The 72,089-nt window shown below is 46.8% G+C and overlaps 1 protein-coding gene across 1 annotated transcript; it reads right to left on the bottom strand.

Moving 5' to 3' along the window:
• Positions 1 to 14,555: 14,555 nt before the first annotated feature.
• LOC138284823 (mucin-2-like) lies at positions 14,556 to 68,007 on the bottom strand. The gene is made up of 4 exons (XM_069224009.1): positions 67,953 to 68,007; positions 56,414 to 56,505; positions 45,037 to 45,804; positions 14,556 to 21,193 (listed from the first exon to the last, which is right to left on the bottom strand). The coding sequence occupies exons 2-4, from the start codon at positions 56,496 to 56,498 to the stop codon at positions 17,505 to 17,507; spliced, it is 4,542 nt and encodes a 1,513-aa protein (XP_069080110.1). The 5' UTR covers positions 56,499 to 56,505; positions 67,953 to 68,007; the 3' UTR covers positions 14,556 to 17,504.
• Between the last annotated feature and the right edge of the window lie 4,082 nt (positions 68,008 to 72,089).

Genomic DNA, 72,089 nt, shown 5'->3' with positions numbered 1-72,089 from the left:
GTTCCTGTTTTTGCAGAGACTGGCTCTGGCTACTTTGTCGACATTGATGACCTTTCTTCGGACTCATCGATTCATACGATTGAAAATGATTCAAAGACGCACATGCTCTATCGATGGCTTAAAAAGAACTACTTGATATATCCATGGTACTATTTTTGGTTCTGCTTGACATTCATTACTTTATTTCTTTGGATTGGATTTGTGACTGTTTTTTCTTGCTTATAAATGGTCATTACATCCCTGAACGCGCAATTATTACACCAATAGATGAAGTTTTGACTCCACACCATTCCTCAAACAAGGTCCGCAGAGACCTGTCCCCAGTGAACATTTCAGCAGTACCAATTTCTGATGGGATTGTGTGGGACAAAGTTCCTTTTGAAATTTACGGGCCTACTGAGGTCATTCAAATTCCATATGTATTCAAAATATAAATGACTGATGTGATTACACCCGGTGTTGTTTCTGATGACTGTGATGTCCAGACAGTTGATAATATGTTAACTGAAATGAAGGACTATTCGATATTTGAAAGTGATGATGTATATGTAAATACAATGAATTATGGGGAAATGTTCTGCTGCAATTGGGGACATAACTACCTGCACCGTGCAACTAGACATAGACCAGTTCTTAATTACACACAATGGGAACATTGTTCAAAACCACCAGTGGGGAGCCCTAAAAGTTATTTAGACAAATTTACTTACTTTACTGGGCATGATACAAGAAACTCTGAGTCATATTTTTTTTAACTGCCTCGTTCAAAAATTAGCAAACTTTTTCTAACTGATACAAAACTGATATATTCAGATGCCTTTGTTTCCCGCCTTACCGTTGAAGGCTACGATCACTGGAAGAACAATATTGATTTAAAGAGTGTACGGGGAACACAGGATTGGCAAATACAGGGTAGGGAGGCCTTGTTTAGGGCATGCCTGATTCCTGAGCACATTATTTTCTTGCATGACACTGTTCAACAGATGTCCTGCCTCAGGTTAGAAAAAATAAAAGAAATGAACACGCCCAGTATCCCCACACCGGCTAAATTTAATGGTTGGCAATTCTTTTTGAATAACACCGAAGAAGAGCTAGATGCGAAGGTTGAGGCTGGCACCTATAATTCTTCACTTTCCAGTCCCAGCGGGTGGTTAATTTGGCCAATAGACACTAATGGATGTCAGGCTCGTTTTTTAGATTCCTCAGGGGGTTTTAAGTTTAGCCGGCCAGATCCTCGCTTCATCTCGGGTCAAAACACAGGGATAGGAACTACATATAGGGGGTCATTCTGACCTCGGCGGTAAAAGCCGCTTACCGCCGGTCAGAAGCCCGCCACAATACCGCCGCGGCCGCGGTTAGCCGCTACGGACATTCTGATCCACAACTGCCAAACCTCCAAAAATCCGACCTCCACTGCAGTCCGCCACATCAGCGGGCAGTGGTAAACTGGAGATGACCAAACCTCCACCGCCACGCCAACAGAAATACACCCATGCCATTACGACCCACAAATCCACGCGGCGGTCTTTCAAACGCGGTAGTCCATTGGCGGTACACACCGCCGCGGTCAAAATACACACACCTTTACAAAACACTACCCCATTGGACAATGTGAAAGACACACACCTGAAACACATACACACACCACTCCCACACACCCATTACAATATAAAACACACACCCACATCACCCACAAACCCCTACAACCAAAGATCAGAGACGAAGGAGAGAGAGACACATCAGAGAATATAGAGCTATACACACAGAGGCACACAACAACATCACACACACCACATAGAAGCACAAAGCACCACACACCAACACACTCATCACCACATACACCACCCCACACCTCATCCACACCACCCCATGACACCCCAAAGGCACCCACGCTTTTCGGACCAAGAACTCCGGGTCATGGTGGAGGAAATCATAAGAGTTGAACCCCAGCTCTTCGGCTCACAGGTGCAGCACACCACTATAGCAAGGAAGGTCGGAGCTATGGCAGCGGATCGTGGACAGGGTCAACGCGGTGGGACAGCATCCCAGAAATAGGGACGACATCCGCAAACGCTGGAACGACCTACGGGGGAAGGTGCGCTCGATGGTCTCGCGACACAACATCGTGGTGCAGAAGACTGGCGGTGGACCCCCACCCACCCCACCCGAATTCACAGCATGGGAGCAAGAGGTACTAAACATCCTGCATCCTGACGGCCTCGCTGGAGTACCCGGAGGAATGGATTCTGGTAAGTCGAATCTCAACTACTTAACCCCCCCCCCCAATCACCAGCATGCCAACTCACACCCCCACCCTCACCCCCAAACCCCCAGCACACATCCTCCCTGAGAATGTCTCCCCAGCACAACCCACCCCACCCAACACCAACCCCTGCATGCCACCACAAACAATGGACACCCATCACCTAAGCATGACCACTGCACATATCCATCCCCCCCCCACAAACCACCCTCACAACACCTCCCCCAAGGGAATGCCTGCACTGGGGGATAAGGGCACCCATAAATCGCACGCAATTGCACACACAGAAATAATAACCATACTCTCTCACCCCATGCAGGCCCCGAACGCCAACACACCGGTCAGGAGGGTCCAGAAATGTCCATCCCACCCCCGGAACAGGCCCCCTGTGATGACAGCAGCTCTTTCGACCTGGAATCTGATGACCAGCCCGGACCATCGGGGACCTCTGGGCAGTGGGTACCCCACACACACACACAGGCCACAGCAGACCCAACCCCCTCTGGGAACAACAGCACAGCTCCCACCCAGCGGGCCCATGCCTCTGTCTCTAGGACAGGTCAATCAGCGGTGTGTCTGCCACTACAGGGCACCCAGGCTAACCCAACACCCCAACAACAACAGGGACCTGGGGGCAGTGGTAGTGGGCACACCGTCCAGGGGACAGAGGCCGGGGGAAACAGGGCAACTCGGAGGGCTGCCGTGTGACAGGGGGGGGAGGACAGGCCCAGGGAACCCACTCTCCAAGAGGCCCTCACCACCATCATGGGAGCATACCACCACTCCCAAGAGACGATGGCGACGGTACTGGCCAGGTTCACCGAGATCCAGGCACAGCAGGAGGAACGCTACATGGGGTTCAGCAATGAACTCCGGAACATCGCTACCGCCATGGGGACCATAGTCCAGGCCCTCAACAGGATAGAAGACACGTTGCGGGACCATGTGGCACCACACAGGGCCCCTGTCACTAGCCAGGAACAGCCTACCACCTCCGCTGGCGCTAGTGGGCAGGAGGCCCCCACACAACCACAGCCCACCAGAACCCCACCTCCTGCTGAGGAACAACCACCCCGCAAGAGGAGCCTGAGATCCAAAAAAAAAACAGAGTAGGATGCCAAGACCCCCGCCAGCATGAGATACCCCCTGAAGACATCCCACTGTCCCACATTGCCATCCTGTCCAACCTTAAACAGCCCCTGCTCCATCCTTCCACAGGCATATGGACAATGCACCTGTCAGACTGAGAACTGGACTCTGCCATGGACATTACTCCACCCCCACCCATCACCGTTTTACTATCATGTACCAATATCTAAGCACAAAAAATAAAACAATTATTGCACATAAAACAGTTTGGAGTCATGCTGTATTCTCATCAAATGTATTACACATAACAGTTCAATATATGTGATGTCAATTAGTGATGACAACATACCAATGTCAATACGCTGTAGTTCATGGGCAAACCAAGCAGAAGTCAGGCTCTGACTCATAAAGCACTGCGAAGGGAAGGGAAAATATAAAAGTTTGTTGAAAAGAGCTGGGGGGAAACACAGAAAGTAGAGATGCAGGAGGCTCTAAGTAAATGGGAAATGGCGTGGGTGAATCTTACCTGTGTGCTACTGAAAATACTGTTGTATAACAGTTTCCCTGTTGTCTGTGTTCTCCCCGTCGTCTTCCTCCTCTTCACTCTCCACAGGCTCCACGGCTTCTACAACACCACCATCTGGACCATCCTCCTGCAGGAAAGGCACCTGGCGTCGCAAAGCCAGGTTGTGAAGCATACAGCAGGCCACAATGATATGGCACACCTTCTTTGGTGAGTACATTAGGGATCCACCTGTCATATGCAGGCACCTAAACCTGGCCTTCAGGAGCCCGAATGTCCTTTCTATGACCCTCCTAGTACGCCCATGGGCCTCATTGTACCGTTCCTCAGCCCTGGTCCTGGGATTCCTCACTGGGGTCAGTAGCCACAGCAGGTTGGGGTAACCAGAGTCACCTATTAGCCACACACGCTGTCTCTGTAGCTGTTTCATCACATATGGGACGCTGCTATTACGCATGATATACGCGTCATGCACTGACCCAGGGAACATGGCATTAACATGGGAGATGTACTGGTCTGCCAAACAGACCACCTGGACATTCATAGAATGGTAATTTTTCCTGTTTCTGTACACCTGCTCATCTTCATTTGGGGGTACTAAAGCCACATGGGTCCCATCTATGGCACCAATTATGTTGGGAATATGTCCAAGGGAATAGAAATCAGCCTTCACTGTAGGCAAATCATCCTCCTCTGGGAAAATGATGTAGCTCCTCATGAGTTTCATCAGGGCAGACAACACTCTGGACAAAATCTTTGAAAACATAGGCTGAGACATTCCAGATGACATGGCCACTGTTGTCTGGAATGAGCCACTAGCCAAAAAATGGAGGACTGACAGAACCTGTACTAGAGGAGGAATTCCTGTGGGTTGGCGGATGGGGGACATCAGGGCTGGCTCAAGCTGGGCACACAGTTCATAGATAGTGGCACGGTCAAGTCGGTATCGTAGTATGATGTGGCGTTCTTCCATTGTCGACAGGTCCACCAGCGGCCGGTACACGCGAGGATTCCTCCTTCTCATCGCAAGTCCCAGCGGACGGTGCCTAGGAAGGAGAATATGGAGCACAGAGTCAACCAACTCACAGGTACGTTCAACACAGCTTGCACAGTACACGAAAAGGTATGGATTGCTATGTTTGGATGTGTGGCAATGCAAGGCCTAGGCCTGTGTGACGCAGTTGAAATTAAGCCATGTGGGCCCTTGAAATGGCGGCTGCCTGACCTGTGAAGTGGGACAATGGGATGTGAGGTCAATGCGCTGGCGTGGCACACCGTGGCGGTAGGCGGTCGAAGACCGCTGTACGAAGCCGCATTGGTTAACATTGAACCCTATGGGATTCAGGAGCCAATGACGATGTGCGCCGGCGGTCGCGGTACGCACCGCCGCGGGCGTGACCGCCATTTTCTATCTGCTTAATCACTCGAGACCTGATCATCCACAGGAGAGGACCTATACTGCAAGTGCTGCTGTGAACTCGGTCTGGAAGTGACAATGGCTGCTGCGACTGGGGAAAGGGCCCCTGCCTTCACGTCTGAAGAGTTGGAGAAACTTGTGGATGGGGTCCTCCCCCAGTATGCGCTACTCTACGGTCCTCCAGACCAACAGGTGAGTACACTGAGTTCACATTGAATGGGTTATGCCTGTGTGGAGTGGGGTGGATGTAAGTTGGTGGGGTGGGGAGAAAATGAGGAGTGCAACGCACGACAGATGAGAGAATGGGCCACATGGCAAGGTTGGGGAGGGGGGAGCATGTACTCCAAACATGCAGAAACATCACGTTTTCTCTTTCCCACCCTGTACATGTCAAACAGGTGAGCGCCCATCAGAAAATCGACATTTGGCGTGCCATCGCCAAGGAAGTCCGGGCCCTGGGGGTCTACACCAGACGGGGCACCCACTGCCGCAAGAGGTGGGAGGACATCCGCCGCGGAACCCGAAAGACCGCCGAGTCACTGCTGGGGATGGCCTCCCGACCTAGGAGGGGTGCCAGTCGTACCCTGACCCCCCTGATGTCCCGGATCCTGGCGATGGCCTACCCTGATTTGGATGGGCGCTTGAGGACATCACAGCAGACACAAGGGGGTGAGTATCTGCACATTCTACTATCCTTACGCTCAGTTGAGGCGTCTGGGTGGGGGAGGAGGGCTGTGGGTGACAGTAGGCCAGGGCGCTTTCTGTAGTGTAGTCCCCTCCCTTAGACATGGCCCTGTGCCCCCGCCCCCCACCTCTGTAGGGTGCCAAGTACAGCTATCCATGGTCCTGCATCACCCATGTGCGCGTCTGTTGTCCCTAGACCTGTTGGCCTACTCACAAGTACTGAGTAGTGTACCCCAATTTCGCGGCTTAGTGCATGAGGCACCTGTGTCTGTCCTCTCCGCCAACGGTATTGACAAGGCATGCACTCAACTTCGTTTTATTTCTACCCCCACCCTTATTCTTTGTCTTCTTGTGCATTAGCATCAACAGGCGGAGGAGAATTGGCGTCGGAGCACGAGGGAGCTGCAAGTCACAAGGCCCCGGTGGGCACTGGAACAGACACCGAGGGCACCAGTGATCCGGAGGGCGAGGGGAGCACCACAACGGGGAACGGTGAAGACACCAGCAACACGGACACGTCCTCGTTTGGGAGCTCCCTAGAGGTGGCGGCAACATCCGGGCCCCCCGCCTCAACAGGTACAGCCGCCACCCAGCGCACCAGCCCCGCCCTCCCAGCAGCCCCTCAGCCTTCGCTCCGTGCCCGCTTGCCCAGGAAGGCGGGCGTCTCCCTCGCCCCAGGCACCTCAGCCCCTGCCCCAGTTACCCCTGCTGCCCTCAGTGCGGAGCTCATTGACCTCGTGAGGACGCTCATTGTTGGGCAGACTACCCTTTTGAATGCCATCCAGGGGGTGGAAAGGGAGGTGCATCGGAGCAATGCCTACCTGGAGGGCATTCATTCGGGTCAGGCTGCCCATCAACGATCGTTCACCGCTCTGGCCTCAGCACTGACGGCAGCCATTGTCCCTGTCTCCAGTCTCCCTCTTCTAACTGCCTCCACCCTTTCTCTGTCTCCTGTTCCTCAGCCTATCCCATCCACACCATCAGACCAGCCTGCACACACCTCAACACCCAAGGCCAGCTCATCCAGACACAAGCACCACAGAACACACAAGCATTCACCCAAGCAACACCCAGATGCAGACATACCAACAGTCACTACCACCTCTGTGTCCCCCTCCTCCTCGTCTCCCTCCTCCCTCCCTGTGACGTCTACACTCACACCTGCATGCACACCACCATCAGCCAGTGCTTCCATTACCAGCACACCCTCCACTACAGTCCTCACACGTGCAGTCACCACCCCCACTGCCATCTACACGTCCCCTGTGTCCTCTCCCACTGTGTCTGTCACCCCCTCTTCCAAGACACATAAACTCAGGAAGACACCCAAATAACAGCCAACCACCTCACGACAGCCTACGTCTCAGTCACATGCACCCAAAGTCAGCACACCTGACTCTCCTACAACCACATCCTCTTCCTCCACTTCCACTTCCATCACCACTACTCCTACCCTTTACCTTGGTCCTAAGAAATATTACCTCTCTAATCTTAACCTCTTTCCCTCCCCTGACCCACCCCCTCCATCGGTTAAGAGTCCCAAGAGCACCTCAGCCACCATCAGCCCAGCTTCGAGTGTCAAAGTGGTGCATGGCTTCTGGAGTCCACCCTTTGGCGGCAGTGACACTTCACTGAGCAGCAAGGGGACATCCAGCCCACCCCCAGGCAAGAGGACACGTAAACAGAAGGGCCGCCGTGAGAGGACTGAGACGGCTGCCCCCAAGGAGCTAACAACGGCCACTTCACCTGCCACAACAGCCAGGGGAGGCAAGGGCCCGAGAGTCCCATCTAAGGAGCGGAAGGGCAGCAGGGCGGAGAGGTCAGCCAGCAGGAGCGCGGAGCAGGAGGGCCCCGCAAGCCCCATCCCGTCTGCAAGGGACGACAGCAAAGGGCCCAGGACTCCGTCCCCGAAGGGGCCTGACACTGCACGGTCGGAGGGCGAGTGAGCAGGGTGTCCAGCCCAGGTCTGGCTCCCTAGACTTACTTGAAGAGCACCGCTGAACAGGGCCCCGTCGTGCAGAAGAGCACTGCTGAACAGGGCCCCGCCGTGCAGAAGAGCACCGCTGAACAGGGCCCCGCCATGAAGACAGGCACTGCTGAACAGGGCCCCGCCGTGCAGAAGAGCACCGCTGAACAGGGCCCCGCCATGAAGACAGGCACCGCTGAACAGGAGGGCCCCGCCGTGCAGAAGAGCACCGCTGAACAGGGCCCCGCCGTGCAGAAGAGCACCGCTGAACAGGGCACCGCCATGAAGACAGGCACCACTGAACAGGGCCCCGCCATGAAGACAGGCACCGCTGAACAGGGCCCCGCCGTGCAGAAGAGCACCGCTGAACAGGGCCCCGCCATGAAGACAGGCACCGCTGAACAGGGCCCCGCCATGAAGACAGGCACCGCTGAACAGGGCCCCGCCATGAAGACAGGCACCGCTGAACAGGGCCCCGCCGCGCAGAAGAGCACCGCTGAACAGGGCCCGCCGTGCAGAAGAGCACCGCTGAACAGGGCCCCGTCATGAAGACAGGCACCGCTGAACAGGGCCCCGCCATGAAGACAGGCACCGCTGAACAGGGCCCCGCCGTGCAGAAGAGCACCGCTGAACAGGGCCCCGCCGTGCAGAAGAGCACCGCTGAACATGGCCCCGCCATGAAGACAGGCACCGCTGAACAGGGCCCCGCCATGAAGACAGGCACCGCTGAACAGGGCCCCGCCGTGCAGAAGAGCACCGCTGAACAGGGCCCCGCCGTGCAGAAGAGCACCGCTGAACAGGGCCCCGCCATGAAGACAGGCACCGCTGAACAGGGCCCCGCCATGAAGACAGGCACCGCTGAACAGGGCCCCGCCGTGCAGAAGAGCACCGCTGAACAGGGCCCCGCCATGAAGACAGGCACCGCTGAACAGGGCCCGCCATGAAGACAGGCACCGCTGAACAGGGCCGCTCCGCCCCACTGGGCCCTTCCTGTCAAGCACCGCTCCGCTGGGCCCTTCATCTCAAGCACCGCTCCGCTGGGCCCTTCAACTCAAGCACCGCTCCGCTGGGCACCGCCGTCTCAAGCACCGCTCCACTGGGCCCTTCCTGTCAAGCACCGCTCCGCTGGGCCCTTCAACTCAAGCACCGCTCCGCTGGGCACCGCCGTCTCAAGCACCGCTCTGCTGGGCCCTTCAACTCAAGCACCGCTTCGCTGGGCACCGCCGTCTCAAGCACCGCTCCGCTGGGCCCTTCCTGTCAAGCACCGCTCCGCTGGGCCCTTCATCTCAAGCACCGCTCCGCTGGGCACCGCCGTCTCAAGCACCGCTCCGCTGGGCCCTTCCTGTCAAGCACCGCTCCGCTAGGCCGTTCATCTCAAGCACCGCTCCGCTGGGCCCTTCCTGTCAAGCACCGCTCCGCTGGGCCCTTCCTGTCAAGCACCGCTCCGCTGGGCCCTTCATCTCAAGCACCGCTCCGCTGGGCACCGCCGTCTCAAGCACCGCTCCGCTGGGCCCTTCAACTCAAGCACCGCTCCGCTGGGCACCGCCGTCTCAAGCACTGCTCCGCTGGGCCCTTCAACTCAAGCACTGCTCCGCTGGGCACCGCCGTCTCAAGCACCGCTCCGCTGGGCACCGCCGTCTCAAGCACCGCTCCGCTGGGCCCTTCAACTCAAGCACCGCTCCGCTGGGCACCGCCGTCTCAAGCACCGCTCCGCTGGGCCCTTCAACTCAAGCACCGCTCCGCTGGGCACCGCCGTCTCAAGCACCGCTCCGCTGGGCACCGCCGTCTCAAGCACCGCTCCGCTGGGCCCTTCAACTCAAGCACCGCTCCGCTGGGCACCGCCGTCTCAAGCACCGCTCCGCTGGGCCCTTCAACTCAAGCACCGCTCCGCTGGGCACCGCCGTCTCAAGCACCGCTCCGCTGGGCACCGCCGTCTCAAGCCCGGCTCCGCTGGGCCCTTCAACTCAAGCACCGCTCCGCTGGGCACCGCCGTCTCAAGCACCGCTCCGCTGGGCCCTTCCTGCAAACACAGTTCACGGGTCACTGTGGCCATCATGCATCCTCCTTGACCAGTGGAGCAATTCTTCCACCTGGTGGACTGTGGCTTTGCACTCCCCAGGATTTGGCAGTGGGCAATCCAACCACTGTAGAGACATTGAGAGACTGTGGCTTTGCACTCCCCAGGATATGGCAGTGGGTAATCCAACCCCTGTAGAGACATTGAGAGACTGTGGCTTTGCACTCCCCAGGATATGGCAGTGGGCATGGTGGCCCCTTTGTGGTTCTGGCGTCGTGGACTCATGTGGATGAGGTGCCCCCCCTTCCCTTCCCCCTGAGGTGCCTGTAGTTTTGTCATCAGATGCCCCTGCAGTGTTCTCTCCAAAGGACTCAGGTCTCGTGTGTGGGCTTTGCCCTTGTGTTGCTACACTTTGGCCCACGGACAAATCGTTAATACGTAAAATGTGCAGGACTGATTCTTCAGTTGTCCACTGCTGTGTATATAGACTTTTTAAATGTAAATATTTTTGCAAGTTTACCAATACTTATCGGAGGATATTTTGGACATAAATATTTATTAACAATTTGAAAATGTCATTGCATTTTTTACGGGGGTTTGGGTGGTGTCACTGTGACTTGTTGCTCTGCATTGGTGTGTATATATTGGGGGGGGTGGGTGTATCGCGTATGTGTGTGCCCGTAACCTTTCGTCCTCCCCCCTCCCGTGTGTCGTAGGTGCAGTACTCACCGTTGACGTCTGCAACGGAGTTCGTACTCGTGGTAGATGAGCAGGTAGACGAGAGCAGGTATGATGTTCAATTCGGGTTCCATGCTGTCCTCCGTGCTCGTGGAGTGCGTAGAGGTGAGCGCTTTCACATTCGTAGTCTGTTTCCACCGTGTTTTTATCGCCGGTGCTCCCGCCCCGGAAAAGGTGGCGGATTGGTGGGTCGTGATGGTGTGGGCGGTACATTGTCTGCCGCCTGCCTGTTGGCGGTGACCGCCGCGCTGTTTGTTTGTCCCGCCGTGGCGGTCGGAGTGTTAAGTTGGCGGGCTGGGTTGGCGGTTCCCGCCAGGGTCAGAATTCCATTTTTTGGACCGCCAGCCTGTTGGCGGGTTGGCCGCCGCTTTATCACCGACCGCCAGGGTTAGAATCACCCCCATAGTGTGGGTAAACTGTGTCAACAATGGGTACTGTCTAACACGTTAGCCGCAGTTAAAGAACACCTGAACACACTTTCTGAAAATATAGACTGGCAGGACTCCTTGTTGGGTCCTAGGAAACAGCGCTCTAAGAGATTTGTATATGCGATGTATAATGAGATATGAAAACTTTCTCAGATAGAAGCCGCTGCTTGCTTAAGGCAGATAGATAAGGAAAATTTAGAAAGAACTTTGGCAGTTGGCGATAACGGTATGAACACCCTGTCCAACAGAATTTATTCACTCATGAACATAGTGTCATCTACGATTGATATTATTCAGTCAGACATGTCCTGTTTGTACCATGGACAAAGTCAGCTGCGTTCTATCATGAAGCTTGGTTGGACGTTACAAACATTGAAAAATGGTCGTGTTCCATGGAGGTACATTAACGGTAGTGAACTGTTTGCTGCTTTTAATCTCTCTGAGAAACAACAGACAATGGCTAAAATGGAAGCAGGTTTTACCATGCTTCATATAGAGAAGTTGGAAAAGTTGCCTTTTATGATAGCTGAGAGTCCTTCGACTGCCTGGCTTATACATGGCATTATTTATCTGCCCGTATCCACCTCTTGTTTTTCGCAGTGCTTGAAACATGTTGCCGTTGGCACCTATGAGCGTTTGGGTGATAGCTATATTAAGGAAGAGTGGGAGTTGCCTTTTGATTATAAATGTTTGAATGGCGAAACAGAAGTCTTTCTTAGCAGAAGCCACTGTGAGACTACTGTTAGTCATTCTATGATCTGCAAGCAGGTGTCCCTTCATGGCCACTGCAATGTGAGGGTCGCAAACTTGGCCTGTTTTCTTAAGGGTACTCCTGTCTCTTTGATTCGACCAGCATTTCATGTACTTACCAATGGCAGTTACGTGGTGCTGAGCAATCAAAGCTGTTGCGGTATGCGACCGGGCATTGCCTACACAATTTCGGTCTCGAAGGTTGTTACGTGTTGTGGACATGTTTTATTTCCCCCCACACAAGAGATAAAAGTATCAGAAATGTGGCCTCACATTGATACCATTAATGTAAATTATGACAAGCTGAGTTGACTAAAGGCGCTACTGTTTCAGAAACATGTTGCATTGACATCCGCTAGAGAGACGTATGCGCTCCAGATTGCGAGATCATCAGCCGAGATGCAATCCCTATTAAATACCAACTTCTCCAAGCACTTTGGTGAGCTGGTATCCAGAATATTGAATGCTTCGAGCACTACTGGGATTGTCCACTTCTTTAAGGCTGTCGGGTCTGGATTTGTATCCATCTTCCAGGCTATCTTAGGAGTCATCCCATTAGCCATCCGTTCACTCTTTTTCAGTGTGTTTGGTGGCTTTCCTATAATTTTGGCAATACTTGGCGGAATTCTGCTGCTGTTTTTTCTGATTCGCAGTGGTTGTCTCTTTACATCTACATGAAGAAATGGATCAACTGCCACCAGCGCACCTGTGCTGTGAACGCATGGTTCGGGTCTTCGATGTTTCCTTGCTGGAGGAACTAGAGTGGAATTGGTCATTGTCATTTCGACCACTCTTCTGCTGCGTGCAGCCGGTCTTTCGCTGCATTTGGTGCTTCTTTGAACATTTGCCAACTGTGTGCCTTGCCGTCCTGCCAGTCTCTCCTCTGGACCCAAAACTGCTGATGTCCCCGATGAGGGTTCATACACGGTCATGTCCCATGGGACTGATGCTGATCCGCGAGGCCACTTATGAGCACTCAGAGTTGGTTCTTCCATCTATGGACAATGGCACTGACGCAGGTGGACCCGCACTTGAGACTATTGCGCACTTTTGCTCCATGAATCCATCCGCCCAAGTGATCGATCTCACATCAGATGATTTGGCCTCATTTTTGGATGACTTTTTGCAAGGTGACTTCGGAGCTAGTCTTCAAGATCATGACTATAGTTCCACGCCCTAATGATCTACTTTGGCCTGCTGTGCTTGTCATGGTTGACTTTAAGTCTTTGTAGTATATTTTAAATGTTCGATTTTTTAACTATGTTTTTAATGTTTATTTGTTTGCTTTGGTTTTAGTTCAGAGCAGCATTTTAGCTTTTTGATTACCACACCTTCGGCGGCGGCCAGTACTGGCATCATATTTTTTACGGCAATGGAGAGGGTGTAGTGAATCCTAGTTTGTTTTAATGGGATAACAGGAGTTAGCTTAGCTTTCACTTGCAGACTCGTGCCCCCGTCACCTAGTGACTTTTAACCTACTTAGCTTGCTCTGGCTTAGACCATTTACTTAATTAAATCTTTTAAGATGGCTGCCATGTTTATAATTAGTCCCTTTTGTTTAGAAATATGTTATCAGTATCACCTCGCTAAGGCGTCATCTCATACAACAAAGACAAACAAACTATAGGGGCTCAGATTACAAATTACCGTCCCAAGCATGCAGCGTCATCTATTGTTTTGGAACAACCTACGTCAGGGGTCCAAGTAAATCTGTATAAATACATCACACTTTAGACAGATAATCAGAGGGATTCCGACCAAATACCATAACTGCTATTGATGCTGCAATTCGCCTTGGCGCTGACCCAGACTTCTTGTTCTGCCGAAGTCTGAGTTCAAAACCTCATCCAAGGTAACCAGGGTTGGGGGCTCCTTCCATGGACATGTCATTGGCAGATTAGGTGTAACATACCCAGCTCTCTTCTAGGTAGAAGGTTAGGCCTATTTTGATAGGGTACACAGACATATGATACGCTTCATGTGTTCCTATGCTAATACAAGAAGGTGGGGGGCTTCATAATCATGACCCTTGTCTTTAGACTTCAATCTCTTGTACTGTTCATTATCCTAATCATTGCAGCCAATATGATTTACCTTGTTATGTTGAATAAAAACTATTGAAACATGACAGCATCTTTGTTATTGCCTGTGTTGGGTTGAGATATAATATATCTGTGAGAAAGGGGTAATCTCCATTTAACCACAACATTCCCTGAGATGTTGTATTTCTGAGTCCATGCATAAAGGCTGCCACAAATCATCTTTGACCGTTCGGGTTATTGGTGAGGTACTGCTAGTGAGCAGGAAGGGTTGAGACTACAGTTGCGACTTCTTGTAGGACAGGAATAGTCACCTACAAACATAAGTACTGTCATCCCTAAACCAGCAGTCTTGCCCGGGGCAAGAGTCCAAACTACGACAGCCTGTAAAGTTTTTTTTCAAGGCAGGCCTGTCTAACATATATGAAGATGTGCAGAACAGATCAAACATCACTTATGAAGCACTAGACAACAACATACCTCATTCAGGAAATATGACAATGTTCTGCATTTTATATCAACGGCATCAGTCTTTCTACCAAAAACGCTTGCTTTGAGGAAGCTCACAACTTACATATGAAACATGTGTCGGCTGATTCATGTGTATGAGGTAAAGAAAAATGCAACGATTTTTTTCACCCTTTGCAACCGAAGAAAATTGAGTTTTATTTTACATTTGAATATTTTAGCCATGAATTTAACAGTGGTTGATTCAACTTTCTGTCATTTCTGAAATTTTCAGAGTATGAATAGCAACACCAGAGGACACATTTAGCACGACACTGCAATCTAAAAACCATGAGCAGTTCCAGGAGTGACAGAAAACCTTCTAGCCGGCACCACTATAATAACAGCATCGAAGTCCTATGGAATCGGCGATTGCTGCGCTACAAAACAGCTATAATTCAACATTCCTATGCAATTATATGTGTCTCTGCATCAATACATATCACCATGAGAGGCACATGGAAACAAACTATTTCAAAATGCATCTGTTTTTTTATTTTACAATTTTACCATACGTATTGGACATCGTTAATTCATAACATTCAGTGTAAGAGAAAAACAGAAAAGCCTGTTAACTTCTAATTAGAGAAAAATGCATTAAATATCATTTAATCACCATAGTCTTACATAATTCCCAGGGCTTCCAATTACAAAACTGCACCACAGAAATAAGTACTATTTGCTGTTTATTGACGGCAAAGAAGAAGACCGCAGACCTTTATTTATGATGAGAGCATAAGAGAATATAAAAGATCTTGAATGTCCCAGGGATGAAGTGGTGGAAAATTCCAACAAGTGTTCCAGCCATATCAGAGTCCGCAAACAGGAGTCCTGCGTGACTTTCCGATGTCCCAGTCAAGGTCTTTCAAGCAGCTCACCAAGTGTCTCTGCATGTGAATTTTTAGTCTACTCTCCAGGTGTCACCAACAACTCACATTCATGTGTCTATCGTGAAGTCTCATGCAGTGGACATTTCTGGTGACTGAGTGTGACTCCGACTGTGACTGCAGGTGTCCCGAGCAATGAGTGTTTTATGTGACTCGACATGTCTCATACAGCAAGTAATTAATGTGACTCGGCAGGTGAGACTTCACTATCTCAGATGAAGGGGGTCATTATCGACAGATATGGGGTGGGGGTAATGGAAATTATGGATTGGAAGCACTGCAGGAATACGATTTTGTAGAGTGTATTCATATATAAGGATATTGGGGGATTTTCTAGTTGAAAGAAGATGTTGCTTGTGGCACTGTTTTCTAGTCGAGGCCGTGTTTGTTTTTGCTGGGTGAGATTTTTAGAGGTATGGGTAGAGATGCTTATTAGCATGGATTGTCTGGACAGTTTTTTGTTTACAAAAGATATCTTTGGAAGGTATGTGTAGGGAATGTATTGCTTAAGGATGATGATTTTTGGTGGGGATTACAGTAGCAGATCTTATTGTTAAAAGAGCTAGTGGAATTTCTGGCAAAAAATGTTGAAATATTTCAAAGATGTTTATTGATAGGGTCTGCACTAGGAAATACTGCTCAAAGGAAGGTGTTTTTGACATGGATTATATGGTATCTTCCTGTTGAAGGAACAAAATTGATGGAGGGTGTTGTGGGTTTATTCTTTTTGGTGATGGAAGTAGGTTATTTGCAGCCATTCCGTGGGAGTTTCTTCCTAATGGAACATATATATTGTTAGGGAACATATAGGATGAGGGAGTTTCATGCAACATAATTACTTTTGTGTTGGAACTGACTTTAACAGGGGTTTATTTTTTATTTGAAAACGCTTCTCAGTAGGTTTTGGAGGGGTGGTTCATCAGCATTTTCTTGTTGACCGGGTGCAGGGGTGGCGACCACTATGAGAGGCGCTTGTCAGATGAAAGTTGGCAGTGTCTATACTAAGCTTCCTTCCTGTGTAATATGTGTAGAAGGGTCTGGCTTCGTACATAGTGATTGATATTGTAAATATGGATCAGGAGCACAGTGGCTGAAACCACGGGAATTAACAAAAGGTTTTCCAAACGTATACATATTGAAATCAAATTTCGTTTTCACATGCATTTCAACGTTCTGTGCTCTTCCCTGTTTTCCAGGGCTTCAGATGAGATGACTACCTTTAATTGCTGGGTGGCGTTGACAGTAATGATTAGAAATATATTTCAAGTGGACACAAATATCTTCCCTGAAGTGGTTTATGGAATTTTCAGACATGAAGGTGCTTACTGAGGTGGGTCACCAGGCCTAGCTTCAGAATGTACTACATAACTATTCCTCTGCTCTAGTCTGCACAGACCAAATGAGCTTACTTCCAGAGCAAGCTCCCTCTCTGGTTCTCAGTTTTGTAAAAAGGACCAAGCTCCACAGCACAGATATGCGCACCAATTCAATTGTATTATTTCCCTTTTTATTGTGTCATAAGTGGAAATCCAGCCACATGCACCTTTGTGGCAACGTCTTGGCACCCACTCGAGTGCATTTACCAAACGTCACTGGTGCAGGTCAAGGTTGTGTCCTTCCAGCCGTGCTATTTTGACATTTATTGAGCATCTTGATCAGTACAGGAGGCAGAGGTGATATCTGTGATTATGCCCATCTGAGAGGTTCCCACACCATTGTTTTCCCTCTTGGGAACATACTTTACATGGCACACGCTCCTAAACGCTCTACTGCAAACCAAGGAAGATACCCTTTTCAATGTGCTGGCACACCAAATAAATCAGTACATTTGGTACAACAAACGAAGCTACAAAACATCTGTGGTACTAAAGAACGCCGAGCATAGTGCCAGTATAATTTTCTAATACTTTTTTTGGACAGAGCTCTTTCTTTAAGCAGCTAAAATGTCTAATCTGAACAGACTGCAGCCCTTGATTCAGAAGTTGTATGACAGAATTTGATCGAGGTGTCTTCAGTGGCAGGAGAGTGGGCAGCATTTCATATGTTTTATTTTAACAAGTGCAAATCAGCTGGCTGGCGTGGCTAAGTGCTCTGCTTTTTTTGGCTCCTGGAGAATAGGGTAAAACCTGAACTAATTGAGCGTTACATATTGGTTTAAGAAATCGAAGCGAATATAGGCTCAATTTATTCGGAAGGTCACTTCATGTAAAAGGGTTCTGTTGTGGACTCGGAGTTTGGAGACTCTGGATAGGTCACCAGAGTTGTTGATTTCTTAGTGACTGTAGTAGTTGTTGTGGTTGTTCTTGTGCCATCCTCTACTGGAGCTGTGATTGTCTCTGTAGTTGTAAAAGATGTTACTGGCTCTTCAACAACAGGCGAAAGAGGCAGGTCCCATTTCTCAAAGTTATCATTTTGTGTTTCATGCGATGAATGCGACTGCTCTGATGAATTTTTGTTGTCCACAGTTATATATGTGTCTATGTTTATGGTTGTAGTGTAACAGGACATGGAGCTTATAATCGTTGTTCTTGTAACCTGCCTAGTCATTACTGTTATGGTGGTGATAGTTCTAGTTGTGTCCTGTATGGTGATTAAAATGATCAGCATCCCATCAACATTTCTGGTTTCAGTTGTTGTTATGGTTTTAGTTTCAGTTTCAGTTTGGATTTTTGTAACAGTGGGCCCTGGTATAGTTGGGGTACTTGTGTCTGTGATTGGGTATGTGCCTTGCGTTGTAGACTCAGATGTGTGTTTGTTTGGCGGCATAGATTTTGGAAGCTCAGAAGTATTTGGCTCAGGAGCTGGAGGCTCAGGTGTGGGAGGATTGGGTGTGTGAGCCTCAAGTGTTTGTGCATTGGATGTTGGAGGCTCCGATTTTGGATACTCGGCTGTGGTTGCTTTGGGTGTGAGTGGCTGTGGTGTGGGAGGCTCGAGAGTGGGAGCCTCAGGTGTTGGAGGCTTGGGTGTTGGAGGCTTGGGTTTGGGAGGCTCGGGTGTTGGAGGCTCAGGTGTTGGAGGCTCGGTTGTTGGAGGCTCAGGTGTTGGAGGCTCAGGTTCAGGGGGCTTGGATGTTGAAGGCTCAGGAGTATGAGGCTCATGTGTGGAACACTCAGATGTTGGAGACTCAGGTGCTGTAGGCTCAGGTGTGGGAGGCTCAGGTGTTGGAGGCTTGGGCGTTGGATGCTTAGCTGTGGGTTGCTCAGGTGTAGGGGGCTCAGGCGTGGGAGACTCAAGTGTAGAAAGTTCAAGTGTTAGTGGCTCTGGTGTTGAAGGCTCAGGTTTTGAAGGCTCGGATATAGGGGGGTCAGGTGTGAGAGACTCAGGTGTGGAAGGCTCAGGTGTTGGAGGTTCGGGTGTTGGGGTTTTTTGAGTAGGAGGTTCGGGTGTGGGTGGATCGGGTGTGGGAGGCTTGGGTGTTGGAGGCTCAGGGGTAGGGGGCTCAAGCGTGTGAGGAACAGGTTTAGGAGGCTCAGGTGTTGAAGGCTCGGGTGTAGGGGGCTCAGTTGTGTGAAGCTCGGGTGTGAGAGATTCAGGTGTTGGAGGCTCAGATGTTGATTGTTCTGGTGTTGGAGGCTCAGGTGTGGGTGGCTCCTGTGTGGGAGGCTTGGGTGTTGGAGCCTCGGTTGTTGGTGGCTTATGTGTTGGGCGCTCAGGTGTGTGAGGCTCAAATGTTGGAGGCTTGGGTGTTAGAGGATTAGGTGTGGGTGGCTCCTGTGTAGGGAGCTTAGGTGTGGGAGGCGCAAGTGTAGGAAGTTCAAGAGTTAGAGGTTCTGGTGTTGAAGGCTCAGGATTTGAAGGCTCAGATATAGGGGGCTCAGGTGTGGGAAGTTTGGGTGAGGGAGGCTCAGGTGTTGGAGGCTTGGGTGTTGAGAGTTTTGGTGTAGGAGATTCAGGTGTAGAAAGCTCAGATGTTGGTGGCTCTGGTGTTGAAGGCTCAGAATTTGAAGTCTCAAGTGTAGGGAGCTCAGCTGTGGGTGGCTCGTGTGTGGGAGGCTCGGTTATTGGTGGCTCAGGTGTGGGAGGCTCAAATGTTGGAGGCTCGGGTGTTGGAGGCTTAGGTGTGGGTGGCTTAGGTGTAGGGGACTCAGGTGTGGGACGTGCAAGTGTAGGAGGTTCAGGTGTTAGTGGCTCTGGTGTTGAAGGCTCAGGTTTCGAAGGCTCGGATATAAGGGGCTCAGGTGTGGGAGGTTCGGGTGTGGGTGGCTCAGGTATTGGAGGCTTGGCTGTTGGGGGTTTTGGTGTAGGAGGTTCAGGTGTTGGTGGCTCGGGTGTGGGAGGTGTAGGTATTGGAGGTTCCAGTGTAGAGGGCTCAGGTGTGGGAGGTTCAAGTGTAGGAGGCTCAGTTGGTGGCTCTGGTGTTGAAGGCTCAGGATTTGAAGGCTCGGGTGTAGGGAGGTCAGGTGTGGGAGGCTCAAATGTTGGAGGCTGAGGTGTTGGGTGTTTTGGTGTAAGAGGCTTATGTGTGGGTGGCTCTGGTGTGGGAGGCTCAGGGGTTAGAGGCTTTGTTATTGGTGGCTCAGGTGTAGGAGGCTCAGGTGTAGGGGGCTCAAGTGTTGGAGACTCAGGTGTAGCGGGCTCAGGTGTCTGAAGCTTAGGCGTAGGAGGCTCATGTGTTGGTGGCTCTGGTGTTGAAGCCTCAGGTTTAGGGGGCTCAAGTGTGGGAGGCTCGGGTGTGGGAGGCTCAGGTGTTGGAGGCTTGGGTGTTGGGGGTTTCGGTGTAGGAGACTCAGATGTGTGTAGCTCAGGTGTGGGGGGCTTAGGTGTTGGATCCTCAGGTGTAGGGGGCTCAGGTGTGGGGGGTTCAGGTGTAGGAGGTTTAGGTGTTGGTGGCTCTGCTTTTGAAGGCTCAGATGTAAGGGGCTCAGGTGTGGGAGGCTCAGGTGTTGGAGGCTTGGGTGTTGGAGGCTTGGGTGTTGGGGGGTTTGGTGTAGGAGGCACAGGGTTGGGTGGCTCAGGTGTGAGAGGTCCAGTTGTTGGAGGCTTAGTTGTTGATGGCTCCAGTGTATGGGGCTGAGGTGTGGGAGGCTGGGCTGTATGAGGCTCAGGTGTTGGTGGCTCTGGTGTTGAAAGCTCAGATTTTGAAGGCTCGGGTGCAGGGAGCGGAGGTGTGAGAGGCTCAGGTGTGGAAGGCTTAGGTGTAGTGGGTTCCTTTGTTGAGGGTTTTGGTGTGGGCAGCTCGAGTGTTGTAGGCTCAGGTATAGGGGGCTCAGGTGTTGGAGGTTTGGGAGTTGGAAGGTTGGGTGTGGGAGTCTCAGGTTTGGAAGGCTCTGGTGTTGGAAACTTGGTTTTTGGAGGCTCAGGTGTTCTGAGCTTAGCTGTTGAAGGTTCAGGTGTTGTAAGCTCGGTTGTTGGAGACTTTAGTGTGTGAGGCTCAGGTGTTGGAGGCTTGGGTGTTCGAAGTTTGGTTGTTGGAGGCTCAGGTGTTAGAAGCTCAGTTGTTGAAGGCTTTAGTGTTTGAGGCTCAGGTGTTGGAGGCTTGGGTGTTGGGGCTTTGGGTGTGGGGAGGCCAAGTGTTGGAGGCTCAGGTGTAAAAGGCTTACTTGTTGATGTTGCTGATCTGGTTTGTGTTGGCACTGGTGAGGGTGTAGTTGTTGTTTCAGTAGTAGTTGATGTGGATGTTGTCATTTTGGTAACTGTGGCAGTGGTTATTTTTTCTGTTGTTGGTTTTTTTGTTGTTGGTGATGTAGTGGTAGTTGTTAGTGATGTGGTACGTTGTGCAGTGGTCATTGTTGATGTGGTTGTTGTTGGTGTAGTGGTAGTTGCTGTTGTTACTAGTGGTGTTGTTGTGGCAGTGGTCGTTGTTGGTGTGGTTGTTGGTGGTGTGGTGGTTGTTGGTGCGGTGGTTGTTGGAGCTGCTATTCGGGTTTGTGGAGTAATATCTGGATCTAAAAGGAAAACAGAAGAGGAATCATGAACTAATGATGACTGTTTTGCATTCCTCATCCAAATATGGATCACAAACATAATCAGATTTTGCAATTTTTTCAAATTTCAACAATACTTCTGTATGATGTTATCGAGGACTTTGAGGTACTGAGAACCTAAATATATTTGGTGCAATGCATTTAATAGTAAGGGCATTGCCACATACCGACATCGGAGAGTAATACTGTGGCCACTGACAAACACAGGGAACAGAGTTTTTATATTTGTCGTTTACAATAACATATGGATGACAGTCTGTAATACTGTAGGCAATGACACATGCCTAGATAGAAGTCTTTAACATCCTAAACACTGACCAAAGTCTGGAGCAGATTATTGAATACTGTTGGCATTGAATAATATATTGAATGGGTATTTAAATATTGTGGACATTGGTTCCCAAATAGATCAGAGCCATTACTATGCTGGACACAGATAACATCTGTAATCAAGTATTTTATATTCTGAACACTTGTAATATGTAGTATAGAATCTGTAATGAAACGGGTACTTACTCACAACTCTATTTGAATCAATGATATTCTTAATCATGGGTCACATCTGGATTAGAGACTGTAATACTGTGAGGTCTGGTGCATACCTGGTTCAAAGCCTGAAGTATTTTGGCACTGCCCACTTCTGAAAGGTCTTGTTGCCTACCAGCTCAGCTGGAAGGGTTGTTTATATATTCAGAACTCAGAGAAGCTGCTAGTACTTGCTAAGTATACATTTTTTCAGATTCCTCAATATTATAGTTTAGGCTCTTTCTTTTTGAATCTCTTCCTTTTCCAAACCACATAGATTTGGAATGGGAATGTTCCGTGTACGGTATGTGTTCGATCTGGCCGTCTGCAGGGTGGCCCCAGATTTTTGCCTTCCTTTGATGAACCTATTTTTGTCGGCTTTTCGCACTTTTTCTCTACTAATCAGTGGTAAAGCGCTCTCTCTTAAAAACAAGGTAAAAATGGCCTGCACCTGATTAATACATTTAGCTTACTTATACCTCCCATGTATATGGTACTACATGCTACTAGTGGGCTGCGGCACTCATTTTGCCACCCACTAAAGTAGCATGTAAAACATGCCTCAAGCTTCATTTTTAATTCTTATATGTCAAAACTAACAAAGGCCCTAAAGCTTCACAGGACTGGGTGCATGGTATTTAAAATGTAGGGTATTTAAGTTTTACAACGCTTGTCATTTTTCACTGTTGTAAGTCTATCTCTCCCATTGATTAATGCTCAACAAGTGATAACTTTGGTTTGGGGCCAGATGGAGAAATGCTGTTTGCTCTCAGGTGAATTGTAATTTAAAATCCTATTTAATGGTAAAGTTGGCTTTGAAATTTGTATTCTGAAAATTACACTTTTAGAAAGTTGGCATTTTCTACCTAAACCATTTGTGCCTTCTTGCGAATGCTCGGGAACCATGACTGTGAATGGCTCTCCTGTGGTACTTTGTGTATTTCTTCCTGGCATGAGAACAAAAGGGCCTTGAGTATGGCGCAAGGTTTTCAACTACTGCGAGGATGTCCTGCTGGGTTGTACTGAGCCCTTCTCGAGCTTTAAATGATAGCTGCAGGGCTTTCCCATCCCCTTCCTGTCTACTAAAGGCTGTTTGCCCTGCCCCTGACAAATGGAGCTCACACCAAGGATTGCTTGCTCTTTGTTGTCCTAGACTGATTGTAGCCAAACCCAGGAAAGTGAGAAGCTTAGAAAAAGGGTGTATCCCTCATTCACAGGCTGGCAGTACATATAAAAATAGCACCTTGGGAACCTATACCCAGAACACTCCTGGACCTATGGAAGATTCAGAAGGATTGTACTGCTGTCTGATCAATGAAAATTGGACCTGCTTGATTTGAACCCAGACTCCACAGAAGTGATTCCAAGGCTCAGGTGGCTGATCTTCTATTTGAGCTATAGGGACACAACAAGCTTCCACAGGCCTCCCTGCAACTGCCAAACTGACCAGCACCAATTGGACCTGCCTGAGCCCTGCTGCCCCTAAGTGAGTGCTGATCCTCAATAGATGCCCCCTGCCCTAGACCCTTGACTGACATCAGAGTGTTCTCCGCCTGACCTCTAGATGAAGATACAGATGTTTTGGGCTTCTTGCGTTCACAAAGGAAAACTCTTTACAACAAGAAATGACAGCCCGTAATGGTCACCAGTGCAAATTTCCAACGGGATGTACACTTTGTGCTAACAGTGACTGTCTGTGATAACCACCAACATGAAGGTCCAGCAAGACATGCAAGAACCTGGTCCCTCTATCCAACCATCACTCCATAGTGGACGGCCTGAACTTGTGACTTTACCCAGTTTTAGATAGCCACTGTAGGAGGCTGGCCTGGTTTGCAGTGGGTACCTAAGGTACTTACCCCTTTTACCATGTCCAGTTATCCCTTATTAGTGAAATGTAGACAGTGTCTAGAAACCAGGCTCTCTAGAGGTAGTGTGGATGAGCAGCCAAGGCCTAACTAGGAGACATGCAAAGCTCATGCAATACCACTGTAGTCACACAGTACTCACACACATTAAAGAAAATACTCAGTGTTGCAAAAATAAAGGTACTTTATTTTGGTGACACAAATGCCAAAAATACCTTAGAGATTATACTCCCTCAGGAGGAAAGTAATATACATAGTATATACACTAGAATGCAGAAATAGCTGTAAACACAGTTAAAAAACAGTGCAAATAGTGAAAATCACAATAGTTAGAAATGGGCCTAGGGCAGAGGTCTTCAAACTTTTTAATGCCGCGCCCCCCCCAGTTGAGAAATAAAAATCATTGGGCCCCCCTCAGAATTTTTCACAATTATTTTAAAAACATGGCAATGTTTAAATATGTCTAAACCTATTTAAACATTGCAGATAAGTACTGCCCGCCCCCCAGTTTGAAGACCTCTGGCCTAGGGGGACCACAAACAATATACTAAAATAGTGGAATGCGAAAGTTGGTTTCCCACCTAGGCAAGTGTAGGAGTGTAGAGGGATGCTGTAAGTGTAAAAAAACACCAAAGTAATAGATCCTACCCCAGAGCCTAGGAAAGCAGGAGTAAATCACAGTAACTTTCCTAAAACACACAAGAACATGTGATAGAAGATGCAAGAACCAGAAGAGACTGCAAGACACCAACAATGGATTCCTGGACCTGAAGACCTGTGGAGGAAGGGGACCAAGTCCAAGAAGCACTGAATGGTCCAGGGAAAACAGGAGCACTTGGTAACTCGGATGAAGGTGCAAAAGAAGAACCACCAGTGAAGAAGAACAGTCAGTACTGAACCCAAGAAGACAGATGCGGGTTCCTGGTTGGTGCAGATGATGTCACACTCCGGATGGATGATTGCAGTCTGATTTGTGTCACTGGATTCCGCCAACAAGCCTTGGCACACGCAAAACATGCAGTGCACTGGGGTACTGTCTTGCGTTGGGAGGCAAGCTCTTACCTCCACCAAAGTTGGACAGCTGGAACTCAGGACCGTCGGGACCACTTCAGTCCACCACTCGTGTTGCTGGATCCACATACTTCTTCAGGAGAGGGCACCCAAGCCACCGGTCTTTGCTGCAGAGGAGTGCCTGCTGAACAAGGGAAGTGACTCCTTAACTTCAAGGGAGATTCCTTTGTTCTTCTGCTGCAGGCTGAAGACTGGCAGTCCTCTGAGGATGCACAACCTGGAAACAGTTGCTGGCAGGAGCTGAAGATACAAAGTTGCAGAAGTCGTTTTTGCTTCTTTGTTGCAGTTTGTAGAGTTCCTGGAGGGTCCAGATGCAGTTTTTTCTGTACAAGGTGAAGCTAAGGATACAGAGGATTCCTGCTGGAGTCTTGCCATCCGAATCTGTGGAAACACCCAGGAGAGAAACCCTAAATAGCCCTGAAGGAGGGATTGGTCAGCTACACAGGTAAGCTCCTATCAGGGGAGGGCTCTGACGTCACCTGCTGGCACTGGCCACTCAGATGCTCCCAGAGTGCCCTACCAACATCGAATCCAAGATGTCAAAACCCAGGAACACTCTGGAGGAGCTCTGAGCACCACCCCTGGGGTGGTGATGGAGAGGGGAGTGGTCACTCCCCTTTCCTTTGTCCAGTTTTGTGCCAGAGCAGGGACTGGGGGTCCCTGAACTGGTGTAGACTGGATTATACAAGGAGGGCACCTTCTGTGCCCTTCAAAGCATTTCCAGAGGCTCTGTGAGGCTACTCCTCCCAAGCCTGTAACACGTTTTTCCAAAGGGAGAGGGTGTTCATCCCTCTCCCAAAAGACATTCTTTGTTCTGCCTTCCTGGGATCGAACAGCTCGCGCAACAGGAGGGCAGAAACCTGTATGTGATTTGGCAGCAGCTAGGGCTGCCTGGAAAACCTCAGAAGGCTGGTATGGCAGAACTTGGGGTCCACTGTGGAGGCTGCAGAGTGCATGGAATTATACAACCAATGCTAGAATCAGCATTGGGTATAATTCCAAGATGTTAGACACCTTATATGGCCATATTCGAAGTTACCATTGTGAAACTGGACATAGGTATTGACCATTGTCCAGTGCATGTGTAAAATGGCATCCTGCACTCACAAAGTCTGGACAAAATGGTCCTGGATGACGTGGGGACACCTCTGCTGGTGCAGGGGTGCCCTCACACACAGGTACTCTGCGCCCAGCCTTCAGGGTTGGAATGTCGGTATATGGGTGACTTATAAGTGACGTGGTGCAGTGAAAATGGCTGTGAAATGGGGCATGCACCATTTTGCACAGGCTGCAATGGCAGTCCTGTAGAAGCCTTTGCTTGGGCTTGGTTAGTTGGTGGTCCAAATTTGTGCTACGCATTCAGCGAGAGCTGCCTTTGGACGGAGTTGGTGGGTGTGTACAGTGCATGTACGGCGAGCCTGCGCAAAGTGTTTCTAGAACTGTTGGGTCTGAATATACATAATGACGTGGTCGGAATTTGAGGGAAGAGACAGACATCATTCAAATGTAAATGTGGTGGCCATCTTAAAGCAACAGAGCTGTTCTTATCTGCACGTTTTCTAAATCTATTTATACAGACTTTTCCAGTTTTTGTGTGACTATTGCTGCAAAGTGAGTGTCAGTATGTACCTTGGTTTACAGAATAAATACATACCATGTGATTCTGTGGATTCAGCAACATTTTTAAAGCATCAGCAGTGAATCTTTCACTATCATAAGTTAGGAAGAGTTTTGTATTATTTTATGGTCTGCTTTCAAGTTTGATAGTTAAGCTGTGTTTTTTCAGACATGCAATCTGTTAATCCTCCGCCATCATTTTTAGAAGCACATGGGGAACCAGCAATACCATGGAAGCAATGGTATGATGCACTTGAGGCATATTTGGGTGCTATTGGTGCATCAAGGTTCAGAGCACAAAGAAAAAAAAAAAATTGCTGCATTCCTTGGGATTTGAAGGCAAATCAGTTTTTAAACACTTACTGCATGTTCAACTGAAAGAGGGAGAAGAATTTGATGAATTTAAAGAAGCGTTAAAAATACTTGTTACCGTGTTGCCCTCCTACTTTGGTGGTAGTGAGATGTACGTTGTTTAGGAGGAACCAAAGAGTGGAGAAGATGTGAATATATACATATCTGTATTAAGGAAACTATCTTCAGAGTGTTGTTTTGAGGCATTTACGGATCATTTAATATATGATCAATTGATATGTCACTGTTCAGATAAATCCATCAAACAAAGCTTATTGTCTATGGGAGACCCATCATTTTTTTTGCTAACCAATTTTTATTGATTTGTACACATAACAACAGGTCGCAAAAGGGGCACAATTCATTAACACGGTGATACATTCAGTTATAAACTCTCGGACGAGTAAGGTCGCACAGCACGCAGGCCCGTTTACATATTCACGGGTGAGCGATGCCCAACCATACATCCCAGATCTTATGGTATTTACCCTCACACCCCCTTGCTTGGTAAATGAACCTTTTCATTTGAGCACATCAATCCATCCGCCTTCTCCACTGCTGTAGCGAGGGAGGAGTTTCAGAAGCCCAGCATTCAGCAATGTCCCTTTTGGCAATAAGCAGAGCTGTGCCCACCAGTGTGCGAGTCGCCCGGGTACCCCCCACGTCCTCCATCACTCCCAGTAGGGCTACCCTGGGTGAGGCCACCAGGTCGATGTTCATCAAAGTGGACAGTTCACCTAGGACATCTGTCCAGTACCGTTGGATCTTGGGGCATGACCACACCATATGGAAGAAGTCCGCCTGTGAATGAAGGCATCTACCACACCAAGAGTCTGGTTTGAGTTCGGCATGGGTTGGCTTCAGGTAAGCACAATGCAAAAATACATCTGGATCATTCGAACCTTGCAGATATTGCAAGGGTGTGTGGCGTCATCAATGCATCTTGCCAATCCTCCTCCTCCAGGGGGCCGATCCAGGACACCAAGCGGGCCCGCAAAGACAGAAGGGGCAGAGAGGCGTTTAACACCAAGGAGCGGTAAATATGTGACACCCCCACCCAGAGCCCCCATCATTGTCTTTGCCTCCATAGGACTAAAGAAAAGGATCCGAATGCCATTGCTAATGTGGGCATGTAATGCATGTCAGAGCTGTAAGAATTTGTGGAATTGTGTCTGATTCAGGGTGTATGTCTCCTGTAGTCACTGGAAGGACATCATGTGTGCACCCTCCCAGACATCTCCCTCCACCATGATGCCTATGCCATCCCAACGCTTAAAGCCCTCGAGAGTAGCAACCTCATGCATCCACGTTCCCCGCCATAGCGGGGTGTGCTAAGTGACCCGACCCCACCACCCCGTCAGCTTTCGGGCTGCGTGCCATCCATATAGAACCTGGACAGTAATTTCAGGTGTAGCCCTGGGGATAGGAGAGCCGTACAGCATATCATAAGTCAAGGGAATCCCATCATTGACAGTTCCAGTTGGTAGGCTGGGTCATCCCACCCCCCCGGTGAGCCATTCATTAATAGTGAGTACCTGTGCTGCCAGATAGTATAGGTATAAATTCGACATAGCCAGGGCGCGTCAAACACACCGCGCATCTCCTGGAACCAGTGCCGGGGGATCAGTTTGGGGAGATTCTGGAGGATATATAGAAAACGTGGTAGGATCAGCATTTTATACAGTGCTATTTGTCCCATAACATTAAGAGGCAGAGTGTGCCATTTTCCTAGGTCCACTCTCACTCTTCGCGCGAGCGGAGTGAGATTGAGGGCCCAGGTCATGTCGGCATCAAATACGATTTTTATGCGAGGTATGTGAAGCTTAATCGCCAGATAGGAATGGTCGTCTGGGGGGATAGGGGACACCCCTGTCTAGTACCCCTCTCAATATGTAATACCTCCGACAGCCTCCAAACACGGGCCGATGGCTCTTTGCATAATGTTTGAACCATGCATTGAAAAGGACATCCCAGGCCCACCTTCCAGAGAACCAGGACCAGATAACTCCAGTGCACCATATCAAACGCTTTTTCAAAGTCAATTAGAAGAAGGGCCGGGGGGGCACGAAGTGCTTGTCGATGTGCTAGGGCGACATGGAGCCTCCGTAAGCAGTGTCTAGTACTACGGGTTGGCATGAAGCCACAATGATTCGGATGGACTAAGTGCCACAGCACTGGCCATAGGCAGCTAGCCAGTATATTGGCATAGATCTTAAGCTCAGTGTTGATTAAGGAGATCGGGAGATAATCTGCGCAGTGCCGGGAGGGCAGCCTGGATTTAGGCAACACAACAATTGTGGCCCGGTCCAGTTCGGCAGGGAAGGCGCCTCTCTCCAGGGCCTCACCATAGAGGCCGTGAAGCTGGGGCACCAGTAGGTCTCAGAACTTGGAATAGTATTCTGCTGGATATTCATCTGGGCCTGGGGTATTTCTGGGACAAAGATTTGCAATGGCTTCCCCTATTTCTTCCAGGGTTATGGGATTGTCAAGACCTCTGCTAACCAAGGCTGAGAGGACTTGCATGTCTATCTCATTCAGTAGCGGCATCTGTTGTTCTATAATAGGTCTAGTTGCCGCCTTGTAAAGGGCAGCATAATAGTGGGCGAAGGTCTCAGCTATGTCTTGAAGAAGAGTGCGCACCTGCCCAGACTAATCCGCTATCTCGAGGATCACCCACCCTTTCAGGGGGTCGGTGGCCAACCAGTATAGGAACTTACTGTTTTTGTCCCCCCCTACCGTAAACTCGGGCCTGTGATGCCCAGCAGATCTGTTTTGCCTCCTCCAGGGAGTGGGCTCTAATTTCTTGCCTCACCATCTCCAGGGCTCGCCTGTGTCTCTCCCCCCCCCCCCCGGGGTCCAGTGCCTCGTGTTCCAGGAGGAATTCTCGGGCTTTGAGGGATGTGATATGGGCTTGTTTCTCCTTCTCCCGTCATCGCAGGAGTCCTTTCACATAACCGCAGACTGTGGCCTTACCCGCTGCCCAAAGAGTAATACGGGATTGGACCGAGCCAGTATTTTTGCTAAAGTAGAGTTTAATCTCTTTATGGGGGTCTGCGCAGTATGTCTCATCTTGGAGGAACCAAGCTTTGAGGCGCCATATAGGACTCCGGTGCTGCTCCGGATAGCCAACAAGCATCGAGATAGGCACGTGATCGGAGAGGCCCCGGGCATGTATCTGGATCTGAGTGACTAGGGGGATGTCAGTGGCCGGCGTGAGGATCACGTCTATATGGGCCTGGGTGTGGAACGCCACTGAAGTGTGGGTGTATTGCCTGTGGCAGGGGTGCGAAGCTCCCCAGGCTTATTAAGGCCCATATTCAACATTTCGTGGGTCAGAGCCTGCAAACATCTATGGTGGACATCGGACAAGGGGCCCGTAATGTCCAGACTTGAGTCCAGGATCGCGTTCATTTCACCACCCGCGGCTGTGAATCCACTGGGCATTTGGGTTCGGAGGGCGATGAGAGTGTCAAATAATCCCTCGAGCCCAGCAGGAGGGGCATATATGCTAAGCAGGTTTATGTTACATCTGTCCAGCCGTCCCATCAGGGCCACGTACCTCCCCTGCGGGTCTTCCCAGGTCTGCTGCACTGTCAAGGGGTAGCCCCGGTGTAAAAGTATCGCCACACCCGAGCCCCCCGAGTGTACCCAGAATGGTAAGTCCGAGCAAAGCCATAGTGGGCCAAGAATGGGCATGTGGACCCCAGTAACTGTGTCTCCTGGAGAAGTAGGATAGAAGGTCGGAGGCACTGTGCATGGTGCGGCACTGCCATCTGCTTAACCTTATCAAGAAGGCCATTATCATTCCAGGAGACTATTGTCGTGTGTGTCATAGATGTCTTGAAATGGGGCATCCTCCAGTATCTCCTGGACAACTGGAGGGGCACAACCCGGATCTGTGTGCAGTGTGGCGAGCAGTGGGCCTCACACTCATCCGGTGCCTGTGTGCTCTGTGTGCATCCCCTCATATGCAACCTCCAAATACTAGGAACTAGAAGCAAACAACAACACAATAATACCATTGTGTAGTGATAAGTACCTCCCAACACCCCCTCCTTATACTTCCCCTCCCAAACTGAAGAAGCATCTGTCACCCCAGAAAAACCCAACAAGTCAACAGAAAGGTAGGGTAAACCCTACAGTGGTGTGGAGTGGTGGACCCCTCCAATGCTTCAGATTTCAGCTACGTTCCATTAGTGAGCCATGTCGAGCCGATCGCCGTCCCAGGGCCTCAAAGGAGCGGGATCTGACTCAGTCTTTCTCCTTCTCCCAGAGCAAGGTGCCCCGGCGAGCTCGAGTCCCAGGAGTTCTCTCTTCTCTGAGGCGGCAATGGTGAGGGGGTGCCCGCTCCGCGGACCCAGGAGGCCCTCCGGGACCTATGCCGCTGGCGGCGGAAGCCAGCACGAGGGAGTCCCGAGCGGCCGGGACCCCCGGAGACCTCTCCAGGCCCCACGTCCAGTGATCCCTCAGGATGTGAAAGGGGCCTCCTGGCACCCCACGAAGCTGCCGCTCCTCCGTCGCCCATTCCCAGGCTGCCTCTGGTGTGTCGAAGAAGTGCACCCTACCCGCATGCAGTTCGTTGAGGCGGGCTGGGAAGAGGACCATGTACTTCAGGTTGAGCGCTCATAGTTTCTGTTTTACTTGCTCATAGGAGTGCCGCTTCATCTGGACCTCCGAGAGTAGTCCGGGAAGATCAGCATCATTGAGTTCTGATAGCAAATGTCCTGTTGAACTCGTGCCTCACGGAGCACAGCGTCCTGGTCCCATAAGTTAGGAAGGCAGGCAATCAATGCCCTGGGCACCGCCCCTTGGTGGGGCTTTGCAGAAAGAGCTCTATGGGTGCGCTCAATAGCAAACCATGTCGATAGCTTGTCCGAAGGCACCCATGTCTTAATCCATTTCTCCAGGAGCTCCACGGGTCGGAAGCCTCGACGGCCTCCGGGAACCCCACAAAGTGTAGGATATTCCATCTCAATCGGTTTTCTGCGTCCTCCACTCGCTGCTGTAGTTCATGCGCATGGCTGAGAAGGCAAGAGACCTTCGTTTTGAGATTCCGAACCTCATCCTCCACTGTCGACACACAGGTTTCAGCCTCAGTGAGCTGCTCTGAAGCATTCTTAAGGTCCTGGCGCAAGAGCGCCATGTCCACTATGACCTCTTCAATCTTATTTTCCACCACCACCTGGGAGGACTGTATGGCTCGCAGGATCTTGTCAGTGTCCCCTTTGGTCTGTCCTGCAAGGCGGGAGCCCCCACTCTCCTGTCCTCGGTCATTCTGGCCAGGATAGTGAATTTGTCAATGCGAGCTTGGGAGGAGGAGGGTTTCGCCTGCCTGTCTTTTCCCATGGCTCCACTGGTCAGATTCCACAGGTGTACTTTTATTCACAGAGCACCAGGGAGCTCCGGAGCCCGTTCGGCCTGGCCCAACGAAATCCAGCCACAAAGGCCTTTTCGCCTTGCAGGATCAGCAAACGGGTCCCACTGGCTAGCTCCACCGCATTCCTGGGGTCAGGGAGCCGGCCAGGCCAGACCGCCCCCCCCTTCCAGTGCGGGCCCTCCTACCCTCTGTGGACCCAAACACAGCCCAGAAGTCACAATGCCGCATAGGCTGTCTCCAGGCCTCAGAGGGTGGCAGTCTTCACAGTTCAGGGCACCTCCAGGAAGGAACAGGCATGGGAGGGCCCACACAGTCTCCCTCGCGACCCGACATCCGCATGGCCCCCAGCGCCGAATGCGCCTCCACCACAGGTCACTCATTAGTCCGCTGCCCTTTTAGTGTCCTTTCAGTACTTGGCGCATCAGCGCCAGAACCGCCAGAGCCTCCAGAGGTGTTGCAGGCACGACCGCCGATCTGCGACCCATCGCCCCATGTAGGCTGTGACCGAGCCACCGCCGTCACAGCGGGTGTTTGCCTCCTGGACGTCCGCGCCGAGGGCCACCCAAGTCTCTGTGGGGTAGCCACGACCGGCCGGCAACCAAGTCCCAGGTCTACGCAGCGCCGCAGCGCCCTGTCCCAGAGGCGATCAGGCTGCTGCGCCGGGCTCCGTCTCTTGGGCACCCCACCTCCAAACGCCCTGCGGCCCCACTCAGCCAGGTGGGGGGCAGGTACGGTCCCTCTTCATGTGGCGGCCCCATGCTCGGCAAGCGGTCCAGCCCATGCGCTGGGTTCAGCAGGTGCCCGCCATCTTGGGCACCCGCCCGACAGGATCTTTGTTGTCCGAAACACCAGGCCACTGGCAGTCTGGCGATCCCCTTTTAGTCCCCCGGCTCTCCCGACCTCAGCAGGGCCCCAGGGAACGACCCTGGCATGGCGTGGATAGCGGCGGATGACGGAGGGGTACAGAGCACTCTCACAGTACTGCCGCCATCTTGACACCCCAAGCCACACCCCTGGGAGTCCCATCATTAAGTGATACAATTAGAGTCACCAAGAGCATTAAAACAGCAATTAGATCTGCAAAGGATTTGGAACACGTGCAGGTTAATCAAGTATATGTGCTTCAAAGATTTGATGACAAAGGTAAAATGAATAAAGTGTCATCAAGTAATGGGGATCATGTTAAAACAAAAAGATTTTTTTAAACAAACAAATGTATGTTTCAGATGTGGGTACCTGCCACATCAGAAAGGGGGGGGGAATACGTCCAACGAAGAATGTTCAATGTAGATTGTGTGGCAAAATGGGTCATTTTGCCAAAGTATGTCAAATTATCAGATGTAAGAACACTAATGTTGGTGCAGTGGTTGAAGAGTGTGAGGAGGGGATGGATGATTTGATGAATGACATGCAGGAAATGGTGTAGGCTGTTGACAAAGGTGACATAACGAGTAGAAATCCTGAACACTGTATTAATCCATACATATTGGTACACATTGGTGAGAAACATATAACATTGTTGGTAGATTCAGGTGCCAGGATCACTATGATGACTCAGGATTTGTTTGAGCAAAATTGGGGTACATGTAAGCTGAATCTGCCTGATAGATCACCTGTTTCATACGAGAGAGGAGGATTGATTTTTTGGGGATTTTTGAAGATATTCTTGTATTCAAAGGACGACGGATTTATGGGAAGGTATATGTGGTGGTCAAAGCTTTAAATATATTGGGTTGGTTTCATCAAGGTTTGTTTGGTATGGTTTTCCGTCCTGGTACGTATGAGCAAGTGTCATAAGAGATTCCACTGATATTGAACATTTGCTAAATTAGTTTCCAAATGTTTTTTCAGGAGAACTAGGGAAGACAAAAGTTTCAAACATAAAATAAAAGTCAAAGACAAGGCCATTCCCATAAAACATAAATTGAGAAGTGTACTGTTCAGTGTCAGGTATGAATTAGAAAAAGAATTGGAGAATTTGCATAAGAAAGGTATCACCTGTTGAGTCCTCTTTGTGGTTGTCTCCTTTGGTGGCAGCAAAGAAGAAAAACAGAGAGTTGAGAGTGTGTGTTGACTTGAGGGCTCTCAACAGGGAAATCTGGGTAGACTCACATCCTCTGCCAAAAAATAGTGAAATACTTTCTTGTATAGCTGGGGTGAAATTTTTCACAAAACTTGACTTAGCTTCTGCTTATCACCAGGTAGAATTGACACCTGATTCACATCATTACACTGCGTTTGTATCTCCTTGTGGGACATACCAGTACTGCCGGATGCCTTTTGGTCTAGCAACGGCATCATCAGTTTTTCGAAGAATAATGTCTACATTACTTGGAGATATTAAAAAGGTGTGTGTGTTTCAAGATGATATGTTAATTCATGTGGGTGATCGTCATGAACATGATGTGATTTTAGGTCAAGTACTTAAAGTGTTCGATGATGCTTAAAAAGGGAAAAGTATCAGTTTTTGCAAACATCTGTGGAATATTTTGGTCATATTATTACGGCTGAAGGTGTGTATCCTAAATCAGGTCTTGTAGAGGCGATATTAAGGGCACCTGCACCTCAAAACAAAGTGGGTGTTAAATCTTTTCTGGGGCTCTGAGAGTTCGATTCAAGATTTATTGAAAATTTTGCTATTTTGAATTTGCTGAAAATCAAAACAGAGTTTATGTGGGATGCTAAGTGTGTAGAAGCATTCAACAACATTAAACAAGAATTAAGTCATGTTAAAGTTTTACAATCGTATGAACCCAATCTAAAATGTTGTTTGACAGTTGATACCAGTAAGTCTGGAGTGGGATCAGTTTTTTAACACAAGCTGGTGGGAAGCAGGAACATACCACTGGTTTTGCGTCACGAGTTCTTAGACTGAATGTAGTACACTATTCAGTGATAGAGAAAGAATTGTTGGCATGTTGGTGGGCCATTGAAAAATTTAAATCTTATCTTTGGGGCAGACATTTTTTGTTGCAAACTGACGATAAACCATTGGTTTCAATCCTCAATGGTACCAATGTCAGAAGTAGCACAGCAAGGATTGCAAGATTTGCTGCCAAATTAATACAGTTTGATTTTACTGTAATACACATTTCTGGGGGGAGGAATGTGAGAGCAGATTATCTCTCTAGGAATCCGGTTGAAGAGAAAAATGGAGAAGAAGACAACATTCAGGATGAAGATTGTTTCATGGCTGCTATAGATTTGGAACGAACAGGTTTGTTTTCAGAGGTGCAATGGAAACAAGCTTCTGTTAATGACGCTCTACTGTCTAAAGTCATGACTAATGCTAAGGAAGGATGGCCTCATGAGGAGGGTTTGGATTTAAATTCTCAACCATTTTTTAAGGTGTCGGATGAGTTAACTATTGAAGATGGGGTACTAATGAGGAGTGATAAGATAGTACCTCCAGATGCTATTAGATGTGTCATTTTAGAAAAAGCACATGAAGGACCTTTGGGTTCCACACTTACCAAAAGGAGGGTGAGAGAATACTATTGGTGGCCGCAAATGGACATGGACATTGATGCTTGAGTCACAAATTGCCCAATGTGTACTACATGTGACAAGTCACTGAGGACATCCACACCTCCATTGAACCCAACTGAATGTCCTTCTGATCTGTGGGAAATGTTTGGCATTGACTTATTAGGGCCTTTTAATTCTCTTCCACCTAAGTCACAATATGTGTATGTTATGGTGGATTACTATTCCAAATGGCCACATGTAAAATTTGTGGGTGAAGCTAATTCTAAATCTGTGGTGTCTTTTCTAAAAGATATTTTCTTGGATGAAGGTTTTCCTAAGAAGCTGGTTTCCAATAATGGGGTACAAATTGTATCCACTGAAGAAGAGTGTTTTCTAAAGGAATGTGTGATTAAGCATTTGAAGAGTTCACTTCACCAACCAAAAACTAACGGTTTGGTAGAACGTTTCAATGGTGTGGTTGGTGAATGTGTGCAATGAGCTATAGCTATTGGGTTTGTGATTGAAGCTGCTGTGCAAAGCATGTTGTGGTTTTACAGAACAACACTCCATTCGAGCATGGGGGTATCTCCATTTGAAGCTCTTAGAGGAAGGAAACCTGACACTTTGTTTAGGCCTGCTTGGTTGTCCAAATTCTTTAAACATTCAACATGTACATCAGATATTCACATTAAGGTTCATTCTAATGTTGAGAAAGCTCAAGGTAGACCAAAAAACATATTATGATAAGAACAGAAATGTGAAGAAGGTTCAGTTTGTAGTTGGTGACTGGGTACATGTCAAGTTACCTAGTTTTGTCAAGAAGTGTGACCCAAAGTATTCCAAACCATTAAGGGTTGACAAAGTGTATGGCAATGCTATTCGCGTGAATGGACAAAACTGTTGAAATGTGGGAAAAGTAGCCAAACTTACATCGGAATCTAAAGACATGCTAGTTGTTGACTGTATATATATATATAGTGGGCACCTTGTGGTACTTACACTCTGTGCCAGGTCATGTTATCCCTTATTAGTAGAATAGAGGTGTTTCTAGCAGCTTAGGCTGATAGAAGGTAGCTATGGCAAAGCAGCTTAGGCTGAACTAGGAGACATGCAAAGCTCCTACTATACCACTTATATCATATATAGCACAATATCATAAGAAAACACAATACTCAGAGTTACTAAAAAATAAAGGTACTTTATTTTTATGACAATATGCCAAAAGTATCTCAGAGAATACCCTCACTTAGGAGATAAGTAATATACACAAGTTATATGTACACAAACCCAAAACAGGTAAGTAACAGTAAGAAAAGTAGTACAAACAATATAGAATCACAATAAGATGCAATAGGTGAACATAGGTCTAGGGGCAACACAAACCATATACTCCAAAAGTGGAATGAGAATCACAAATGGACCCCAGACCTATGGGAAGTTGTAGAGGGTCACTGGGACTGTAAGAAAACAGTAAGGGTGTCCAAAATACCCCACCCCAAGACCCTAGAAAGTAGGAGTAAAGTTACCCTACTACCCCAGAAAGACACAATAGTCGTGATAGGGGGATTCTGCAAGAACCACAAGCACCAGCAAAACACTGAAGACGGATTCCAGGACGTGAGGACCTGCAAGGCAAGGGGACCAAGTCCAAGAGTCGCGATAGTGTCCAGGGGGGGCAGGAGCCCAGGAAACCCTGGATGAAGGTGCAAAAGGGCTGCCTCCGGGTGGAAGAAGCCAAATATTCTGCAACAACGAAAAGGGATAGGAACTTCTCCTTTGGATGGAAGATATGCCACAGCATGCTGGATGTTGCAGAAGTGTTTCCACGCAGAAATACCGCAAACAAGCCTTGCTAGCTGCAAGGGTCGTGGTACAGGTTTTTGGGTGCTGCGGCGGACCAGGAAGGACCAGGATGTCGCCCCTTGGAGGAGAAGACAGAGGGGGTGCTCAGCAACTCAGAGCCCCCGCAGAAGCAGGCAGCACCTGCAGAAGTAACGGAGCAGGCACTTGGAAGTTCTGTGAACTCAGAGTCACAAAAGGAGGGTCCCAGGACGTCGGAGTCCAACTCAGAGGGTTGAGCACTGCAGGACGGAGTGCTGGGGACCCAGGCTAGGCTGTGTACAAAGGAATCCTTCAAGAAGTGCACAGAAGCCGGAGCAGCTGCAAATCACGCAGTACACAGGTTTTTCTGTCTGCCGTGAGAAGGCAATGACTTACCTCCACCAAACTTGGACTGAAGGATCACTGGATTGTGGGGGTCACTTGGATCCAGCTCCTGTGTTCCAGGGACCACGCTCGTCAGGATGAGAGGGGACCCAGAGGACCAGTGATGAAGTCTTTTGGTGCCTGCGTTAGCAGGGGGAAGATTCTGTCATCCCACAGGAGATTTATTCTTGGCTTCCAGTACAGGGTGAAGGCTGACAACAGTCAGAGCATGCACCACCAGGAAACAGTCGAGAAAGCCGGCAGGATAAGGCGCTACAATGTTGCTGGTAGTCGTCTTGCTACTTTGTTGCGGTTTTGCAGGCGTCCTGGAGCAGTCAGTGGTCAATCCTTGGCAGAAGTCGAAGAGGGAAGTGCAGAGGAACTCTGGTGAGCTCTTGCTTTCGTTATCTGACGAATACCCCAGAGGAGAGACCCTAAATAGCCAGAAAAAGAGGTTTGGCTACCAAGAGAGGTAAGAACTTATCAGAAGGGGTCTCTGACGTCACCTGCTGGCACTGGCCACTCAGAGCATTCCAGTGTGCTCCCAACACCTATAAATCCAAGATGGCAGAGGTCTGGGATACACTGGAGGAGCTCTGGGCGCCTCCCCTGGGAGGTACTGGTCAGGGGAGCGGTCACTCCCCTTTCCTTTGTCCAGTTTCACGCCAGAGCAGGGCTGGGGGATCCCTGAACTGGTGTAGACAGGCTTATGCAAAGATGGGCACAATCTGTGCCCATCAAAGTATTTCCAGAGGCTGGGGGAGGCTACTCCTCCCCAGCCCTCACACCTATTTCCAAAGGGAGAGGGTGTAACACCCTCTCTCAGAGCCAATCCTTTGTTCTGCCTTCCTGGGCTGGGGCTGCCCAGACGCCAGGAGGGCAGAATCCTGTCTGAGGGGTTGGCAGCAGCAGCAGCTGCAGTGGAAACCCCGGAAAGGCAGTTTGGCAGTACCCAGGTTCTGTGCTAGAGACCCGGGGGATCATGGAATTGTCCCCCCCAATACCAGAATGGTATTGGGGTGACAATTCCATGATCTTAGACATGTTACATGGCCATGTTCTGAGTTACCATTGTGACGCTACACATAGATAGTGACCTATGTGCAGTGCAAGCGAGCAATGATATCCCCGCATTTACAAAGTTCTGGGAATTTTCCCTGAACGATGTGGGGGCACCTTGGCTAGTGCCAGGGTGCCCACACACTGAGTAACTTGGCACCCAACCTTCACCAAGTGAGGGTTAGACATATAGGTGACTTATAAGTTACTTATGTGCAGTGAAAAATGGCTGTGAAATAACGTGGACGTTATTTCACTCAGGCTGCAGTGGCAGGACTGTGTAAGAATTGTCTGAGCTCCCTATGGGTGGCAAAAGAAATGCTGCAGCCCATAGGGATCTCCTGGATCCCCAATACCCTGGGTACCTAAGTACCATATACAAGGGAATTATATGGGTGTACCAGTGTGCCAATGAGAATTGGTCAAATTAGTCACTAGCCTGCAGTGACAATTTTAGAAAGCAGAGAGAGCATAAACACTGAGGTTCTGGTTAGCAGAGCCTCAGTGATACAGTTAGGCACCACACAGGGAACACATACAGGGCATACACTATGAGCACTGTGGTCCTGCCTAGCAGGATCCCAGTGACATAAGGGCAAAAACAAACATACATACAGTGAAAATGGGGGTAACATGCCAGGCAAGATAGTACTTTCCTACATTGACCAACATAGTGTCTTGGAACAGACTGTAAGTTTGCAGACGTTCTCAAATGTTCAAAGGTGTAATGAGGAAAGAACAGAGGTTCACAAGGGTGCTGATAGGAGAAGTGTTAGGGCTCATAATCTACCTTTGAGGTACTGTTAAGGGAGAGGACGTTTTGTGTTTTAAGTTTGTTTCTGAGTTTTGTGGTGGTTAATATATATATATATATATATATATATATATATATATATATATATATATTTATATGGAAAACTAAGTGTAGTATTTCATTCCTTGTTTTTTAAGTGTGCAATATTGGAGTTTATGAATGTGGTTACAAAATATGTGGCGTTAAGCTGGGTCTATGTTTTATAGTCTGTTTATCTCTTTAGTTGCCACGTGCAGGGTTGAGAGGTTGGAATTAGAACAATATGGGAGGAGAATAGGACGGTTGGAGAGCGAGTAGATGGGTGACAGCTCGCACAGCACTGGGGTGATTATTCTGTACATTTGAATTTAAACAAAACAGTTTTTATTTCAACATGACCAGTGTGATTTCAGCTCATTTCAGTCTGACACATAGTCAGGAGTTGTAGCCCTTAGCAATTTTGCCACATTAATATACATCTGACATGAACAGAGAATGTTTACAGGGCAAGTCCTACTTGATTGTAGCCCCTCTGGTTCCAAGTACTATAAAAGGGAGGGTCAGGACAGGCACAGATCTCCTGTCAGAGAATCAGTCTGGCTAGACATGTCTCGGCCAATCGTTTGAGAACACGGAAAAAGTGGTGAGTGAAATGCTTGAACCAATCTCAGTCACTGGTTGTTATTGTGGGCAGCATTCCACACCATTGACTTTTTGCATACTCTGCCACAGCAGACAATGATCAACCATACTTCACCATCGCTGGGAGCAGAAGGAACCGCAGACATGTTTCGGTCTTGTTGGGCTCATGAGTGAGATTAGTGCGCTGTAACGTGAGTTCTAAGGCACAGAAAGTGGATCATTAACACAACATTGTGGTAAACAACATCGTTGACAAAAATATTGTGTCAAGAATAATATTTACCATAATTTACCATAATTCTGAACTACTATACTTAAAATGGTAAGTTTAAAAATATAGGGAAAAAATATTGTTGGCACCAATATTATCTAAAAATGTACATAAATATTGTTTTTTTAATGTAAATAAAGTTTAAACTAGTAAATGTTACATCTTTTAATATATAAATGTAATATTATAGGGTAAATTAAATTCCTGTACTTTTTACTACTACATAACTATGTACTTATATAAACAAACACACATATATATGTACGTATGTATATTATTATTATATGTATATATATGTGTGTGTGGGTGTGTGTGTGTGTGTATATATATATATATAAATAAATACATATATATTCACACTCTGTAAGAAATGCCCCAAGTAAGCCGCTATCTCCGTCTTCCAGTGACTGCGATGGCTTGGGGCCTCTGTCATGCATGACAAAGGGCTCAAATCCCCGTGGGGAAGAAGGGACGCAGCACACCAGTTTATTCGTGCACACAGGAACTATGTGTTTCGGCTATCCCAAAGCCTTTGTCAAATCAGAATAATGCACTCCCTGACCCATAGAAATAAGCATGTTGGTTCGGAAATATGGAAGACATACTTTCAATTGTGATGCAATACTTCATAATAGATTAAACTTTTATTGAATTCAATAAGGTGTATGTGACAACAACATTTCACATGATCATCAAATCAAGATTTCTTTTCACATTAGGATCAAACAAGAAAATGTCATGATAATCATCAATACTTCTCCTATAACATTATTTAAAATAAATAATTTGTTTTTATAAATAAATCATTAAAAATGATATTTTCAACCACTATATCATTGAAAACGATATTAATACATCAACATTATTTAAAACTATACTACTTACCTCAAAAAATAATATTCTTGTAAACAGTATTTGCGCATCACAATATTTGTGTGTCACAATATTTTATTTCCAATATATCTGTTTCCCAATATTTTTAACTCAATATTTTGTCCAAACATCAAAGAAGCTATCGGAATCATGTCTGGTCATACCAGTCCTTCCACTTAGGGCCTCATTACCAGATATATGGAGTTTGGAGAGGTGCAGGTAAAAGAATAGAATCACTGAGCTGGGATAGAATCACTGAGCTGCTCAACGCAGTGACAAATGGTAGCAGGTGGGGACAGAATGGTGTCAATGAGTAGATCAGGCCCCATGCTTGTTGCATGGATCATTACATTATGCCCTGTGGTGCCCCTAGCCTGAATTCACACATGGTTTCACCACTGTCAGAAACTCACCTGGTAAAGGCCTGGTGTTCCTGCACCCAGGGTTACCAGGTATAGGAATACCAAGCATCTTAGAATGTCGCTGCGCAAAAGTGATGGTGGAAACGCACTACTTAATCTCAGCCACTGATAAATGCCCCAGCCATATTCTAGTACATTGTGTTTTTTGCTCACTGTGTACCAATCAGAACCTTGGTGTGCAACTGGGAAGGGAGTACAGCCTAGTGTTGGTTGGGCTTGCAAGAGCAAAAGGAACAAATAGTGATGATTAAATTAATTTGGCCAAAAGAGCTGAACTGGCAAAAGCGTAGATGCAAGGAAATCAGAATCTTGCTTCCCAGAGGTAACTTTGACTTTTATTGCTTCTGGCTGATTCAGAGGTCTTCAATGAGTTTAATAATAATTAACCATCAAGCATTCCAACAAACCACATGTGCTATCAGTGAGTTGTTAAACCGGATATACCTGCTGGTGAGGCACCTGACACCACTTAGAATCATGCTCTAACCCACAGGTCTGTATACTAATACTCATGACTCTCCACTAAGTTGTTGACATCTTGTTAATGCTTTGGTGGGTGTCCTTGTGGTCAACGGACCCTGAGCTCTATTAATCCTGGTCACATATGGCCACCTGATCAGTTCCCACACTTGGCACTTCTAGGTTAATACAAAGCCACAGATCCCGTTTCCCGCTTTCATTTGCAGAGCCTGAATGATATCAGTATTGGTCTTTGCAGCTGTGAGGGCTCTATGCCCAAGGTACCCACTCTTACCTTCCTTGAGTCTAGTATATCTTGTTTTCAACTCTACATTTTGCAACAAGATCATAGTCAGATTCATATTTCAATATCAGAACTGCTCGCGGTACATGCAATGTTCACCCTCCTTCCCTCATTCTTCCCGAACTAACCCACTTCTTCACTTTCTCCAAATTTTCCTTCCTTCCTTCCTCCATCCAATTCTCCTAGCTCATCCTCTCAATCTCACTTCCCACATTCTTCATCTCCCGCTATGACTCCTCCTTTCCCTACATACATGCCACCATTACCTCTACACCCTACCTTTTTATACCATATCTTCCCCGTCTTTTTCATTCTCCACCTCATTTACCAATTACAGATCTTTGAAAGACCTTGTGTTACATTATTGTTAACATGTAAAGTGCATCTATACCTTTGGTGACCATGCGCTATATAAATCAGTGAAATAAATAAATTTAGAGTCACATGTACAAAGGTTTTTAGCAGTTGCAAATGGTCGGATTCTCATAATCAGGCCCTTTGCGACCACTAAAAACCATTTAGGGATGTACAAACCCTATTATGGGATTCGGTAACCAATTACCGAACTGCAAAATAGATTTGGGATTCAGCATTAGGAAGGAGCGTGTTAAGGATGTACCTTCCTAATAGTCACTCGAAGGGGGACATATGAATGTTTTGCAACCAGAATGCGTCCGCAAAACATTTGCAGTTTACTATCAACTTCAAATTGGTAGCAACCTGTTCTCAAATGGGAAGGGGACACCTTCCCCTTTGTGAATGTGGGCACAAACATTTTTTAATAGCAGGCAGTGGTCCCACGTTTCACTGCCTACTCTTAAAAAAATGAAAAGAAAACTTTTAATTTTTGTATTTTGAAATGCATCCTGTTTCCTTTAAGGAAAACGGGTTGCAGTTCAACAAAAAAATTGCTTTATTTAAAATTTAGAAAGCAATCACAATCATGGTGGTCTGCTGACCCCAGCAGGCCACCATCCCTTAGATTTCAGGCAATTCCCAGTGAGGAGCAAATTGCGAGATGAGGTAAGTCAATTTGCGACCCACTGGGAAAATGCTAAATGTGTCTGAGACACATCGCTGTTTGTGACTTCCTAATTGCGACTCGTAAAGATTCACAATTAGGAAGTCGCAAACGGGGTTCTTCATACATGTGGCACTTAGACCGGACAAATTGTCCGCCTGCCTACAAGGAATGTCTCTTGCCGCCTGTCTGAGGGCACTCTGGGTTATGAACGGAGTTATGGGTGAGGCTGCTGCCTTCAAAGCAGTGGAAGTTTGCTGAATGTGTGCCATGATTAAAAAAAAACACTAAGCAATCTTTCTCTGATTCAAGGCTTCAATGGTCCTGATTAGGCCAGGGCAAAACTTTAATTATGTCAGATTAAACAGAGTCATTTTGGTAATTTCATGGTACTCTTGTAATGTTAAATTATTGAGAATTACACAATTACACCTGTTTGTGTAATCTGGGGCAAAAATGACTACCCAAGATCACTAGAACACAGAGTGAGTAGATGTTGCCTGCTGCTCTTATGTTGCATTTAGTGCTATTTTTGAAGCACAAAGCACATCCTTGTGTCCATTTTGGATGTACGGGTGAATTTTGTGCTATGAAAATAATGCAAGGTTCCACTCCTTGCGTAATTCCTAGTAATCTTGCATAATTTTGCTGCAATTTAATGTATTTACACTACCGCAAATTAAGCTAGTGATGCCCACTCCTAGGCTTGACTCAATTGCACCATGTATGTTCTATTTTCTCTTCACTTTGCCACACATTACATGATATGCGCCTTGCTAACACGGTTGCCACCTTTTTCACAGATTAATACCAGCCACATGTTCATATTTTGATGTTCTGCAGGGTCCAGGAGCTAGTATTTGATTTGTTAAAATCTTCTTTATTATGGCTATTCTCCTTCTGATAGCCTTAAATAAAAAATTAGGGATGTTTTGCGTAGCTAAAAAATACTATTCAATTTCTTATTGTGTTTACTGCTTCATGTTCAAATTTTAGAACGGAATAAACACCAGCCTTTTGTAGTGTTTCCTATTAATGTTTTGGTCTTGGCATACAAATACCGGCCATACTGCCCATGTGGCAACCATTCTCACTCCACCCTCGCTCTGAGGCACTGCTCATGTCTGTAGCCTGATTAGTCCTCCTCACTCTGATCCACCACGCAGGTTCCGAGCGTTACTTTGTCCTCGTGATACATCATACAGATGCTGGAACGCACTTTGACCGTACTCAGATGCTCCCTGAAGAGTTTGCTAGTGAGGTTGTTTTTTTATTCCACGTAGTTCCTCTCTGATAATGGATATGTATATGTGAATAGCTATCAGAACCCTCATGACTCTCTCTCCCAAAATGGTATTTGACTTGCAGATAATTTATTCGTAAAGTAAATACCCCATCCATTCATTCATTCATCTATCCATCGATTCACTCAATCACTAACGGATACATTCGTCTGTCCATTTCTGCGCCCCTCTTACCTGTGCAGTAAACATCGAAGAACGGGAATCGAAAGAACTTGTAGACGTAGAACCCGTTGTTCGTGGTCGTGTCCCCTAGTGGGTTCGGGCAGGCCTTGATCAGGATGGAGCTGGCCTCTTTGCAGGTTGAATCGATTAAGTTTGACATTAGTTTTGCGGTTTGTATCCCAGATCCCAGGATCGGGTGGCTTCCCTTTTGGAGGGTGTAGGGCTCTCCTGAACCACACCTCACTGGTCCAATGCAGCCTTCCTTCAACCTGACTCCAGCATTTCCCACGTACCTGAACCAGCCGGATAAATACCGGTCTGTGGGGAACACGCCTTTGGAGTCAGCACTGGAGAGTCGAGCGAGTCCAGACAAAGTTTGGTAGTTCTCACAGGGGTCGGCGCAAGTGTATACACCATTGAGCTTAACACAGTCAGTGTTGTCGTCACAGGTACTTCCTGGACTGCACTCGAGCGCGCGGTTCAGGGAACACAAGTGGTTGCCTTGAATATTTATGCAGGTGGATTGAGGGGCGCACGTGTTCAGGTTGGCATCGTTGCATTCATTGACGTCGAGGCACCTCTTTTGTGAGGTGCTCCAGGTGGTGCTTCCGGGGACACAGCACCTGGCTGTGGTGCATGTAGAGAAAGTGTTGCAGCCGTTGCCGGTGCCACTGCCGGCGAAGCCAGTTTTGCAAGTGCAGCGGACGAATGTCGGGCCGGACGGTGGTCCTACAGTGGAAGCGGCCGCGTTCACTGAACAGTCAGCGTTCTGTTTAGCATCTGTAGGACAAAGAAGGAGTGGGGGCATTATTAATATATCCGTCCAGTGTTGACACCTGGCCAGCTATACCGGCCAGATCTGCATCTTTAAGGACATGCATGTACAGAAATGGCAATACACATTGGCAGTTCCAATAGGTCTGACTTATATTAGAACGTGCCTTTTCAGCCACTAATAAGCGTAGGCACTCAATAAATGGTCGGACATGTAGTCCGTCACCCATTCATGCATTTCTACTTACATTGACTTTCACACTAAAGCAGGCACATAAATAATAATTCTTTTTTAAAAAAGCATAGTTTTTTGCACGTTTCTTTCAAAACACAGGCAGCATCTAGTCATGAATGCAATTAAAACATTTACACAATCCTTATTAAAACAATTAGCTAAAACCTAAATTATAATTTCAATCACAATTGGTTAGTTAAATAGCATTAAACATGTCAGCTAATGCCACGTTCTTTTATTCCAACACCAGCAAATATGCTAATGTTCCGTGCACGAACCGAATGCCAGCTTAATTTATAACAAGTCTGAGATAAATCCAACACACTACTAATGCTGATAGATACAAGAGCACTAAATGTACTAAATCATGTGAAAGTTTCACAATGGCAGTGGAGATGATTTATACTAATATTGATGCTATGATTCTGAAATATTCTCAGGCGAAAACGTAACAATTACCGTCAAAACCTTGGATTGATACCATTTATTAAATAGCCTACAACTCAAGGTACTTCGGCCCATATTTATACTTTTTGACGCTAAACTGCGCTAACGCAGTTTAGTGTCAAAAAATTTTGCGCCGTCTAACGCCATTCTGAAGCGCCATGCGGGCGCCGTATTTATGGAATGGCGTTAGACGGCGCAATCAGACCGGCGCTGCCTGGTGTGCGTGGAAAAAAAACACGTAGACCAGGCAGCGCCGGCGTTGGGAAAAAATGACGTTAGGGTGTCTTAAAATGGCGCAAGTCAGGTTGACGCTAAAAAATCGTCTTAACCCGATTTGCGCCATTTTTTCGACGCCCAGACGCCATTTCATGACTCCTGTCTTAGTAAAGACAGGAGTCATGCCCCCTTGCCCAATGGCCATGCCCAGGGGACTTGTGTCCCCTGGGCATGGTCATTGGGCATAGTGGCATGTAGGGGGGCACAAATAAGGCCCCCCTATGCCACAAAAAAAATAAAAAAATTAAAAAAGTTATACTTACCTGAACTTACCTGTGCTTCACTGGGATGGGTCCCTCCATCCTTGGGTGTCCTCCTGGGGTGGGCAGGGGTGGCAGGGGATGTCCCTGGGGGCAGGGGAGGGCACCTGTGGGCTCATTCTGAGCCCACAGGTCCCTTAACGCCTACCCTGACCCAGGCGTTAAATTCAGGCGCAAATGCGGGTTTTTTTGACCCGCCACCTCCCGGGCGTGATTTTTGCCCGGGAGTATAAATACGACGCATTTGCGTCGCCGTGATTTTTTTAGACGGGAACGCCTTCCTTGCATCTCATTAACGCAAGGAAGGCGTTCACGCAAAAAAATGACGCTCTTTCTTCATACTTTGGCGCTAGACGCGTCTAACGCCAAAGTATAAATATGGCGTTAGTTTTGCGCCGAATTTGCGTCGAAAAAAACGACGCAAATTCGGCGCAAACGGAGTATAAATACGGGCCTTCATATTTATACTTTTTTAGCGCCGTATTTGCGTAATTTTTTTGACGCAAAGGCGGCGCAAACTTACAAAATAGAATTGTATTTTGTAAATTTGCGCCGCATTTGCGTCAAATATTGACGAAAGTGCGGCGCTCAAAAATAAATAAATATGGGCCTTATTTTTTTATCCCATATTGGTGGGCCAATGATTTTTAGTATTTATAAAATGCTACCCACCTCTGTTATCAAACCACAACATCTACATTTAAAACGTAGTACAGTCATCATGGCTTCCTTTACTCGTCATGTACCTTTGTGAAATTGTTCCCCCAAACCCGTTATTATTAAAAACAATACTCTGATATTTATAGCTTCTTCTAAGTTCATATTAAGCATGGTCTAACGATATATGGCTTTATACCCCTCACTTGCATAACTTTTGTCTTCTTTGTATTAATTGTACAGCAAGTGTCTCTGCTCTAAAATTACGTAATCATAAGAATACAGGAAAGTATTTAAAGGAGACCTACCTAGAAGTCAGGGATAGCTCTTTCAGAATGGAGCAATGTTTGAAGATCATAAACAAGAAGAATTACAGTGGGGCCAATACCCATATCAGTTTCAAACCATTACGCACAAGAACATTTGCTGTTCTTTTCTAGTAATACGTATGTGCCAGGGGCGTAGCTTTGTCAATAATATTAGGAGGGTGTGAGACTGAAACTTCCCAACAAGCGACATAGTGGACCCAATTGAAATGGACAGTGGGTGACCTGGGGCATGGTTTGTAGTGAGGCTGAGTTAGTGGAATTTGACATTTGGAAAAGTAAGGAGAATTCTTGGTAGCATTAACAAATACATATTATCATAAACAGGTGTTACAAATGAGTATACTACAAAAACCAGATGAATACTGAATCAGTTCTTGAAAATTGTGAAAGTCAAGCACATGACATGGTGCCTGTTGGACTTGGCCCTTTCTGCAGAGTCCTCTGATTTTTTGCCTTCACTCCTCTAATTTTGCAGAATTTGTTTTGTTGGCTTTAGGACTCTGTGGCCCATATTTATACTTTTTGACGCTAAACTGAGCTAACGCAGTTTAGCGTCCAAAAATTTAGCGCCGTCTAACGCCATTCTGAAGCGCCATGCGGGCGCCGTATTTATGGAATGGCGTTAGCCGGCGCAAGCAGACCGGCGCTGCCTGGTGTGCGTGGAAAAAAACCACGTAGACCAGGCAGCGCCGGCGTTGGGAAAAAATGACGTTAGGGCGTCTTAAAATGGGGCAAGTCAGGTTGAGGCAAAAAAATCGCCTCAACCCGATTTGCGCCATTTTTTTACGACGCCCAGACGCCATTTCATGACTCCTGTCTTAGTAAAGACAGGAGTCATGCCCCCTTGCCCAATGGCCATGCCCAGGGGACTTATGTCCCCTGGGCATGGTCATTAGGCATAGTGGCATGTAGGGGGGCACAAATAAGGCCCCCCTATGCCACCCAATAAAAATAAAAAAATATAAAAATTATACTTACCTGAACTTACCTGAATGTCCCTGGGGTGGGTCCCTCCATCCTTGGGTGTCCTCCTGGGGTGGGCAGGGGTGGCAGGGGGGGTCCCTGGGGGCAGGGGAGGGCACCTGTGGGCTCATTTTGAGCCCACAGGCCCCTTAACGCCTACCCTGACCCAGGCGTTAAATAGTGGCGCAAATGCGGGGTTTTTTGACCCGCCACCTCCCGGGCGTGATTTTTGCCCGGGAGTATAAATACCACGCATTTGCATCGCCGTCATTTTTTTAGACGGGAACGCCTTCCTTGCATCTCATTAACGCAAGGAAGGCGTTCACGCAAAAAAATGACGCTATTTGCCCATACTTTGGCGCTAGACGCGTCTAACGCCAAAGTATAAATATGGCGTTAGTTTTGCGCCGAATTTGCGTCGAAAAAAACGACGCTAATTCGGCGCAAACAGAGTATAAATACGGGCCTGTGTACTTTACCTCTACTAAACAGTGCTAAAGTGCATGTGCTGTCGCCTAAAAACATGGAGGAATTGTCTTATACACAATTGGTGTATTTAATTTACGTATACATCCCTAATAAGGTGGCACTACCTGTGCTCATGGCCTGTAAAATAAATGCAACAAGTGGGCCCACAGCACTGATTATACCATCCACTTAAGTAGCCTTTTAAACATATATCAGGTCTGGCCACGGAAGCACCTGTGTGTGCAAGTTAAACTGGCATTTTGACTTGGCACATTAAACCCTTTTGCCAGGCCCAAACCTTTGTTTTTAAATACATATGTCTCTGGAAAGCCCAGAGGGCAGGGTGCAATGTATTTAAAAAGTAGGACATGTACTTTTTGCATGTCCTGGTAGTGAAAAATGGTTAAATTCATTTTTCAGTACTGTAAGGCCCACCTCTACCATAGGATAACATTGGAGTTGCCTTATTACATTTTGTAAGTGTGATTTGCAAGTGGGAAGAGATTATCAGTCATGTTTGGGGTCTCTTGAATTCTAATTTAAAATCCTAACTTATTTTGAAGTGAGATTTTAAATTATAGATCTCAAAATGCCACTTTCAAAAAGTTAGTATTTTCTTGCCTCAGCCATTTAGTGCCTGCAGCCTCTCTCTGGGATATTTGACTGGGTGTGGGTGACAATTGAGCTTTTTGTATTCCTCCTAGACAGCCACACACAGTGGGAGCTTAGGTGTGGCTGGATGGGCCACCACTGGCAGAATGGGAGAGGGGTACAGCCCAACTTACACTAGAATAGACTGTATCCTGCCTCCACACAAAGGACTCCATACCCCATGTAGCTCATCTGGAGCCATGGCCAAGAAGGCAGGGCATCTGTGCACTTCAAATGCATGCCTCTAGAATCTCCTCCCCATTTCAAAGGCACAACTGTGTATAAATACTGGACCTCAGACACCACCACTTCAGTGCACTTCTGGACCGCTGGATACTCTACCAGGAAGAAGGAATGGTGGACTACTACAAGGACTGCAACTCTGCTAGACTGCTGCTTTAAAGGAACTGCTGCCCTGCTGTCCTGTCCTGAGGAAGGAGAATGGGACGTGCAACTTCATCTTGAACCCAGGACTCCAGAGTGACTCAAAGGGCTAGTCTGTTGACCTACTGATCTGAGCCCCAGAGACATAAAAGGCTCCCCAGCAGCTCCTTTACACAGCTGCAGCAAGTGTCTGATAGCCCCTAAGTGGCTTCCCTAAGGTCATGGACACTTGGTGTGGCTTAGGGGCTCTTTAAATCAAGCTTTTGGGCTCTTTGCAATCGTGAACAGGCCTGTTCGTACCAGAACCGTGCCTCTCACACCGATGTTCAGCACGAGTCGCCGCCGTCCTGTCTCTTCATACAGCAAGTATCAATCGTCCATGGAGGGCTGCCACTGTGAAGCTTAAGCATACCCACCCACAACATCTGTCCTGCTTTGTGCGCCATGTTGACCCACTTCCTGCAATGCTCTCCTTGCTCCCTTCGATCGTCTCCACCAAGAATAAGACTCGGCGCAAAACCTGAGAAAGTAAAACTTCAGTGAGACTACTCTGAATTGTATCTAACCTACGTTCCATTGTGTTCAGCCAGAACGTTTGACTTACTCAGTTCAGCTCAACCAGATTGCCATAGTTGGTGCTTTATTCTTTTAAAGGTGCTGTATTGCAGTTTATTCTTTAAAAATTCATAAGTCTGATTCTACTGATTGGATTTTTGTTGTTTTGGTCTTGTTTTATGCATTACATCTGCTCTTTGTGTGGTGGGTGTTTTCACTGTTTTACTGTTTGAAGTGTTGCTCAAATACTTTACACATTACTTCTAAGTTGAGCCTGACTGCTCTGTGCCAAGCTACCAAGGGAATGAGCACAGATTAATGGCCTAGTTTGATACCTAGTATTTGTACAGGGGATGGCAGTGGCAGGGTTTGGGCATCAGAGAAAAGGCCAGAGGGTGCATTTATTTAAGTTTGCCCAAGTACACATCCGGAGCCCATAAATGCCACACACAGTTTTATGACCTGTGAACTTGCATTGGCCATTGTTTAAACAATAATCTGTTAAAATGCTAAATTCAGCCACACATGCCAAGCATGTAACATAGTGCTGGACTGCCTCTTGTGCCGACGAGCTAGTACATTCCATATGGTTGTAGCATTACACTGCCATATTGTAAGTGCAGCACTGTTAGAAATTGGGTTAATGGTTGATCGGAGTGTGAGCCCTAGTCAAGCAGCAACCACAATCACTGTCAGGATAAGGCACAAGCAAACCCCAGATTAGTCTATTGACTTTGTCGGAGGTCTACCCCAGCCACCTCATCACTGACAGGAAACCAATATCCATACAGGAAACAGTCACCCTCATGAACTCAACCCACTCTGGCTCAACTAACAACTCCTGCCCACATTACACCTTCAGCCTGGGCCAGAAGTAAATCATCAGCATCCTCTCTCCCATCTTCAACACCTCCATCAGGACTGCCACCATCCCCGAAGCATGGAAACAAGCAGAGGCCAAGCCACTCCGGAAGAAACCCTCCACCGACCTCAGCTAACTCAAAAATTACTACCCAATCTCTCTGCTCCCTTCCCCAGCAAAGGTCCTGGAAACAGTCATCAACAATCTTCTTGACTCCTCACAATGCAATTTCCATTCCAACCACAACACTGAGACTGCCGCAACGGACAACATCAAATCCCTCCTCAACTGCGAGAGAAAGCAGCCCTGATCCTCCTAGACATCTCCGCCGTGTTCAGCACCATCTCCCACCTCACCCTTACCTCCAGACTCCACCACATCAGGATCTGATGCAGCTCCCTCAAATGGATCCATGTCTTCATTACAGGCCTCACTCAAAGGGTCTACCTCCCATCCTTCACCTCTGAACCTAAGAGCAACATATGTGGCTTCCCACAGGGATCCTCTCTCAGCCCCATCCTCTTCAACGTGTACGTGACACCGCTGGCGGACACTGTCCATTTCCATGGACTAAAAATAATCTCCTATGCCGATGACACCCAACTAATACTCTCCCTCACGGAAGACCACGCCCCCCCTAGAGACAAGTCCATCAATGCAATTACACAAGTCACCGAATGAATGCAATCCAACTGCTTGAAATTGAACATGGAAAAGAAGGAAGGGATCATCTTCAGAAGCAATCCCTCTCCGTGGGATGACTCTTGGTGGCCCTCCAAACTTGGACAACCCCCGTTAACAATGGACCATGCCTGCAACCTCAGCATCATCATCGACAGCAAACTCACCTTCAAACAACAGATAAATGCAGAGAGGTCCACCTGCTTCTACAGCCTCTACATGCTACGGAAGATCTTCAAATGGATTCCCCTCGAAACCTGAAAGACGGTCACTCAAGCCATCATCACCACCAAACTTGACCACAGAAACACACTCCATGCTGGGCTCCCCACCCAGCTCATCCACCGCCTCCAGACCGTCCATGACACAGTAGCAAGACTCATCCTGGACCTTCCTAGAAAAACCCACATCACCCCCACCTCAGAAGTCTACACTGGCTGCCGGTACACAAGAGATGCAAATTCAAAGCCCTCCAAAACATCAGAGCCAAGCTAATCATCCACAGACTCTCCTTTCATATGCCAATCAGGGCTCTGCTCGAGAACTCACACCCTCGCACATGTCCCAAGAATCCAATGCAGCCGCTGTGGAGGATGATCCTTCACCTACCTAGCCGCCTAGAGCTGGAACGACCCCCACCCCACCTCTGCACTACACCCCCCCCCCTCCTGCACCTGGATATCCCCTGTGTGATAAGCCGTACTACACAAATACAATGATTGATTGATTGACTAGAAATGAATCATAAATCTCTAGTTCTGGACTTTCAGGGAGTCACTAGCATTGTATTCTCTCCACTTCCTAAGGCTTTATGAAATTGTGCGTGTCTTCGAACATCCTCAGAGTTCACAATGGTGAAGATTTCGATACCCAGGTATGATGCACAGCATGTTTGAGACAGATAAGAAGATTGCTTAGTATAGGGAGCTATTTGGAAGTAGATAAAACAGGGGTTATTTAGAGACTGTAGATGAGGGACAGCCACCAAAAATTGGCAGATGTCCTGTCCACCCTGTTTAGGATATATAGAAATATAAGTACCCATAAATATACATTTGTGTGATCGTAAATAGGGAGAATGAGACATCTGCCACATTTTGGTGAATATATTGCTTCCACCAAACTCAAAATAATCAGAGTTTCTTTTGTTGATGCAGTCTCCACTGTGCAATGTACAATGGGCAACATGAAATCTTCACTTGGTGCCTCAAATTGTGGATGCTTCTGTCACTGCAGTCAGATAAGCAGCCCTATTGAAAAGGACTATATTCAACCCTCAGATACACCCAAAGAGCGTTGCCAAAAGTATATTGATATGCATTACCCCATACTATTGCCCCAGACTATGATTGACAAACACATTGATGCACAGATGCTGATGCACCTAGCTCCTATTTGATGAAGCTAATCACTTTCAAAACAGCAGAATCTCTACTGTACTCAGTTTTGAATTCCTGAGTGCTACACCAGCCATTGTGACAGACGCAGGCACTCACACACATGTGCACATGCACACACACACACACACACACACATGCACAAACACACATGCACACACACTCATGTGCACCAAAACTCTTGTGCACAGGCTCTTGGCACATACATGTAATGTGTATTTGCAAAAACACACATTTACCTTTTGGGGCATCTTAGCACTGAATTAAAGATGTATATTGTCACTCAACTTAATAGAACTAATTTTATTACCTCTTGATGAAAGGCTGATTGAAGCTGCTGAGATTCAAAACACAGATTTCTACACACATGCACTTGTACACACACACATGTACACACATGCACACAATTGTGTGCTAACACGGCATGTTATGTATGTGTGTGACATTTGTATTTGTAGTTAGGTTGATATAGTGACAGTGATATTATTGTTTTGACATGTATTGGGGATAAACCTTCAGCTATTAGGGATGATTGAGGTGAGCCTATGCCTGTTACTTGGCCTGTTGTAAGTGTCAGTGATCCTATCTCCATTTCACCTTTTACTGGGCATGAGGTGCTACAAGAACCAAGTTCACAAAAACATGCAGAGTACCAAACTTTGAGAAATGCCTTCAGTCCTATTCAGGTAAGAACCTTGGCTAAGAGGTCTAGTCTTATGCAATCATTTGATGCATTTCTGTTTCTTGGGTTAATTCCTTCCATCTGGAAGAGTGCGGACATTAAGCCTACATACAGGAAAGTAGACCAAGGCTAAGTGAGTGATTCTAACCCAATATTGATTAAAATCCCCTCGGGCTCGTGAGACCTTGTTCACGGCTATTGCTGTGAACAAAGAGCATTGGAATGTTGCTTTCCGGGCTTTTACCATCCATTAGAAGCCAGGAGCACTCCATTACCCCGAATGGAGCTCCCAAAAATCCAATGTTCTAGTATTTTGCAGGCTGGTCTTTCATGCTGCCCCATGTTTAACTGTCTGAATGCTGTTATTTCAGGCATCTTAGTTTAGGTCAAACATTGTTGTGTGGAAAAGAACATGGAGACCTTATGGACAAAAGTTAGTTCAGTTAACCTCCCAACTTCCTGCCCATCCATACACCATATCACATCCCCACGCCAACCCCTGCCCCCTCCACTGCAATAAGTAACCTCTTGTAAATCAGCAGGGCTGTTGGCACTGAAATTCCCTTCAGGAGGACACTACACATTTTGTATATCTTGCAGCAGGAAATGTTCACTATTGCAATGCCCAGTAACAGAACAGGAAATAATGCCTCCCCCTCTCACAAAGAATCTGGCATGTTGCCCTTGAGACTCCAAGATCCCACAAATATTCACAGGAATGGTGGAAGCCACCCCTTTACCACAATAGCTGCTGCAGCATGTGTTAGCCCTTGTTGCTTTAGGCACCAAAATATATTAGCTTTTTTATATAATCCTACATTTATCCTTACATTCAGTGCCTTCAATTCTACATACATTTATATAACTGAATGGAATGGAGGATAGCAATGTATAAAAAAATGTTTTAATTCCCTCATTTTTATACTTCAATAAATTAATACTTAAGTAACTTTGTACACCAACATACATGTAAGTTTTATTCCTTGAGATAGTGACTAATGGTAAGCGCCTCCCACAGAATTCTGCATGTCTGTGGCAATAATCTGTATGTAATAGCCGCTTGGTGAATGCTGTGACCCTCACAGGGGTCACTCTAGAGGAATATCAGAAGGGCAGAGCATGCCCTTAAAATGGGTATAAAAGGTGTATATAGTCACAGGATTCACAGATCTCCAAGAAGTATCCACAAATATACTTATCATTTTGTGAGGCATCAAACCCACGCATCTCTGTAGCTGGAGTGCTGCCCATAAAAATATAGGTAAAGAGTCTAGGGGCATTCTACGTTCAATCTTTAAAAAACTTAAAGGTCTGGTTCACTACATTGGATTTTTGCCATTTTTGTGTCATTTTAAAGATAAAAATATTACCTTTTTTTATAAATTGGGGTTAGATTTTTATTGTGTGTTGTGTTTTACTTATTTACTATTTGTTGACATTAAATGCTTTACACACTTTTCTCCTAAATTAAGCCTAACTGCTCGTGGGCCAAGCTACCAAGGGATGAGCAAGGATTAATTTATTGAGACTTTTACTGGCCCTAATGTGAGAATGTCACCTATTACTAAGTGTAGGTATTTACCTGTCCTTCTTAATAATCCACCTTCCAACAGCTGGACATAATGACCCACTGCCCAGGGGGATCACATCTGAGTCCATGGTTCAATAATACAACTTCAAGCATCAGCTTGGCAGTCCCTGCCTGCACTGTGAGATCTCAAGTTAGTGTAGTCAGGGGCAATATTTATTAAAGGGTTTTTATACGTACCACCAGAATATGTCCCCCTAAAGCAGGCGAGCAGCAGCACCAGTCCCAGGAGAAACTTCATTTCTTTTGCAGGGTGGTCTTTCATATCATACCTGTGTGAAAACATAATAAAATATTTCCATGTATCATGCTCTTATTTCATTAGTCTAGTAGGCCTAGAAGCCATTTCATACAAGGTTGTACATTTGCACGTTTCTATAGAGCGTAACCGCATTTCCAGCTCTGGCAACTTGAAGCAGGATTTTAGGGAGAAGAGTAATCTCAGTTTGTATTCATGAATTAGATCTTCTCCTCAAGGATGTCTTGTGCTTCCTTAAGGAGAGGGTCCTGCCACCTGCTCATTAGATCCATTTTGCCACAAGTAACAGGGTTTTGTCACATAATTAGGTTTCATACTCTAACATTGGCAGAAAGACTGTATAAACTGTCCTAAAATGTATGTGTTTTAGTATTAGGCTCCGACTGACCCTCTTCTAGGGAGAGCTCTTGTCAGTTAAAATGGCAATTCATAAACATTTAAGTTCACATATGAAAGGCACTACTCTTCCATTTACAAAGTGCCTGCTGTTACAGACTACAGCACTTGTCAATCATGCTTCAAAGAGGTTTTTTTTTTAACATGTGACATGAAATAATTTACGTCTTAAAAACAATGTACTTAATGGACAGGTATATGTGTTTAGGTGACTTTTATCAGGTGCCTTTTTTTCTGCTTATATTCCAACCTCAGGTCACAGCCTACCTCATATTTACTGTGGGCGACTTCTCTGAAATATCTCATTCACAGGAATACAAAACGTGATGGGTTGGATGCTTAAATTATTGTCAGCTACTTGGGCCACATTTCATTCCATTGTTTTTCTCTCAATTCAGCACTTCTACTCTAGATCTCACCCATCATCACAGTTGGTTTCCACTCACATCTGATTCCCATAGGATCTGGTGAGCTCTCATTATTTTGGAAGGATACTCCCTAATTTAAGTTGAAACTGTTTTAAGAAATATTGTTTTAGGATCCAATGGTAGTAAATTGTAGTACTGCTATGTTTTACACCAAACCCCCTGCTTTGAATGTTTCAGATGTTATTGTCAGTGCAGTCCCTACCAATTCTCATTTTCATCCAATCCCTGTACACCGCTCCACTTCCCCTGTCTCCTCCTGGAACCTTGCACTGCTGTTCGTAAGGCTTAGGTTTGGTATAAAAAGTTGGCTGTACATCTCTCCCATTTAGCCACATTTAATGTTTTTATTGTTTTTAGACTTGGCATCCTTGGCGTGGTCTCCCTTAACTTTTTGCCTCTGTTTCCCAGGTTGTTGATGTGTGCTGGACTCTGTTTTGGTTATTCTGGGCGCTTTACCACTGCTATCCAGTGCTAAAGTGCAAGTTCTCCTATATAAAATGTGTATGTAATTAGCCTTCTGTGATTGGCATATTTGTTTACTGGTAAGTCCCTAGTACAGTGCACTAGAGATGCCCAGGGACTGTAAATCAAATGCTACTAGTGGGCCTGCAGCACTGGTTGTGCCACCCACATTAGTAGCCCTGTAAACATGGTTCAGCCCTGCCACTGCAGTGTCTGTGTGTGCAGAGTTTAACTGCCAATTCGACTTGGCAAGTGTACACACTTGCCAGGCCTAAACCTACCCTTTTCTTACATGTAAGACACCCCTAAGGTAGGGCCTAGGTAGTCCCATGGGCAAGGTGCAGTGTATGTTTGTGATAGGACATATACTAATGTGTTTTATTTGTTCTGACAGTGAAATACTGTCAAATTTGTTTCTCACTGTTGCAAGGCCTATCTCTCTCATAGATTAACATGGGGGCTGCCTTTAAAAATTATTAAAGCGTAGATTCCCTTTGGGAGCAGATAGACATTTGGAGTTTGGAGTCTCTGAACTCAAGTTCAAAAATACATCATTTAGTAAAGTTGGTTTTGACATTGTGTGTTTGAAAATGCCACTTTTAGAAAGTGGGCATTTTCTTGCTTAAACCATTCTGTGACTTTGCCTGTTTGTGGATTCCCTGTCTGGGTCAGTTTGACAGTTGGGCTGTTTGAACCTCTCTCTAGACAGTGACACAAAGGGAGCTGGGGTGTAGCCTGCATATCCTGATGAGTCATCTTTGCTAGGAGGGAGGGGAGGAGTGGTCACTTACATCAGAAAGGGCTGTGCCTGTCCTCACACAATGCAGTCTCCAAACCCCTGGTGTGTGTCTGGGGCCTGGGCTGGGCAAGGCAGGATTTCGCAAACAAGCGAGCATTTCCTTTGAAGTAGGCATACTTCAAAGGCAGAACTGGGTATGAGAAGGGCACCCAAACCCCTGAAAATTAGATCACTTCTGGACATCAAGAGGAACCTCTGCATGGAGAAGAGCTGGAGAGCGGAGGAGAAGTGCTGCCATGCCTGTGACTGTGCTTTGTGGGCTATCCTGCAGTTGCTGCTTCTGCCTGTGCAAGGGACAAAGACTGAATTTTGTTGTGGATTCCTGCCTGTGAAGAAATCTCCAACGGCTTGTCCTTAGCTTGCCTCCTGTTGTTGAAGTCTCAGGGCCATCAAAGGCTTCTCCTGCCAGCACCTGCACTCTGTGCTGAGACTCCTGCCCTGCCAAGTGGTGCCCTATCCAGTTCCTGGGCCCGTGCAAGGTGAAGCTGGCAGACCAAGACTGAAAATCCATGCACAGACCACCGTGCGGGGAAAATATTGACGCACCTTCCGAGACTCGGCTGAAAAACGATGCGCCGACGGCTTCGCCGCAGAAAGCGACGCTCCACCGGCATCACAGCTGTAAGATCGACAGACGCAGCTGGAGAAACGACGCACAACACCCGCTGACGGAGGATGATAACATTGCAACCCACATATCGTGGTTTTGCTGATACCGTGCAGCAGGATTTTCGATGCAAACCTTGCTGGGTGCGGAAGAACGATGCAATGCCTGTCCGGACCCGAGTGCTTGCCCAGATCGATGCATCGCTCTCCGGAGATGCGCGCCGACCCGACAGGAGAAGAAGAAACGATGCACGGTCTCGCTTGCGGGTGAGAAATCGACGCATCGCTAACCTTTTTTTGACGCACTCTCACCTGTGCGTGTTATTTTGACGCTACCAATGTACTTTTCAACGCTAACAGTGTTCTTACAGTTTACAAAAGGAACTAAGACCCTTTTGCTTTTAAAATTATTAACTTGACTTGTGTATGTTGGATTTTTGTCGTTTGGTCTTGTTTTGTTTAGATAAATATTTCCTATTTTTCTAAACCTGTGTTGTGTCATTTTTTTGTGTGTTTCACTGAGTTACTGTGTGTGTTGGTACTAATACTTTACAGCTAGACTCTGAAGTTAAGCCTGCCTGCTTGTGCCAAGCTACCAAGGGGTTGAGAGGGGGTTAACTAAGGGTGATTCTCCTTTACCCTGACTAGAGTCAGAGTCCTTGCTTGTACAGGGGATAACCTTACTGCCAACCAAAGACCCCATTTCCCATGAGTCAAGGATGAAATTTGTTAAACTTCAGGAGTCAGTGATAGAGAGTCTTGTTGTGGTGGAACAGGCAAGAGTTCCTAGAGTAGCAGTGGTGGAGGATGTGGCTAGATTGAAAGATTGCCAACCTTCTTCATCACATTCCTCCCACTCCCAAAAAAAGACTTTCCCTCTAAGAAATGTAGAGTTTGTGCCCAAAGAGGTATCTGGAGGAGACTCGGATGTACTTACCTGATTTTCCTCCAAAGCCTGGGCTGTGTGTGGCTGGCTGTTTCAGTAGTTACCACACCTAAAAAATTTACTGGGATCTACCGTGAGCGTAAACTGCCTGTTTTACATTTTCATATGTTCAGTTTCACGGTTGGCATTACTGTCATGTATTTAGTTTGAGTTTTTGTGTTTGTAGTTTTGTACTTTATTATAATTAGTTAGTGGTTTCTTTGTTGTTTAAAAAAAAAAGTGATGGCTGTGTGCGTGCAGTGGCGCTTGGCTTGCGGTGTGCGTGGAATGGCGCTTGGCTGGCGGTGTGCGTGGAGTGGCTCTTGGATAGCAGTTTAAATAGTGACTTGCTGTTGGCTGCTGCAACACACTATTAGCCAAACACCAGTCCACAGAATCCCATCAGCTGGTGTGATTGCTGTGTCAGGCATGTGGCCGTATGAAAGTGATGGGCCCTTGAATGGTGCTTTGTGTTGATGAGAGTGTTGTAATGTGCTGGGCCCGGGGCTGGCGGCGTGATTGGTCTTGTGCATGTCATGTATGAAAGGTGTGTGAATGGACTGTAAAGCAGTTGGTGCCTTGACGCGGCTTTACAGCTCACGAGCTGTGAGTCATTGCTTCAGTTTTTTGGCCTTTCAGTTATTAACAGTAACAGTGCATTTCATTTTTGTGAAATCTCTTGTTAATAACATTTGATCTACTGAACCATCACTCTCCCTTGTGCCAAATCCAATCAGTATGTGTGGTAAAAATGAAAAAACCTGCTCCGCTGTGAACAGGTGTCGAAGTACACCAATGACATGCTAGATGTGTCGGGTGGGACCCCGATGATGAAGCATATCACCCCCTAAGTTGGTGGATGAGGGGTCTTTTAACATACCCTAGCTGGGTTTCTTTTAATAATTTCAGTGTTTGGAACATCACAGAAGGACGTGGACACATCAAAATGATCTATTATAAAACTACCGGTTTTTTGAAGAGGGCTGGGGCCTGCATTTTTGGTCCCGGGTGCGGCGGCCATCTAAGGAAACCTACCAAACTCAGACATTTTTGAAAACTAGACACCCGGTGGACTCCAGGGAGGTGTGGCTTGCGTGAATCCCCCAACATTTTCTTACCAATACTCCCTGCAAACCTCAAACTTTGCTTTAAAAATCATATTTTCCTCACTTTTCTTTGTAGGATCAAAGCGCCAGCACAAATTTCATACCACCCAGTCTTCCCCTCAGTCTCCCAAGTAAAATGATACCTCACTTGTGTGGGTCCCCAAAGCAGAGTCAGTCTAAAAATATATTTTTAAAAATTGTGCTTATCAACTTGCTGTGCTATCCCCTCAATTAGTATACATTTTTGTCCTTTTCCTACCCACACAAGTCAGGTACCATTTTTATTGGGAGACTTGGGGGAATGCTGGAAATTTGTGGTTTCTCTCAGATTCCTGAACTTTGTATCACCAAATTGTGAGGAAAAAGTGTTTTTTTGCCAAATTTTGAGGTTTGCAAAGGATTCTGGGTAACAGAACCTGGTGAGAGCCCAATAAGTCATGCCATCCTAGATTCCCCTAGGTGTCTAGTTTTCTAAAATGCACAGGTTTGGTAGGTTTCTCTAGGTGCTGGCTGAGCTAGAGGCCAAAATCCACAGCTAGGCCATTTCCAAAAAACACATCAGATTTCAATGTAAAAATGTGATGTGTTCATGTTGTGTTTCCTGCTGCAGGCATTAGGCCTACCCACACAAGTGAGATACCATTTTTATCAGGAGACTTGGAGAACACAGAATAGAAGAACAAGTCTTAATGCCCCTTGTCTTTCTCTACATTTTTGTTCCTTCCAAATGTAAGACAGTGTGTAAAAAAGACGCATGTTTTAGAAATGCCCTGCAATTCACATGCTAGTATGGGGACCTCGGAATTCAGAGATGTGCAAATAACTACTGCTTCTCAACACATTATCTTCTGCCCATTTTGGAAATACAAAGGTTTCCTTGATACCTATTTTTCACTCTTTATATTTTACCAAATAAATTTCTGTATACCCGGTATACAATGAAAACCCATTGGAAGGTGAAGCTCATTTATTGACTCTGGGTACCTAGGGTTCTTGATAAACCTACAAGCCCCATATATACCCATAACTAGTAGAGTCCAGCAGACGTAACGGTATGCTGCTTTTGAAAATCTGACATCACAAGAAAAAGTTGCAGTGTAAAATGTGGAGAGAAATGGCTATTTGTTCACCTCAATTTCAATTTTTTTTTTATTTCAGCTGTTATTTTCTGTGGGAAAACCTTGTAGGATCTACACAAATGACCCTTTGCTGAATTTAGAATTTTGTCTACTTTTTTTTTAGCTTTTCGGGATCCAGCATTGGTTTCACTCCCATTTCTGTCACTAACTGGAAGGAAGCTAAAAGCACAAAAAATAGTAAAAATGTGGTATGTCCCAGTAAAATGCCAAAATTGTGTTTAAAAACTGTGGTTTTCTGAATCAAGTCTGCCTGTTCCTGAAGTTGGGCAGATGGTGATTGTAGCACAGCAAACCCTTTGTTGATGGCATTTTCAGGGGGGAAAGAACACATGCTTTCTTCTGTAGCACTTTCTTCCCGTTTTGTGCAACAAAAATGAAATTTTAGCTGTATTTTGGCTAATTTCTTGGTCTCCTCCAGGGGAATTCACAAACTCTGGATACCTTTAGAAACCCTAGAATGTTTGAAAAAAAAATACGTAAATTTGATGTGTGTAGCTTGTGTGGACAAAACTTTATGAGGGCCTAAGCGCCAACTGTCACAAATAGCCCAAAAAAAGGCTGGGCACAGGAGGGGAAAAGGCCTGGCAGCAAAGAGGTTAATAGTGCACTAATTTGTAGAGCTGTCATTCTTAACATAATCATTTAACAACTGACAGGAAGTTTTAGAACTGCTGGAAGAGAGGTAAAGTGTGTCTCCTTTCAATCCCTTGCTCTCCTCTGTATTTCAATGTCTTGGTTAAATTTTTAAATGCCATGTAGAAAGGAAGCAAGCGGGTTATTCCCCCACAAATTAATTCACACACAAGAGCAAACTTCTCAAGGGGGCCATCGACCCTGCAGGCCAGCCTCAGCTCCAAGGACGAAGTATCCAGTTCAACATTAAATAGCACAAAATGCTGAGGCACTTCAGTTTAAAACTATCCAAGCATTTATTCACAATGGGAAAAGCAGCTCCCACAAAGTCCTCCTGATGTGTTTCGGCTGAAATGCCTTAATCATAGGAGAGTAGTTACAGGTGTCCACAAAGCCAGTGCTTTTACCTCATGACCCATATGACATGATAATCACCAACTACATTTCCCATAGTGCACCATGATGTTACATCCTTTTTACAGGGTTACAGGGATGTTATAGTTAAGCTCACATTTTAAATGTACGAAACCATAGAAATTCACCAGTTGTAGTTAGAGTTCACTCAAGTAACTATAATTCACGCCCCCGCCATGCACAGTTTTTTCGTCAAATATTTTACCGCAAATATTACATTGATATTATCAATTATGTTTTCAAAGATGTCATGAGTTCCGTAAATTGTGGGGTCATTAGCAGTGCATGGTGAGGGCGTGAATTGTAGTTACCTTAGGGCACGAGTTATAGTTACTTGAGGTACCTCTGACTATAACTGGTGAATTTCTATAGTTTCATGCTTTTAAAATGTGAACCTAACAATAACGTTTCTGTAACCTTTGTTTTTTCAGTGAATTTCTATGTTTTTTAAAATTCTATTTCCTAAATATAACTTCCCTATAAACTTTGTTTTTTTCAATTCATTTCTATGTTTTTTTTTAACATATAGTAATTTTCATTACTATGGCCCTCATTAAACCGCCCGCCAAGATCTGACTGCCGGGCGGCCGCCAATGCAGCTGCACTCCTGCCGCGGTCATTATGAGATCCCTGCTGGGCCGGCGGGCGGAAACCTGGTTTCCACCCGCCAGCCCAGCGGGGATCTCGACCGCAACACAGGAGCCGGCTCCAAATGGAGCCGGCGGTGTTGTGGCCGTGTGACGGGTGCAGTTGCACCAGTCGCGCTTTTCACTGTCTGCTATGCAGACTGTGAAAAGCTGCACGGGCTCTGTCAGAGGGCCCCTGCACTGCCCATGCCAGTGGCATGGGCAGTGAAGGGGCCCCCAGCGGCCCGTGACTCCCCGTACCGCCAGCCTTTTCCTGGTGGTTCAAACCGCCAGGAAAAGGCTGGCGGTACGGGGACTCGTAATCCCCTGGGCAGCGCTGCCCTGGCGGATTATCACTGCAGGGGCATATGTGGTGGGAAACCGCCGGCCCCGGCGGTGCGACCGCGGCGCTCCAGCCGCAGTCGAAATTACGTTGGAAGCACCGCCAGCCTGTTGGCGGTGCTTCCGTCACAACAGCCCTAGCGGTCTTGGACCGCCAGGGTTGTAATGACCCCCTATATGTTAATCCAACCACCGCCGTGCACAACCTTCGGCCGTGCGCAGCAGTGGTTGGCCACAGGGTCTGGCTTGTGGCCAGGCCCTGAGGCTAATCCCTTATAAGCACCCAACCTTGCACTTTGCATAGCCTTCACCAGTGTGCAGCAAAGGTTGCCCGCAAGACCTAGCCTGCAGCCAGACGCTGCGGCTATCCCCGTTAACCTCCCAACCCCATGCTGTGCATTGCCCTTTGGTCGTGCATGGCGAAAGATGGCCACAGCCTCTCAGGGTGTAAGAATAGGTGTGAGAGGGTGTATCTGGGTGTGAGAATGGCTGTGAGAGTGTCTGTCTGGGTGTGAGAGTGCATACATCAATGTTTTAGCGGGTGGCGAGTGTGGGCACAGGTCTGTGAGTGGGTAAATGAGGTTGTCACTGCGTCTATGAGTAGGTGCATAAGTGTCTGAGTGGGTTTGTGAGTGGCAGAAATTGATTGAAAGAGAGACACAGAGAGAGAAAGAAAGTGAGAGGGATAGAGAGATTTTTAAGCTTTGATGTATGATATACTTAGAATGAGATATTTCTGTTCAATTTAAAATAAAAATGTATCTGTCATTTGTAAAAATTAATTTGTACTTTAAAAAAAAAAGAAAAAAAGAGGGAAGTGAGTCCAGCTGGACTTGAACCCTGAGTGCTCAGTGTGAAGGTTGGGTGGGAGTGATAACTCCAGCAATTTCTGAAGGAAATGCTAAACCCATAGGCAAATACACAGACAGAAATTCCTCTTAACAAACAATCTGTATTCTACAGGAAATTCTGATGTGGGTTCTCCTACAGATTTAGCACCTTCTACTGAAATCAGAGGACTTTCCGTTGCCATTAAGGTTGTGTGAATTTGCAGTCTCTACCTGCAAAGTTGGGAAATTTTGCACTTTGCAGAGGTGACAATGTTTGTCCATTTCACCAATGATCTGATTTATCTTTGTTCTGGCCTACCACTGGCACGGGCCACAGTGCATCCACTTAGGGCAAGATAATAATCAAATATGCGTTGATTGTCCTGACAGTAAGAGAGGGATGTCTGGAAGGAGGCAGATGTTTTGTGCATCGCTACACCCATCTAACTCATTTAGATTTAATTGGACGGGTTACTCCGTCACAACGGTCACTGATCGTATATCCCTTCCGCCGAAATAAAAAATCCTATTATTTCCTATGGGATTTATATTTCAGAAGACGGAATATCTGTCACCATTGTGATGGAGTAACCCATCCACCGAGAGCTAATGAGGCCCTCAGGCCCTCATTACAAGTGGCGGCATTGCACCTGAAGCAATCACTCCAGGTGGAATTCCGCCATTCCCAATTCGAATTGACTCAGTGTCTCTGGGACTGAAAATCTTGGATCTGCAAACTAAGGCCCCCATATTTTCAGACATGGAGACAGTGAGTCTTAATGCCAGGTGTTGGTGCACAGTTGGTGAATCAGCTGAATGGATATAGACTTAGAGCAGAACAACAGCTCAGCCAACAAAATACTCCTGAAGCATCACTGGGAACACACAGTGTTCCCTCAAGTAGGCCCTGAGCATCACCTTTGGCCCTGAAACAAGAAAAATCCCTGGCCAGTGAGAGTCTGGCACTGAGTGCACCATCCGCACCCATCCTCAGAGGACACACTTGGGGACAGTCAGCGCTCCTCCTGGAGTGCCTGTAGCCTGTCTTTACCCACTGATCCCCAGACCACACCGGCCCTCCCACTGACCTCTTCCACATACTCTCAGTAGAAGTAACAGATCAGCAGATGTGCTCGTGGAAATTAAGAAAACCACAGGAGTATTCCCACATTGGTGTGGTTATTCCCATCCTGGGAAACAAAACTTGCAATTGCCAAAATTTGGTGCAGGGTTGCTGACTTGAATGGAAAATTCCAGAAAACTCATAATGAGACTGTCAACGAAATTCCAGCTGCCGAAAGGGGGCAGACTTTTATTTTTATTAACTTTGCATCTTGCACTATACCAAGCTAGAGAAATAAATAAATAAACACAGATAGTTGAGAATTTCGAGTCTTCTCAGCTTTGCAGGCCGCTGCTTCCCTACTAAACTTTAGATCTGACCCTAAGAACTTGGAATCGTTCCCACCTATAGGCAGACCCTTGTCCGCTATCCAGATCAGGACGACCTACAAGTGATCAACAAGTGGCAGAAGTAATCCACTCGTGCAAGCGTGCCTCATTGCACTGTTGACAAGGCAGTGATGACCATATCTGATCTCTTTACCAGAGTAAATAAAGGAAATGGGCAGACTGTGCTTCCCTACCAGTGACATAACAAGGGTGCAATGAGCCTTCACACAAACAAGTAAAGAGGGCCCTCTCCCCAATGTCCTGCAGAAAAAAAATCCTAATTTGGGTTCAGTGGGCTCCTAACCACCTGGAACCCGGTGCCACTGCACACACTACTCTTTTGATAGCCATGCACCTGTCACCTCCTACCAAGAGGCGGACAAATACTGCCTCTTTTGTTGCCTACGTCTGCCCACTTGGAAAAGGCCTAGCTGGCGGATAGATAATCATAACAAAGCAGATACTTCAGCGCCGTATGCGGAACGCCAGCAGAGTCAGAATGACCGGTTTGTCTGGCTCCATACTGACGCCTGACTCTCCCCTTTCACCAATCTCAGTTAGCGCCTGCCTCTCCCTCACCGCCCTTTCAGGTCTAGCTGCAAAATAGCTTTGGTCATCTCGCAAGCCTCATATTGTTCAAAGAATCATTTTAAATTACATACATATCTACATACGTGAAGGGGTTTACCCCACCTGCTTGTACCCCTGTCAGTCCCTTCCCCTTCTGTACCTCCCAATTTCCCATACCCGTTCCTTTTCCTTTAGGTCTGGATCTCTACTTGTCACTTCTACCCGTATCTCAACGGCATATCCCTGTCTGATCCATTGCCTTGCACTTTCCCTTATCACTGCCTTTTTCTTCCTTCTAGTCCCGGCCTTATGTGACCACAGTTGTTTTATTGACAGTTACATCATCAGCTCCTAACCTCTGACGCCATCACTGAACTCAACATGCCAGCACCTGCAGGATATCGCACCCCTATGCACATTCTTGTATGGGCACATCACCCTCCACGGAGCCACTTCTTCTGTGTATGTCTGACCCTGTCTTTGCCATTTACCGCCTCATCTGCGCCTCCCCCTTTCATCCACAGCTGTAGCTAGCCGCTAACCACTCCCTGCACAACCGCTATGTATTATCCGCAGGTCCATGGAATGCCTTTCTTGGCGAATTTCGGTATCACTATAAAAAGAAGCACAAAATAAAAACATCTCTTTGAAAACTGTTTCTCTCTTTCCTCCTTGTATATTTCCTCCTTAAACCTCTCTCTTTTCTCTTGGTGCCCCGGCACAACGCCTTACCTGTCCCGTTGTCTCTCCAGCTCCTCTCTGTGCCTCCTCAACTTGGTTTTTGGTATAAAAGTAGAGGTGCCTAGAGTAACGCCTAGTGCTAATCAACACTCCGCCTCTTTGCACGCCCCTCCCACTGGTCATCCTGGAGCAGCAGCGCCCTGGAGGCAGCCTGAAAAGGGAGGCTACCTGTACATTCCGTTAGCTCAGATTCAGGTTACTAATTCCTTAAAGTTCCGCTTTTCACAAACCTAATGGGCCTCTTCAGGGCATGGCAGATTTCATGTTACTGTCATGCAGACACCAACAGATACATTGTTTTTTTGCTCTATAGAAAGATGACATGCATTCCAACCAAAAGAAAATCAAAAGGTCCCAGAAGCAAACGAGAGCTCGACTCAAAATGGGATTTCTTAAGTATCATTTCAAAACGTGAAACATCCCACTGCTTTTAATTGAGGTGAGTGTCTTGTTCTCTAGGTTATGGTAGCTAGTATAGCTGTTCTGTAGTTTTAAGGTGGTGTGCAGTTGTTTTATAGCCTCAAGATGCTGTGTAGTTTATTCTGTAGGTCAGCTTGTTAGTAAGGTGTAAAGTGCTGGTGAGATCATTCTAGTTTTGATTACATTTGAACATTGCCCCGCCTCATATTTATTAAAGGGCACGAAAATGTGCAGTTCTAAAAATTGGGTTGTGGTTCTAAAACAAATTTGAGTAGCACTGTTCTATATGTTTATAGCACTGAAAACATTATTCTATAGCAGTGGCCGTCAAACCTTTTAATTTTTCGCCCCCCTCAAGTGAAAAAAATAGCACTAGCCCCCCCACCTTTCGAATATTTCATAATATTTTTATAAAATTAGCAATGTTTTCAATATATCTAGACTTTAAGTTCTGATACTGTTTTAAAAATGCAATCAAATAAATGATGTCAAACATACGATTCTGGTCAGGCAGGCATTATTAGTGTGACTATTAGAAGTGAGGGTGGGGGTTTTGAAGAGTATTTGGAGTCCCTACCCCTTTAGATACATACTCCAAGCTTGGATACAAATGACAAAACATGTTATTGATGGCCCTTTACAGAGCGGTTTACTGCTACTCGTTTTTTACAGCTTAAAACTAAGCCCTGTTAGCAGCATAATGGATCTTTTGGCAAGAGCCTGCCTCCCCAATTGAATCACTTACGACCCCCTAGGGGGGTTCACCCCCGTTTGAAGACCCCTGTTCTATAACCTTAAGGAGCCGGGTAGTCTCTTCTAGAGGATAAGTGAACTGGCTTATTAGTATATAGTTTTAGCAGCTGAGTAGGTTGATCTGTAGGTTTAGGAAGCTGGGGATCTTTTCTACAGGGCTAGGAATATGGCTAGCTTATGTTATAAGGGCAGGGAGCTGGGTAAAGCCCTCTATAGGTGTAGAGAGCTATACCAGTGGTTCTTAACCTTTTGACTTCTGTGGCCCCCACATTATCATTACTGGAACCCGGAATCCCCACTGAATCATTACTGTAATCTGGAGACCGACTATTGAGTAATTACTGGAAGCTGGGAACCTAGGTCTAAACATTGCTCATGATCTGAACCACAAAACAATACACAAAACTACTGAAACAAGCACTCATCAAACACATAAACAAATGATAACATATTTTATTTAATTTGCAAACAAATATAAATAAAAAATAAAGAAAAAATAAAATTTTAATTGTAATAGGAGAGTTGGAGCTTTTCTAAATTCAGTTGAAGCCACACATCATCCATACTATGTTTGGTTTGATCAGGTGTGGATCCTCTGCTATGGCAGAGAAGCATCTCCCCCGCCAGCAGCAGCAGCTGTAAAACCTTACTACAATACGATAATAAACTTGCCTGTGCCTGCTCTCCACAGTTGCCGGGCTGGAGAGGGCAGGCACAGGCTCCCAGTCTGCCTAGGAGCACCCTGGCTGGGAGCTTCCAACCAATCCAGACGCTGCTTTGAGCAGCGTCCGGATTGGCTGCAGGGCAGGCTGGGAGCCTGTGCCTGCAGTGCAGGAGAGGAGTGACCGGCAGCTGCGGTGGAGAAGCAGGTAAGTGATATTAATTTATTTTTTTATTATTTCGCCCCCCGCACCCCACATGCACCCCCTCCCTCACCTCCCATCTTCCCTACCGCCCGCCCTAACAAAGCCCTTGAACCGCTCCTGGGTTTGATGCACCTGCACTGCTCCCACAAATCATTCTGAGGATACTAATTAAATTATTACCCTCCAATTTCAAATTCCTTGACATTTACTGTATGTTTTGAAATGTTCAATTGTTCATTTAGCTACTTTATGTATATACACTTTATTAATTTGTTAATATTATTTAATTTTCTAAGCAGTCATGGACCCCTTGTGGAGGATTCGTGGACTCTTAGGAGTCCCCAGAGCACAGGTTGGGAACCAGTGAACTAGGCAGATTGTTCTACATGTTTATTTAACTATGTAGAATTTTATGTAGATTTAGGGAGCAGGGTAGCTTGCTGTATAGGTTTGGTCTGCAAAGTAATTTTTTTTATACAAGCTTAGGGCGTTTGGTAGCTGGATCTATAAGTATAGGGCTGGGGCACGAACTGCTAAAGAAAAATGGCCTGGGTTTCCTGAGGTGCTCACTCATACAATGGTATAAATGTTTAACTTGACTATCTGAAAGTGACTGATAATATTTTTATAGAACACTGAGAACAGAGAAGCCACTGACTAAACTAAAGATGTGGGATAAAAGGTAAGAAGCTGCAAAAGAGCCTACTACTGATGCGGAATGGGAAGAATAATTTGTACGGGGACAAAAACGGTCTCAAGTAATTCCTGCTTAAAGCTTGTTGAATAAAATTATGTTAATATAACCCATTTCACACCAACAAAACTGTGAAAAATCTAACCAGACTGCTCTGTGGAGTATCCTCCATGTCACGCGGACAATAAGGATTTTACACATTGTACATGGCACTAAGGGGGTTATTACAACTTTGGAGGAGGTGTTAATCTGTCCCAAAAGTGACGGTAAAGTGACGGATATACCACCAGCCGTATTACGAGTCCACTATATTCTATGGAACTCGTAATACGGCTGGTGGTATATCCGTCACTTTACCGTCACTTTTGGGACAGATTAACACCTCCTCCAAAGTTGTAATAACCCCCTTAATGTCAAATGGTGCAGGGGTTTTGGACGAAGGCATTGAACATGCTCAAGGACTGCACAAGTAGAACTGCGATCCCCACAATTCAGCAATGCATACTGGGAGCAATGCAAAAAAAGGAAAAAGATGAAACCTGAGAAAATGTATACTTCTGGGCACTCTGCTCTCTAAGGCATGAATAGCCATTCATTGGCTAAGTGCTAGGCTTCAAGCAGGCGACAAACGAGTTAAAGACCTGACAGCATGGGTTATGGGAAGAAATTCAGATGAAGCTGGTTTGACATAAAAAATTAAGGGGGTCATTCCAACCCTGGCGGTCGGTGTTAAAGCAGCGGCTAACCCGCCAACAGGCTGCCGGTTAAAAAAATGGAATTCTGACCCTGGCGGAAACCGCCAACAGAGACCGCTACTTTAACACTCCGACCACCACGGCGGGACAAACAAACAGTGCGGCGGTCACCGCCAACAGACAGGCGGGAGTCAATGTACCGCCCACCCTATCACAACCCACCAATCCGCCACCTTTTCCGGGGCGGTAGCCCCGCCGATAAAAACACGGCGGAAACAGCCATTTCAAATGGAAAACGCTCACCTCCATACACCCTACGAGGAATCTGGACAGCATGGAACCCGAACTACACATCCTCCCAGCTATTGTATTCCTGCTCCTCTACCAGGAGCACGAACGCCGGCGCAGAAGACAACGGTGAGTACTGCACCTATGACACAGGGAAGGGGGGAGGAGAAAATATTACGGGCACACATACGCGACACACCCACCCCCACCCTCACCCACTACAACACACACATCAATGCATAGCAATACATCACTGTTACAACCCCCAAAGCCCCCGGAAGATTGCAAAGACAAAAGGAAATGATCATAAACAGTTGAATATATTGTATTATTGGCTTATAAAAATATCACACATTTAAAACTATTATATACATAAATATTAAAAGTCCGATAATTTTAGCAGTCATTGTCC

The sequence above is a fragment of the Pleurodeles waltl genome, chromosome 3_1 (assembly GCF_031143425.1).
Source record: "Pleurodeles waltl isolate 20211129_DDA chromosome 3_1, aPleWal1.hap1.20221129, whole genome shotgun sequence".
In the NCBI taxonomy this organism is placed as follows: domain Eukaryota; kingdom Metazoa; phylum Chordata; class Amphibia; order Caudata; family Salamandridae; genus Pleurodeles; species Pleurodeles waltl.
Note: the sequence above shows the minus strand (reverse complement) of the source record. Positions and strands in the feature narration are given on the sequence as shown.

What these genes read in the sequence shown, in the direction of transcription:
- LOC138284823 (XM_069224009.1), bottom strand. Translation starts at nt 56,498, where the DNA reads ATGAAAGACCACCCTGCAAAAGAAATGAAGTTTCTCCTGGGACTGGTG. An exon ending in TAGGGGGACATATTCTGGTG is followed by an intron (nt 45,805 to 56,413) that starts GTACGTATAAAA and finishes TTTGTCCTACAG; the next exon opens with ATGCTAAACAGAACGCTGAC. An exon ending in CTTCGATGTTTACTGCACAG is followed by an intron (nt 21,194 to 45,036) that starts GTAAGAGGGGCG and finishes TTTTCCTTTTAG; the next exon opens with ATCCAGATATTACTCCACAA.